The sequence below is a fragment of the Danio aesculapii genome, chromosome 10, assembly GCF_903798145.1.
Source record: "Danio aesculapii chromosome 10, fDanAes4.1, whole genome shotgun sequence".
Lineage (NCBI taxonomy): Eukaryota > Metazoa > Chordata > Actinopteri > Cypriniformes > Danionidae > Danio > Danio aesculapii.
The window spans coordinates 19008940-19081028 of NC_079444.1; positions in this window are offsets into that span (position 1 = coordinate 19008940).

Consider the following 72089-nt stretch of genomic DNA (forward strand, 5'->3'; position numbering starts at 1 on the left):
CTTTTATTCTAGCCGAAATAAAACAAATAAGACTTTTTTCATAAGAAAAAATATTATCAGACATACTGTGAAAATGTCCTTGCTCTGTTAACCATAATTTGGGAAATATTTAAAAAAGAAAAAAAAATCAAAGGGGGGCTAATAATTCTGACTTTAACTGTATGTGTTAAATTTAACAGGAAACAGAAGGTACAATCCTCTTTTTTTGAGTATAGCTAAGAAAAAAAATCTAAAAGTAGGTGTTGCATGCTTTTATCATTTGAAAACCGATTGGATTGATGGAAGATGTGCATTGCTATCATGCTGGAGGACTGACAAATGGATGACAAATGCATGTTAAATAGCATGGAGATGTGAAACAACTCAATACAGTACATGCATAAGCAAGTGTATTAAATTTTGGGTAAGTTGCTTTAATCACTAATTATTTATTTTCTCCCAGAGCCGTATATATCAAAGTTGACACCATGTTGGTGTTTCGTAACATCTAATTTTTATCAGCTCAATGCTCAACCCCCAACCTGGAAGACCAGGACATACACAAATACACTACGGACAGCTTGGCTTATCCAATTTACCTATAGCGCATGTCTTTGGACTTGTGGGGGAAACCAGAGCACCCGGAGGAAACCTACGCAAATCTGGGGAGAACATGTTAATCACTAATTACATAACTAAAATTGTATTTAAATGACTTTTCTAATAAGTAATAAACTACTTGATGGGGAATTCCTTTCAGTCACGACCATCAGTGATCTAGCCTTTGCAAATCGCTGGAGAACTACACATCTTCCACTATATGAATTACAACTCCAAGCAGTCATTGCACTCACACACCAGTTCCTGATCCCCCTGATCACACACACACAACTGAAAGCTCATGATGGACTTTGTAAGGGAACCATAGGTGAAGACATTGAGGCGGAATGAATCCAAATGCTGGAGGTTTATTAAACAAACCGCGTACATCAAACCTCCTCGATTGTGCATAATCGTAATCCTAAATCAGGCAAAGTCAAGCAAACAAAGAGGCAGTCCAGTAAAGCAAACAAGGCAGTCCAAAATCCAAAAAGCAGTAGTCAAAAAGGCAGGCAAAAAGGTCATAACACAATGGAAAACACAACAGTAACAGGAAAACACTTGGTAAGGCAGTGAAACTGGCAATACTTCATAAAGAACAGACATAAACAGTGTGCTTATATATGGTGGCTACCAGGAAGTACCACCAAGGAAGTACCCAGTCAATATTCAGGAGAGAGCTCCCTCTGGTTGGGGGATGAATGGTCATCCGCCACATTTGTTACAGACTGATTACTAGGACTATAAGACACCTAATTCACACACACTCTTTGCTGAGACTTGTTATACTGTACGCCAGCAGTATGAAGTGTTTCCTTGTCTTGCTTTTCTATGTTTTTTTACCTTTGCTTTGTTTATGTTGTTTTGCTGCCTGTCCCATCTATTCACCTGTGACTTTGATTATGATTTGGATTACCTGCATGCTCCTGTCTATCCCTGTTTTAACCTTTGCTTTTCTGACGAACCTCTTAATAAACTGCATTTGGATCAACAACTCTGTTGTATCCCGACTCATTAAAACTTCTTGACTCAATGCTAATTGTAAATCTCAAAGTATTGACAAAAGTGTTGGTAAAAAATATTAGTACTTAACCACTCTAATAACAAATAAGCTTTAGTCAACAAAATTACTCTGTAAAAATGTATTTGATTTTTTTTTTTTAGGACAGCATGAAAAATACCTTACATTAAACAATTGGTCGAACATTTTATTTTAGTTTCAGTTTAGTACAAAAATACATTTTAAAACGATAGGTTTTATTTTATAGTTTTATTTTATTATTACATTTTTTTCAGACACATACAAAACATTTTTTGGTTTCATTTATTTGTTTGTTCTTTCAATCGTTTGTTCTTTTTTTATCAGGACAGTACAAAACGTCCTTACATTTAAAAGAATCGGTTTAATATTTAATTAGAATTTTATCTAATTGTATTTTTTAAATTATATTATTATTATTATTTTGGTAAATAGTGCTAAGGAATTGCTAAATTCCTTAGCACTGAGCCTTGTATAACATAAAGACTTCCATGTTTTCCAGACATGCAGCCCTCCATGCATGACTGAGTTATGTCGCATTTGGCAAGACATGATAGATTTATGGCATTCTATGATCTCATGTCTTCAGAAATGAAGCTGTCCCATGAGTTTCCTCCATTTTTGGCCCAAGTGAATGGAATAGGCAAGCGCAGACAGTGGCTGTTGTTGTGAACTCCCAGTGGCTTCACGCATGAGCAGAACTTGTAGGTCAGCGTGTCTTACCAACACCATCGCTGATACAAGCTTCTGTCTGCGTTATCTCGAAAAGAGCAAGACCAGATACCAATAACTCTCAAGCGTCCCATAAATCATGCACAGATAGGTCATCTTTCCTCAAGCACGTGTTCAGTTTTAGCGTGGGATAAATGGGTCTGCGCGGAATATGAAGCACGGCGCATTTCCATATTTCACAAAGTTCCCTTGTGTGTTCATCTATTAAATGCTTTGGCTAATTTTATTGTACTTTCAGCTACCACGTTTTGTCCTTTTAAAATTCTGTCCACATATTTCCCCCCTCAAATCAGCAGAAAAGGAGCATATTGCATTATTGATTGCTTTTGAGGCAATGTTTCTTATTGAATGATGTTGAATTTGATTTGTTGTTAAAGAAATCAATTCTTGAGCTAAATCCTGAAGGTCTGTGAAAATATTACACTATAGTTATACTATTACTACAACTATTACTATTATAAATAAATGAGTGAATGAATGTATGAGTGAATGAATGAAGTAGAAGTATACTGCCAAATAATAATGATGTTGTGAGTGTATATTCTTTTTTAAAAATTATAAATAAATTGATGACATTTTAGTTTATTTCATTTTATTTTATTCTAATTGTATAGGATAAAGATTGAGCAAGAAACCAAACATGGGAAAGTAACTTTCTCTTCAAAAATTGTTTGTGAAAAAAAAATGCTGGCACTAAATTTAAATTTAACATTTTAATTTACTTTTCATGTGCGATATGTAAATACTGTACAATGTGCCAACAGTTATTGTTGCAATATAAACTTATGATTTAAATTAATTTAACCCTCATGTCATGTTCACATCCAGCCCCTTACTTTAGGTCAAATCTCAATTCTACCCCTTAGCACTTCCCCTTACCCCCTATCCCTTGTTTAGCACATTCCCGTGAAGGGGTTGGGGTTTCCTAATTCTCTTTATCTTGAAGGCGTAGGGCTAAGGGGTAGGGGTAGGTACCCCTTCGAATGGAGATTTTTCAGGACCACACTCGAAACCAAGGGGTAAGAAAATTTCCCACAATACACCAGCCACAACGGCAGCATAGCTGCACCCGGAAGTAAGGAGATCCAGAAATTTGTATCTTTTGTCATTATTATGAATTTTTACAACAAACAAGCATATGTTTTAATACATTCATAACAGCGTTTGTATTTTACTGTCATGCTTTAAAAAAAATCTATAATCCATAATAATGACTCCTGTATAGCAGTCCCACAACATTATGACAATCAAATACCCTGTCAGAAAAATCTAGTGGCTGGGAATGAGCTTTTTACAGTGTCTGCTATAATGTTAATGTTGTTTTTGCTGTGTTTAATGAATAGAGCAACTGTGTAAATGCACAGTATCACGATCTTATTGCCACATTAGATCGTTATGATAACATAATATATGCCTTATTTCTTGAAGATAAGATTCAAGTTATTTCTTGAAGATAAATACCAAAAAATAAAGCAATTGGAATAACTACAGCAGTCACCATCGTCTGATCTCATATGAAGCATGAGATCGCGATGACGTGTGCAGGTGCTGTAGTGGTGTCCCATTTATTAGGGGTAAATTTTTAAAGCCCTTCTCTTTCACACTTGGTTTTAAGGGCCAAGGGAAAGCAGTAGGGGTACAAAAATAGAATTGGGATTGGGCCTTAGTGTTCCTGGTCAAAAATGGACCAGTCTATTTTAACTGTTCTTATATTAGCACAAAAACATTTTTCACCACCAAATGTTTATTCAACATTCTTTAGCTGTGAACAATGTCTCAAAGTAGTGTTAACATAGAATTACACATAAAATAACTGCAGTGAAAATAAACATAGGCACTGAAAATGTATTACAAAATGAACAATAGATGACAGAAATCAAAATACTTTGTTTCATTACTAATAGACAGCTCACTAAAATAACTATCACATGGTCTGACCAAAGAAATTTACATTTGAATCCAATGAATTTGAATCCAAATTTGAATGATTTATCAACCAGCAAAGCACAAACAAAACAATATACTTTCATGTGTATTGAGTGCTCGAATTTTAATTCAGTCCTTCAATTGGACTATATTAGTGTTCTAATATGAAGAAAGAAAGAAAGAAAGAAAGAAAGAAAGAAAGAAAGAAAAAGAAAAACACACACAGATGGGTTCAGATACAATAATAGACACCTGTCTAGTCTGTGTGAAAATATGATACATTATTTTATCAGAAAGTTGATTTAGGTTAGAGGATCCAACGCTGTCTCATAGCAATTCATAGCTTATTGATTTAGTGGTTAATCCATATGAATCTGTTGTATCTCATTCATACAATTTAGTACGATTTGCTTATCCCCAATGACGTTTGGGTTTAGTGGTGGGGTTAGGTGCCACACCTCCTTTTAAAAATCGAAATTTTCACACGACTGAACTTTATGAATTAGCCACTAAACGGACAAAATGTAAAATAGTTATGTTTCCTTGTGAGATCAGGCTGGAGGATTGGCACATAAGCATGGAAAAGAGATGTGTACCTGCAAAAGACATTGTTTAGTCTGAAGTGAGTGAGAGAGTGAGTGAGTGAGTGAGTGAGTGAGTGAGTGAGTGAGTGAGTTGGAGTGGTGTGAGTGAGTGAGTTTGGGTGGTGTGCATGGGGATGTTTTCTGTCTGATGGGTGAATATAATCTGGATACCCATTTATTTCCAATGGCGGTCACTTTTGACCAGAAACACCACAGGTGTAACAAGGTTGATTAAAACACTCAAAATTCAATGAAAGACGTTATCATAACTTTTATATGTTCAAGTGCACAGTGTAGAGAATATCACAAGGCCTTGAGGCAATCAGATGTAAAACACAATATTTATGTGTTTTAAGTTGTAAATCAGTCAGATTTGACCTAAACATGACAGGAAGGTTTATTTAATGTGGCAATATTGTAGACAAGCACACTGCTAATGAATTCTTCTGATGCATATGGCTTGTTTTGCACAGTTCCAGCAAATTCTCAAGATTTTATTTCCTTTTTTTCATTGCTGAACAAGATCTTACAGTATATAGAGAACATTTGCAATGACAAAAGTTCACCTACACAATCAAAAGCCTTGGCCTTTTGCATCAATCCTGCGATGCTCTTCTACAGAGGCAAGTCACCCAATCTTCCTTTCACCTTCACAAACCAGCAAATATGAAGCAGAAAACCAAAGCGAAACAAAGAAACATCCTTCCACGAACCACAGAGGTCGATTCCGACTTGAGAAATCATCTTAAGAGGATGAAAAACAGCGCTGACGTTCACCTTACGCGGCCATGAGGACAAATGATAATTTCAGGGAGTAAAACAGCTCGATTTTCTAAATGAGAGTGTAAACAAATGATGGATGGCGATAATCTGAGCAGTCGGTGGAGCGGAGCGAATGGCTGAACGCCCACAATGCCATGTCTGAACACACCAACAACTGGAGCAGCTCACAAATAACCACTGCATTCAAGACAAGTCAAGCTGGAGAAGTGTCTTCACTTTTAAATATGTAGATGAGTAGGAGGAGGAGGAGGATACATTTTTAGAATTTTTAGAAATGTTGCGTTGTGTTATACATATTGAAATGTGTGGAGCTCATGCACACACTGCTCAAACCTTCACTGCAACTACTACTTCTACTACTAATGATAAAAATAACATTTTAATTTCATATATTTAATATATAATATATATTAATATTAATAATTAATCTTAGAGTGATTTCTGAAGGATCGTGTAACTCTGAAGACTGGAGTTATGAAACTGAAAATTCATTATTAAAATAACTGGAACAAATATTAAACTAAATTATAAACATTTGAACAGTTGTTTTGTCGTGCAATAAGCACTATGAAACTGCCCTATTGCCAATCCGCCCCTGATTTGTACTGTATTTTTGATCAAACAAATACAGCCTTGGTGAGCAGGATAAGCTTGTTTTAAAACATTTAAAAATCGTACTGACCCCAAACTTTTGACCGGTAGTATATATAGGTATATACTAACACATACTTACACATACATAACCTGCTAATTACCTTTATATTTTTTAAATAATTTTCTGATTTTATCTGACTGAACTCTTTTTTTGTTTGCCCTGTCCCAGTGGCAATGAAGATTTCTGAGCTATGCCAGAATAAAGCCTCACCTCTACGAGCAGATCCAGACTGGGCCACCAGGATTACCTCAGATCTGCCCTGCTTATAATCACAGAACAATCCAAATGGATATTGCACTGACAGAAAAAAGGGCCATTTGCCTATTTTGTCAATGGTGGTATTAATCACATAAAATGCCATTATGTGAATAGGGCTTTTTACATGCTTAAAATAATTCTGTTCCTCCCTCATTCATTTGCGCTCTCGCTCTCACACACTCTCTCTAATGCTCATACAGTCTATTCACAGAAAACAAGCAAGTAAGGCAAGAATCACTTCATGAACAACAATAAAAATATTCTTATCCACATGCAGCCTTACAAAGATTTTCCCCCTATAAAACTAACAAATGATGTAAAAATGGGAATGAACAGACATTTTGCTACTAGTGGTAAAAGAAAAAGCACAAGAGACACCAATAATGGCAAAATAGAAAGAGGAAAGAAAACTATTTGAAGATTAAATTATTAAAAATGCTAGAAACAAAATATAGGTGAAGCTATTTACATTTTAACAAAAATATATTTTTTTAGATACTAGAAATAAACAAATTCATAAACCACTAACGTAATGTTACAACATGCGAGTAACATACAGTATTAGCATGTTAATTAATGCTAGCAAGTGTGCTAATCATATTGAAACCATGCTAGCAATGTGTAAAAACTCACAAAAAACATCATAGTAACATACAAATTTATTCAACATTAAACCTTTTTTTTTTTTAAACACGCTGACGTGCTCATTCGTCCTAAAAGGTAACATATTTTTAAAGGCTAGCAACATGTTATTTAATCATAAATTTTCTTTTCGGCTTAGTCCCTTTATTAATCTGGGGTTGCCACAGCAGAATGAACCGCCAACTTTACACAGCGGATACCCTACCACCTGCAACCTATCACTAGGAACATCCATATCCATTCACATGCTATGGACAATTTAGCCTACCCAATTCACCTTTACCACATATCTCGTCAGGGAGACCGGAGTGAACACACGGAGAACATGCAAACTCCACGCAGAACCGCCAACTGACCCAGCCAAGGCTTGAACCAGCAACCTTCTTGCTGTGACGTGATTGTGCTACCCACTGCGCCACCATGCAGCCCAGCAACATGTTAGCCATGTGCTAAAAGATTTTAGAGACATGCTAAACACAGGCTAATTCACGTCGAATGGCAAATACATGCAAGTCATACTATATTCAAGATAGCAACATGCTATTTCATATTAACATGCTAAAACATGTTAGCAACATGCTAATTTATGCTAGAATATGGCTGAAACATTAACAAAGTGCTAGAACTAGCATATGTGTTAAAACGTGTTAGTAATATATATTTGAAAAGGTGTCCTAATTTTTTTTTCGGTGCACCGCAGTGCAGACAGACAATTCGGTATCGGTTCAGTAATGGATCATAACCGGTTATTACGCACTGACGTCATTTATCTCTATGTTGCGGTAGAATACTATGGCAACCGTGAGTAATTAAACCGTGAGTGTGTGTTTGCTGGACAGTCTTTCACAGACACTAAAGTTACAGCAGAAGCCCCTATTTCACTGCGATTAGGAAATTAAAAGTTTCTCTCTCTTTCTATGTAGCCCTTTGACCTGCTGACATGACTTTTCCTCTCCTCTCGGCTGTTAAGCCCCATTCACACAGGGCTTCAGCATCAGCACTTGACACAGGGTGTGTCTGATGCGATCATCATAGCAGCGTCAGCCAATGAACTTAGCAATCGGCTACTGTCTGAGCTGGTGCATTTGCATACAGCAATCTGATTGGCTGACGCTTCCATCGGCGCTTAAAGTTGAGAAAGTCCCAACTTCTGCAGTGAGCAACGCCACTGAAGTGGCGCCAACTGATTCACAATGCAGTTCAACAAAGCTTGACGTCACCCCTTCAAAGTCAATGGGAAGCGTTGAAGCTGAATGGGGCGTTACAGCGTTATTTCTCGATCGAGACCAAAGCGTGTTTGCAGAGCGAGTTTTCTCCTCTGTGTCTATCATGGATCAGAGGCTGCCGTTTATCAGTGTCACTCTTTGATGAACAGCGCCAGAGCATTAGAGCCAATCGCAGCCCTTTCTGTTGAGCGTGTGACCAATTCGCTCGACAGGGCTCATAAAGCGAGCGGGATATTTTGTTTATTAATTATAAATGCTTATGTTGTTCTGTGCATGTACTTGAGTTTTTAAAGGTACAGTGTTGACTGTTTGTATTAAAGGACATAATTTTATTACAAATAATATTTAAAAAATTTATATAAGAATTCTTGTGCTGTGAAGTAAAATATAAAATTGTGCATGGAAAGCATCGTCAATGCACCGAGATATCGAACTGAACCAAATCGACGACATGATAATCGTAACCGAACCAAACCGTGAGACCAGTGTAGGTTCACACCTCTAATATTTTTACTTAATATGGAATTCTCTTAGTTAAATCTTTAAACATTCAAAGTAATGTCTGGGTAGTATAAACTGCAGTGAGCTTATTTCTAGCTTTGTGACATCTCCTTCAGTGAACTTATCGGGCCAGCTGATCAATCAGAATCCATTGTGTACTTCTGAGGGAGAAGACCAGAAAGTCTGCTGAAATACTGGTGTAGAATAAAGGTAAAAACTATGTGCATAATCATATGACTTTTTAAAAAACAAAGCATCAACACATTATAGTGTACCCAATTAACACAATCCAGCCTTCAAAATAGCCAATTGACCAAGCACTTAATTAAAAAGTTTTATAGACATCGTACATAACATTCACTTCATTTAGAAGAAGCATATAAAGTTTCAGCATTCCTCATAAGCATGTGGGCAGGGTCAGCAGCGTGTTATTCAAATAACATGCAGATCCTCCTTTGCCTGCCGCAGTCAGATGGTGACCAGACGAAGGAGGCCGCTATCGCTGAGGTTTGTCAGCAGATGGTGGGAAGTCAGACGGATCTGTGTGGGAGACGAGATGGAGAGAGACAGACAGAGAGAAATGCATAATGCTTGTTTTATTTGTGCAGTCTCTGCTGCCTCTGCCTTTGGGGCATCTGAAGGAACTGCAAATCAATACAGACCTCTCATTCACACACTAGAAAGCAGCGCTGTTAAACGCAAACAAGAGGTGTTGTAGACGTTTTCTGTCCTTTCCAAACTCCAGTTCACTTTCCATGAAGAAAGTGTCTTTAAATGATCTGCAACATTTAGTAAAGTCCATCTTAATTGTTGATTGCTACCTATTTTACAATTGGAGTTTGATGTTTTTTTTGTTTTTTTTTGATGTCGTTGAGTTTTTTTCCAAGTGAAATATTATATATTTGTTAATGTGGGATGTGACATCATTTTAGTCCTTCTGTAAGGTGGGTCATAAAATAGTAGTAATGAGGTACGTCTGCCTGAACTGGTAGTTGCTGAGACATTTATTTCAGCATGTTGATGTACTTTCAACTGAAATAAAATATTGAGTAGTGGGCAAGGATTTCTTATATTGTGCAACCTTCCCTTATAGCAAATTAGCAGTTAGAGGAGAGTGGTTAAGAATATTGTGGCTGAAGCTGTCAAACTGATGTCTACAGAAAAGGACCGCCACTCGCTTTAGCTCACAAACGCTATAGCAAATGGTCAGACTTTGATTGAAGATTACCAAAGCAAACATTTTATTTCAGTGGGTTAACTTGCATGGATTCATTGTTAACAAAGAATAACATGGTGCGCTATCAAAATAAACATTGTAAATTGATTTCACAAGTATTTTAAATAATGCCAAAATCAACATATGCTCATTCTGAAAACGTAGCCCTATATACATTTCTGGAGATCAGGAATTATGTAGCCGGATGTATGTATGGCTGCATTTAGTTTTTAAAACAAACGTTACGGGGGGGTATGGTGCCGTTCCATTACGCGCTTACCAGCTGACTGCTTACCTCCGTATGAACGACTTTCCTGACTTTACCAATTTGTCCAGTTAGCTTGCGATATATGTCGGCGGACTTGAGATGCAGAGAGGAGTTGACCACGAAGACGGGGTTCGAGTCTGACAAAGAACGCTTCAAGAAAGCAGGTAAGACAAAAACAGAAGCCAACATTTTTATGAATAGATAAATATCAGGTTAAGAATGTTGTAATATCTGAAAATGTGGAAAAATCAGGCAAAGGCTTTTCTTTTTCTGGATTGCTTTTGAAAACTGTTGGTTGGGTTTAGGGGAGGAGGAGGGTGGGTCAGTCGATTGGTCAGTCATTCAGCCAGTCGACAGTGGCCTTCACGTGAGAACAGCAGGTGTGAATGGCAATCACGAGAGAAATTTGAGATTTGAAAAAGCGTACACACAGTGGCCTCTGGTGGATTCGAGAAAACAAAAACTGAAAAAAAAAGTACCTCCTGGGATGTATTTGGTGCTCTTTAGAAATGTGTATAGCGGTATGTTTTCAAAATGAGCCTGGGTTGGCCAAAACAGCTAAAATGACTACGTTTTGTATTGTTTATTTGTTTGTTTGTTTGTTTTTTTGCTTTTTTTTATAAGAGCGAATGTCTAAATAAATAAATAAATATTTAGCTTTGCTGCCTACTGTAAAAAATAAATAAAAATTGATGATATGAGATTTACCATTTTCCAATGTCAAAAAGCGTACCGAACCGAACCGTACCGTACCACTTTTTCGGCACCCTTTCGAAAGGGTACCAAACACGAGAAATGGTACCAAAAGGCGGAGCTAGATGCGCAGCTGAACGCTATTGGTTTACAGAGATACGTCATTCGCTTACGCAACAAGCCAGAATGAAAACAAAAAAAACGCCATGTTTGAAATACACAGCCGAGAGATTACAGCGGATTTATAAATACATATAATAACGAGCCATGGTCGACCCGGGCTCAAACAAACCTTGTCGTCGTCTTGATAAACAGCCACAAACCCTGTGCCCCGTAGTTTTTTACGAGGCAGTCTGAGGCGCGAGTGGTTTCGCTTTCATCCTTGCGCTCGCCGCGCGTCTATATCTGAAATAACAAACTTCTTGAGCTGATGATAATAACGTGCACTTAATTATTGATGAGCTTTTGAAACCCGATCCTGTCAGACACTGACAAACGCGAGAGTGAAGCGCGGAAAAAACAAAGGAGAAGCCGAAAAAAAAGGAGCACATTATTTTTTCAGCAAACGTGAACAAACTGCCTTGTTTAACTATTATTGTTATTATCACCTTTTGGACTAATATGAACTCAGAATTATGGAATTGTTCTCTAACAGAGGCTACATGTGCTGCTGAAGATTATAGACACAGATGAGAGGTTTACACTGACTGTAGGCTATATATTGTGTTGTTTTGAACCTAAAAACAGACGAAATGTCTGCTGTGTGTTCTTCTGTAGTTGATAACATATCGGAGACTGTAAGGGGCTGTACAGTATGTGTTTATATATGTTCATTTATTTAGTTTTTTTAATATAATTACAGACGTTACAGTAGGCTGTTTCGCACTGTCATTGATCTGCAGTTATAATCAACTCATGTTCATTGAAAAGTTAGTAATAAACATTTCTACACAAGTATTTATGTGTATGAAGCATCTGTTTTGTGAGAAGTGCTTCTCATATGATGTGAGCGACCCGTACAGATTTATTGTAGACATTTCCTCCAGCGAGAATGACGTCGACTGAAACTTTGTCATACACCACGGCCACCAAAAGGGTACCCTTGTTAGTGGAAACGCAAGCTTGATAAAGGTGACCCGTACCAAACTGAACCGTACCGTACCGTACCAGTCAGTGGAAACGAGCCATTAGTGGTTCAAGCATAAAACGAGAAAAACTATGTACCGTCAGGATCCGCAGGCGAGTGCAGAAACTCCATTGATAATACTGGGGTCATATTTTAAAGGAGGAAAATGGAATTTAAGGCAGTGCTTCTTGTCCGGTCTGAGACCCACTTTATATCGTATATCTACATGTTAGTAATATATATTTCATATATATATATATATATATATTTCATATATATATATATATATATATATATATATATATATATATATATATATATATATATATATATATATATATATATGTGTGTGTGTGTGTGTGTGTGTGTGTGTGTGTGTGTGTGTATATCTATAAGGCAGTGAAGATCATTGATTTTATTTTAAAGTATCAGACATACACGTTGTAATTTTATAATGGAAAGACAGCTCACCGGAATCGCTGAGGCTGCCTGGCTGAAATAAAAGTGCATATATCCCATTAAAAGGTTAACACAGCTTGTAATAGTTTGCAATTTGCATGCTTAAAAACATATTCTTAATAATATTCTTAGCCAAATGTTGGGGCTGATGCCACATTGTTTACCCAATCCCTGAAGTGATCCTAAGAACAGCTTACTTATAGTTGTCTCTGCTCATTACACCAAGATAGAAGAAAGTATTTTACCATCAAAAAAATTACACACTTCACCTTTAACACAGGAAATCGAAGCCCCATGTGTCTAAAGGCTGCCGTAAAGAGTTAGATGTCTCTTTCTGTCTCCGAGATGCCTGTGGGACACAGTGGAGGACGTGTCGCATTGTCAGACCACACACATACATATATACAGTATAAATATACACCCTCGTGCACCACTGGTCATGTGCCTGGCAGGGAAGACAAGGAGAAAGCAAGGTATAAGCCATTCCCCTGCTACGATGCAGCACACACACACATATCCAGATGCGACTCTCAGCGTATATCATATATTCCCTCTACTGTCATCTTCATGGGCTTATGGATTTATTGAGGCTTTAGTTGGAGAGTTCCAATAAACCGTATGTGATAAGAAGGAATGTTCGACCTCGAGAGGGACGAGGATGAGGAAAGTGTTGCGAATGATAAAGGGGATTACATGCTAAAGGTGATAGCCGTAAAGGAAAGGTGAATAGGTTTCATGTTGAGGACGCTCTTGATGCCTATTTTTATTACGTATAGTCATGTAAATTGGGCTGCTTCATATATCATTTCCATTGGAAATGGGAGACGGTGCTCCCTGTGGAATCAGACCTGGAAGAGTGTGCAGTTCCTTCCTGATCTAATTCCTCTCACTGGAATTTAAGCCCTTCCGTAATCCTAACCTCAGCCCCAACTTGTTTTGTTTTTTTTCAAGCAAAGTTGGCTAGAAAACTGACAAGAAAAAGACAGAACAAAGATGTGGAATAGCTGGGTAAAATGGGGGGGGGGGGGGGGTTGTATGCAAATCAATGTGAATGAAGTAAATAGCATGAAACGTCTTCAGATGCACACAGTAGCAGGTGTCAGTCTCATCCCGGCAGAAGTGTGTGGTGCATTATCATGGTGTTCCACCCCCTCATTGAAGTGTAAATCCTGAGGTAAATATGGATGGGGAAGGGACATACAGGGATTAGGGAGAAAAATCCATTACAATCCTGGGCCTGAAACATAGTTACACTGACTGCTAAAATGTGTGTGTGTGTGTGTGTGTGTGTGTGTGAGTGAGTGTGAGCACGTGAGTGTTCTGTGTTTGACCTCCTGGCTATGCACCTTGATTTGATTTGATTGTTGTAGATTGAAAGAATTATATCAGTCTTAACCCAAACGTGTTGTGAAAATCACATGCAGAAGGATACAAACTATGAGTGTTTCATCTTGTGAAACTCAGACACAGCTTTAATGCTGGAGCATTTTTTTAATATTCATAGAACAGAAGCATTTGTGTTATGAGCTGTTGCTATCTTTAAAAAAAATCACCTACACTGTATATGGACTGCGTCTAATAGCTTTTAACAGAATTTCAACATAGGTTCATTATGAAAACGTAGCCCTATATACATTTCTGGAGATCGCGAATTATGTAGCCAGAAGTACGTTTGGCTGCATTTTGTTTTTAAAATGAACTCTACGGGGCGGTATGATGCTGTTCATTTTCGTGCTTTCCAGCTGACCGTTTACCTCTGTATGGACTGCATTCCCGCTGTTAACAGTTTGTCCGGTTAGCTCACCATGTTAGTCGGTGAACTTGAGACATAGAGAGGAGTTGACCACAATGACAGGGTTTGAGTCTGGTGAAGAACAGTTCCAGAAATCAGATAAGACAAAATCAGAAGTCAAAACATTTAATAAACAAGTAAATAAAAGGTTGAGGATGTGGTAAAATCTGAAGACAAGGTAAAAATCAGATGAGGGCTTTTTTATATCAGGATTGCTTTTGAAAACTGTCGGCTGGGTTTATCTATTGGTTGGGTTTAAGGAAGGAGGAGGGCGGGTCAGTTGATCAGTCAGTCAGTCAGTCAGTCAGTCAGTCAGTCGACAGCGGCCTCTGGTGGATTTATGTGAGAACAGCAAATGGCACTCACAAGAGAAATTTGAGATCTGAAAAAAAATACACAGTGGCCTCTGGTAGATTTGAAAAAAAAAACAAAAAAACATTTAGCTTCTGGGACGCAATTGACGCTTTCTAGAAATGTATATAGTGGTAGATTTTCAGAATGAGCCTCTGATGCAGAATTCCATGGCGGAATCTCAACATGTTCTGTAGTTTTTATGTTTTTTTGTTTTTTTTTATTATTGATTTTGTAACATGCTTCAAAATATACATAACTCATTAACTATGCCTCCAAAACTGCTCTTTTACTCCAGTATTGAAAACTTCAAAGAGAACTAAACAACGATCCCGAAATGTAAGGACATTTAAATTTTGGTTTGTGCTCTATTTTAGCATTGTCATGAAGGGACAGTTCACCCAAAAATGACATTTTATTCACAATATACTCGCCTTCAAGTGGTTCCAAACCATTATGAGTTGCTTTTGTTGAACACAAACTAAATTATTTTGAAGAAAGCTGACAATCTGTGACCATTGACTTCTATAATAAGAATATCAAATACTATGGAAATCAATGATTTTCAGCATTTTACTAAATATCAGAGAAAAGAAACCCATGCAGGTTTGAAATAAGTAAAGTCTGAGTAAATTATGACTGGATTTTAATTTTTGGGTGAACTCTACATGGTAAACATGATCAGGTATGAAACATATGCTAAATCTTGCCGTTAACATCACTGCTATACTCAAAAATAAAGGTACAAAAGCTGACACTGTGATGGTAACTTAAAAAAAAGTCAAAATCAAATAAAAGCAAGTCTACACTAATAAACGTAAGTAAACAGTTTACAACTGCAGCTACAAGTGCTTTATTCTCGACTTAGAACCACATTTATAATGTACTTAATAATTGCACTTTCATACTTTGTTAATGAGTTATTTTTCATTACTAAATTCAGTATTGCATTATTTACAAACGAGTTATTCAAGAGGAGTTGGTGGTTTTTAAAGATCATTCAGAATGAGTTAGTAAATGATTAATAAATTATTCAAATTAACATTTATAATTCTTATTATTCAGGCATATACTAATAGTTAATTTGTATGTTAATAAATGCTTTAACTCAACTTTATCCAGTTTTGTGACCTAATCTAAAGTAATGACTATTAATGCTTTATGAATCCCTTATGAATGACAATTAAAGGCTCAGTTTATTCTAGATAAAAAAAACAATTCTATAACATTTCTATTCATTTGAAGATACACAAATGAAACGGTACCAAATGAAAAAATAAATCTTTGCAACCTTATCTAAAATGAAATTACTGTGCAGTTTAAACATTGCATCCTATTATATTGTTAAATTTGTATATTGTTGCTGTTTTATCCAATTGTAAGTTATATTTTGACACTCCTGTTATTCAGCAATGTTTAAACTTTACAGTAATTTTAGTTTTTAGATAAGATTGCAAAGATTATTGTTGTTCATTTAATACCAAGCCTTTAATTGTTATTTATAAGGGATTTATAAAGCATAAATAGTCCCCACTTTAGATTAGGTCACAAAACTGCATGAAGTTGAGTTAATAAAGCATGTATTACATTTACATTTAGACATTTAGCAGACGCTTTTATCCAAAGCGACTTACAAATGAGGACAAGGAAGCAATTTACACAACTATAAGACAGCAGTGAATAAGTGCTATAGGCAAGTTTCAGGTGTGTAAAGTCTAAGACGCAAAGCATTAGTAATGGTTTTTTTTTTGTTTGTTTTTTGTTGAGAGAGTACAGTTAGTGGTATAACCAGAGAGGCAGTTACAGATTAGGAAGGAAAGTGGAGACTAAATAGTTGAGGTTTTAGTCGTTTCTTGAAGACAGCAAGTGACTCTGCCGTTCTGATGTAGTTAGGGAGTTCATTCCACCAACTGAATTGAATTGAGGAGTGATCTTAGGGATGGAACCACAAGGCGACGTTCATTCATAGAACTCAAGTTTCTGGAGGGCGCATAAATCTGCAGAAGTGAGAGCAGATAAGAAGGAGCAAAGCCAGAGGTTGCTTTGTAAGCAAACATCAGAGCTTTGAATTTGATGCGAGCAGCAACTGGCAGCCAGTGCAAACAGGTGAGTAGCGGAGTGACATGTGCTCTTTTGGGTTCATCAAAGACCACTCGTGCTGCTGCATTCTGAAGCAGCTGAAGAGGTAATGTATTAACATACATAGTAACCATTTCTATACACCTGAATAATAAGACATATAAATGTTAATTTCAATCAATTATTAATCATTTACTAACTCATTCTGAATGATCTTAAAAACCTCCAACTACTCTTAAATACAAACAGTTTGTAAATAATGCAATACTTCATTAAGAAATGAAAATTATTAAGCACATAATGAATGTGGTTATAAATCAAGAATCCAGCATTTGTAGCTGCAGCTATAAACTGCTTGCTAATGTTTAATAAGGTAGAGTTAATGCTTAACAAATAATGAACTCACTAGATGCTAAAGCTTAATAAACGATTCATTGTGTGTAGTTTTTATAAAGTGTTACCGACTTCTTTCTTTGCTTGTGCAGGGCTCTACAGCTTTGTACCATTTTTTCTAAGAGTGTACTAGTGCACAAATGAATGGCCCTTCAGGTGGTGTCACAAAAATGATAATTGCCATTTTGATTAACAAAGTGGATTTGTTGATTGGCGGTTTGCATAGCTTTATCTTGTTTAAGATGTAGGCCACTTTCATACATAACAAGCACAGAATCACTGCTGCTCTTCTGAAAGATAATCCCAGTCCTACCACAGAGGATTTGTATACTGCTGTTCTTGTGCTATATTCATCTTAATCTTCTGTGCTTGTAGTAAATTCCTCATAAGCGTGTATTCCTCACGTTCATAGACTTATCCCACAATTGGGTGTACCAGAACAATGAGATGTAATGTGTAATCTCTAAGCACAAGGTACCATAAAAGAGTTTTGTGCAGATGAAAAGATGCTTTCACTCTTTGAGATGCACAAAAGAATTCGGAGAAGGGACAATACCTCCATTTCATCATGTTGGCATTAAAAGATGTCTGTTGTAACCCTTTGGGAGGCCGCGAAGAACAAACGTCTCTCTCTTTCGCTCTTCTGTTGTCTAGCATCTTTGGGTCTTGTCAAGTACAGTAAGACTCAAAGAACTACAATGAGTGTGATATTATGTGCTAAAACATTTCTGCTGCCAAACTTCTCAGAACATTCGGTTATTCATTATTTACAAGTACACAAGTTTATGTCTAAAGTGGAAGGCAAAGTTTCATAACTTGCTTAACTATTCAAGAAGAAAATGCAATGGCTGAAGCTTAATATTTTTATTGTCATATTCATTTTTTTTCCAGACTCCGGATTATTTTCTGCATTTACTGTCTTTGATTGATCTGTACCATTCATTAAAGTACATCTGAAATGTTGATTGCTACCTATTTTACACCACTAATTTAATGGAGGTTTTTAAATTGTGATATACACAAATTACAAATGAGAAACTATGATTATAACTAATATAATAAAATGTATTGCAATTACTCAACGAGTAAATAAATAAATACAACTAAAAGCAATTCATAATGTAAATAAATAAATACTTGTTGTTGTTTTTTTTTTCAAGTAACATTTTTTCCACAAATCAAATTAATAATTCTCTATAAAATAACCCTGGTATATTTAATAATCAACACAACTATTTCTAGAGTACTTTCAACCAACCACAATGGGTACCAAAGTGCTGTACATAAAAACACATACTGTAATACAGTGCATCCGGAAAGTATTCATAGCGCTTCATTTTTTCCACATTTTGTTATGTTACAGCCTTATTCCGAAATGGATTAAATTAATTTATTTCCTCAAAATTCTACACACAATACCCCATAATAACAATATGAAAATAGAGTTTTTGAAATTGTTGCAAATTTATTAAAAATAAAAAACATGAAATATCACATGCAAATAAGTATTCACAGCCTTTGCCGTGAAGCTCCAAATTGAGCTCAGGTACGTTCTCTTTCCACTGATCAGTCTTGAGATATTTTAGCAGCTTAATTGGAGTTCACCTGTGGTAAATTCAGTTGATTGGACATGATTTGAAAAGGCATACGCCTGTCTATATAACGTCCTAGGGTTGACAGTCCATGTCAAAGCACAAAACAAGCATGAAGACAAAGGAATTGTCTGTAGACCTCCGAGACAGGATTGTCTCGAGGCATAAGGCTGGGGAAGGTTACAGAAAAAATTTTGCTGCTTTAAAAGGTTCCATTGAGCACAGTGGTCTCCATCATCCGTGAGTAGAAGATGTTTGGAACCACCAGGACTCTTCCTAGAGCTGGCCAGCCGTCAAAGCTGAGTGATCAGGAGAGAAGGGCCTTAGTCAGGGAGGTAATCAATAACCCGATGGTCACTCTGTCTGAGCTCCAGCATTCTTCTGTGGAGAGAGGAGAACCTTACAGAAGGACAACCATCTGTGCAGCAATCCACCAATCAGGCCTGTATGATAGAGTGGCCAGACGGAAGCCACTCCCTGCCTGGAGTTTGCCAAAAGGCATTTGAAGGACTCTCAGACCATAAGAAACAAAATTCTCTGGTCTGATGAGACTAAAATTTAACTCTTTGGAGTGAATGCCAGGCCTTACGTTTGGAGAAAACAAGGCACCGCTTATCACCAGGCTAATACCATCCCAACAGTGAAGCATGGGGGTGGCGGCATCATGCTGTGGGGATGTTTTTCAGCACCAGGAACTAGAAGACTAGTCAGGACAGAGGGAAAGATGAATACAGCAATGTCCTGAATGAAAACCTGTTTCAGAGTGCTCTTACCTCAGACTGGGGCGACGGTCCATCTTCTAGCAGGACAATGACCCAAAGCACACCACCAAAATATCAATGGAGTGGCTTCCCAATAACTCGGTGAATGGCCCAGCCAGAGCCCAGACTAAATCCTATTGAACATCTCTGGAGAGATCTGAAAGTTGATGTATACAGTCGCCTCCCATCCAACCTAATAGACCTTGAGAGGTACTGCAAAGAGGAATGGGCAAAAATTCCCAAAGACAGGTGTGTCAAGCTTGTGGCATCATATTCAAAAAGACTTGAAGTTGTAATTACTGCCAAAGGTGCATCAACAAAGTATTGAGCAAGTAAGTCACATGTAATTTCAAAAAATCTTTTTTCACATTGTCATTATGGAGTATTGTGTGTAGACTTTTCAGGAAATACATGAGTTTAATCCATTTTGGAATAAGGCTGTAACAAAACAATGTGGAAAAAGTGAAGCGCTATGAATACTTTCTGGATGCCCTGTATGTTCACATAATTCTGACAGTTAGTAGTGTATTAAAAAGAAACAAATGTCCTTTATAAAGGTTTTTAAAATGCACTCAGTCTAGAATCAATGCATGTATAAAACATGCTGATAAAATGCTTTCTTGTGACCTAAGAATGAACCCATAAAACATTTGTCTGCGTAGGTATTCTAATGTGTTTTTTACAGCATTGCATAACAAGCTCACTCTTCATTTGGGCATGAGGTGAAATATCTTGACCGTTTCACTGTGCAAGCACTATATGCATAAACATTAGAAGCACGGGCATACAAATGGGCATTAAGCCTTTACATTGCGATGAAATACAGTTTGGGTCAATCGCATTTTGTCACCAAATAGATTCCGACATATTCCCACGGCATTGTGCCTGCGAACTACATTGTAAAAATAACCTCTTAAAATATGGCACAGGAATAGATATTCCCACCCTGTGGAGATGCCATAACTCGATGGCAGACCAGTTAGCGTGTACACTTCTTGTATTATTATTGATTTAATATTAGACCTCACAACCCAGACCCCATTTATTTAATTAGAGTGCCCTTACATTCCTCTTTGGACGCGTGATTAATTGAATGTATAGTATGTGAACTCGTACTATGATTAATGAAGGCCACACAAGACCAACATTTTCCACTGTTGCCAAGCAGCCTTGCACTCAAGGTAATCTGGGTTTTGCATGTGAAGCAGCTTTGTTGCTTTTTTGCAGGGTTATTTTGTATTTTTGAACACTTTTTATGTCCTTTTGGTTTTTGTGTTTAGTTCCTGTCTCCTTAGCTGTAGTAAAGAACGTCTGAAATATGGGCTATTTTAACCTGATTTAGCATTTTCAGTTTTTCCTTTCTTTTTTTTTTTTACTTTTGTTTTGGTTTCTGTTATGATTGTTTGTTCTCTATATCAGAGCTTTGACTGCTAGAATTAGAAGCTCTTTTTCACCTTCTTGGACCATGTGCAACAATGAAAAAAAAACTATGCCTATTTGTCATTTTCTGTCACATGAAGCAGCCATGAAAACAAACCTAAAGCTTTAAAACTGAACACGCAACTGACTAGTGGTAGAGCTACACAGTTAATCATTAAAAGACTGCATTCTTGATTCAAACAATTCATGATTTGGCTATGCCCATTTAATCTTCGACAATGATCACATGAAACAATCATGCATTATTGTTATTTTGGGATAACAATTCTAATTATCAAAAAAAAAAAAATATATATATATATATATATGATTTGTTTAGGAATATCTGCATGCCAGGCCAGTGGTTGGTGCTGTTACCTTCTGAATAAAAACTATGCATATTTCTACTAAAATAAACAAACAAACAAATTATAACCAAATTATATTGCAGTTTTATTAAATGTTCTTTTTTTCCCTTTCAAATGACCCGAAAGACTACCTAACGTGGATTTTTTTTATTTGTGATACAGAGGAATTTTTGCAAAATTGTTTCCATTTCCGATTGTACAAATTGAAACATGTACACAGCAAGTATAATGTTTAATCACATTTATTTAGCTAAAAAAATAACACAATAATATAAATAAAACATAAAACTAATAACTTCTTTACACCAGTAGGTGGTAACATGTGACTGTTAAAAGTGAATTATTCATTATTCATATAATTATTCAATTATTCATATTCAATGTGGTTAAAAAAGAAAAACAAAAAGAGAGAGGTGTCTGGATGCAGACTTGTGTCCATCTCAATTCTATTTTTTTCTTTTTTACCCCCCTACTCCTTACTGTACCCCTTCCCTTTGGCCCTTGAAACAGAGTGTAAAGGGGAATGGCTTCAAATTTTACCCTTAAGAAATGGCATCGCAATATGAGATTGATAATGGTGACTGCTGCAGTTATTCCAGTTGCGTTTTTTTTACCGAAAGTAATGATATCATGTTATCATAACGCTATAACATGGCATTAAGCTCACAATAGACAACTGTATTGTGTATTTACACTGTGGCCATATTCATCTAAACACATGAAAACAACATTAACATTATACCAGACACTGTAAAAGCTCATTCCCTGCCACTAGACTTTTTTGACAGGGTATTCAAGGATCATCGAGTGACAGTTGTGAAAGTATGTTGTGGGACTGCAATACAAGAGTTATTATTTTGGATCATAGATAGCGAAATTTAGTGTTTTTTTTTTCTTTTTTTATATGAACGCTATTATGAATGTATTAAAACATGCTTGTTTGTTGCAAAAAATTTTAACAATGACAATTTGTGCATCTCCTTACTAATGTGCAGCCATGCTGCTGTTGTGGCTGGTGTATTCTGGGAAAATTTAGTACCCCTTTGATTTGAGTATGGTCATGAAAATCTCAGTTTCAAGGGCTATTTACCCCTTAGCCCTACACCTTCAAGCTAATGCGAGATGGGACACCCCTACCTCTTCTTGTGAATGCGCAAAACGGGGGTTAAAAGGAAGGGGGAGGGCTAATTGGGATTGGGCCTTAGTGCAGTTGCAAGGTGAGTTGCATGCGCTGGAAAAACAGCTTTCATTCATCCAATTTAAATAAATTAGGGTAATGGTTTACATCTACATTTTATCACTTGACCCAATGAAAAATAAATAATTTGCCTTAAACAATATTTTATATCTCCATGAGAACAATTTTATATAACATACAAAGCATATTTGTCTTGTTGAAGAAAGCCAATTAATTTAAATTCTTTTTTGTTCTAAACAAGATATAACTTTAATAAAAACAAAAATTCCCATAAAATGTAATTCATCTAATTAAAAAAAATAAGGTAATGGTTTCATATCTAAATTTGATCACTTGCGTCAATGAAAAATAAATTATTTGACTTAATATTTTTTAAGTCCATGAAAGTACAAAGTATATTGAGCTTCTGTTTAGTATGCATGCACTGGCCTGTGTGAGTAACCTTTCAATTTTACATTGGTCAAAACAACTTAAAATATATTACTTAAAAACAAAACAAATAATATTAAACTGAAATATTTATTATTATTATTATTATTATTATTATTATTATTATTATTATTATTATTATTATTATTATTATTATTATTGGATGAAGTCCTGCTTTTTTCAGTGTGCAATGCTTTTTAATGCACACACCTAACCCCACCCCTAACTCTATGTCTCACAGTGATGTCACTAACTTCACTAAGTGCATTGTGTCTGGCATTGCACCTCCGAGATATGCAGTCTGAGCTTGCAAATCCAAGTCTCTATCCAGATACTATTGGAGAAAATTTATTTGGTAAAATATGGACAAAACCAAACTTAGGGTTAGTTGGGTTGGTTTACTGTTTGTGTAATGTGGCCTGAAATAGCCCAGCATTTGTACAGTGTGTACAAACTAACATTTAGAAAACAAGAGCACTTTCATTAATCAGTATTTCAGATGTCAGAACAGCTTTACAAATGATTTGCACAAAGGTTTGAATTGCTCATGTCCTGAATGAGCACCAACAACTTTGAATATTGTGTTTTACTGTGCAAAATGAACATTAGACACCATTAAAGTATTAAACAATCTTTATGTCATTCTTGTTGTTAGTATAAGTAACCTTAAATTTATTTTATATGAGCAGCATTTACCTTCTTTGAAATATCTCCTTTTGTATTGTATCAAATCAGTATCGAAGCTCTTCTAAACTTCAGAAAGACCTGGGTAGCATTTCAAGGATCAGTGAAACAGCTGAGCTGACACTGGAGTCGAGAAGCTTTCTGAGGGAAAAATCTAGCAGGACTCCGGAACAGCATGGTCATATCTGACTGTCCTATCAGCTTTCTTGTGCCAACAAGATCACTATCTCTAATGCAAATCCCAGTTCTGTTCTACTGCATAGGTCTTGGGGGCTCAGTAATATTAAGAATGAATTCAAATGAAACTGGTAATGATGACCTTGCTATATTGTAAGGTAAGAGGCTGTAAATATTACTTGACTAGCCTGACAGTAAATTACTTTGAGAGAACAATTTACAAGGCTCACCCTCCAAAAAAGTCTAGGGCTGTTAAAAATTGAAAGCTGAATTTAAAATGTGCTGCAAGGTGAGATTTCTTGCCAAAAAGTCTAGACAAGGCAAAAGCTCTAGGCTTAAAAAAATAAAGCCAACAGTTTGTTCTGACTACCAAGAACTAAACTAGTCAGATTTATGTCATTAAATGTAACCATAAAGCTGAAATAACATTAACAGCAAAGGGCTCATGAGGTGAAATTGGAAAGTGCCTGTGAGTGATAATCTTTAGTTTAAAACTGAGCAATATTCTGTTGATCCTCATGAAAAACATGTGTTTATTTATGCCAGTCAATAGCGTGCAATAAACTGCCATAATAATTTGAGAAATAGAGACTAATTATAAAGTAATCATCAGTCATACGCAATAAGTAGGCCCACACGGAATCTGCGCGCACAGAAATCCGCACATTTCTGCAGATTTTTAGCCAATCATTGAGTCTAATTATTTAATTGTGTAAATTATATTAATCCGTTTTTTTAATTAATTTCAGTAATATTATTGACTGATATAAAAATGTTGATATGACTTATTTAGAATACAGTTTATAAAGTAATATTTTCTGTCTTGTAGTAGATATTTTATATGAGAGACTTGCTTTGTATACCAAATAAGTGGATCTAATTGGATTTGCATTGTAAACATTAAATGAAAGTTAAAAACATGTTATTTCTTATTTCATAAGTTTTCAGTTATGATACTACCAAAATCAATCTTCATTAATCTGCAGATTTTTTACAAAATTCTTTGCAGAAATAGCAAAAAATGTCCGCAGATTCAGTCTGGCCCTAGCAATAACTAACTGTGATGTAATATTTAGCCGAGTTTACTTCTAAAAACACGCAAACCAACTGCCTTAAAATGTTCAAATTCATTATTTAATTCTTTATTTTTAAGTTGATAAAGGTTAATAACACTTTACATGAACAACTATTTAGTAATTGTTATTGTTAATCAGAAAATGTGGTGTCCCTAACTCAGTTTGACACATTTTAATTAGTTCAGCCATCTTACTAAATATGTACTACTAAACATACCAAGTAAAACTGAGATCTCAGGTTTTAAAATCTGTATTCTGTACTTATTTTTAGGCACAATGCTATGAGGACTAACAGAGTAAATAGTGGAATGAAGAAAATGCACACTAAACATTATAATTATAGTTGTTATGATTGATAATTGTCTTTTTTTCTGTTCTGTTTTGAGACAGCACAGATAATATGCTTATAAAGATAATTTCTGATTTGAATATTTAAACAGTATACTGTAGTACAGAATATTTTACAGTGTCAAAGCCGTTTTATTTATTTATGTTACGTTATCTAACTTTGCATGACTCCACAAAGCAAGCCAGACCTGTAACAATAATTACCTCTAAATAACCTCTAAATTAACGAGGAGCCTGCAGTCTCAGCTCCAGTTCAAAAGGAAACATGACAACAAAGATGACTGATCAAAGAAAAACCGTGAAGTCAAATTTATTTGACATTTAACTTTAAAGGAAACAATCTCGTGGAGGTAAAGCCACAATAACAAACAAAACAAAAAACTTAACAATTAACTAAGTTTTAAACCTTATCTACACATGAAATAAACAACACAATCTCATGGCAATTCATAACTTTTTGATTTAGTGACTAATTCGTATGAATTCATATGATCCAATTCGTACAATTAGTACCATTTGCTCATCCCCCAATGACGGTTGGGTTTGGGGGGGGGGGGGGTGTTAGGTGCCACGCCTCCTTTTTAAAATCGTACAATTTCATATGGCTGAACTCGTATGAATTCGTATGAATTAGCTACTAAATTGACAAAACAAAAAATAATTAAGTTTTCTCGTGAGATCAGGCTGGAAATAAAACAAATTAAACAACATTCACTTACCTCCCTACTACACACAAAACATGAGAAAACTTAATAAATCAAAAAGGCACCCTCCTCATCACCTGTGTCTTAGTATAGAGCTCAATAATTCAACACTCAGAGTTAAATTTCAACAATACATTTTTTCACAAATAAACAAAACAAGCTGGGAGAGAGGAGACTCTCCGAACGATGTTCCAGTCCGGTTTAAATGGGTTGTTGCTAGATCAGATATGGTTGCGCCCGGAAGTTAACGAGAATTATTTATATTATTTATTAAATTTCCCATTTATTGTATTTTATTAACGTCTACCCCCACCCCAACCCTAAACCCAACCGTCACCAGTAATGTAAAAACAGTAGTTCTACCGAGTAATATTTATGCTATCTATTAAATTACCTAATAAATTTTTGTTTTTAACGCCTACCCCAACCCAAACCCTAAACCTAACCATCACAGTACTGTAAAAATATTAGTTTTTGTTATACAGTGTCATAAAATAATGCTGCTATATTGATGTGAATATCGCATTTCCAGCCAACCGCGTATCCGATCTAATCAGTATAAATGGACTTCACCAACATGGCGGCAAGCTTCCACGTGTCGACACCTGATTCACCTCACCTGTGCGCTCTTAATGAAACCTGTCGGAAAGACAGCGGATAGAGGCGGAGAGAAGAGAAACACAACATAAAGAGTCATATACAACAACACAAAGAAAAACTGACTACTTCAAATAATTTTTTTATAAATAAAAGAAATACATAATTTATTTATTTTTTACAAACTAACAATCTACTTTTTCCAATGACTTTTAAGCAAACAGTTAATATAATATTAAATATTTCATCATGTCTTTGTCACTAAAAAAATCATAACATCTTCTACTTATACATCTGATTTGCTGATTTTTTACAAATCTGTACCATCTCATGTGAGCAATTTGGTTCAATCTGCTCACTCCCAAGTGATGGTTATCTGATGTTCTTTTTGCATATACCCTCATGATATGAGTCTGGTTCATTTTAATCAATAATTAATGTATATATCTTCTCAAAAATAAATAAAAACCACTTCACTGATTCATTTAGCAACATATTTACTATGATTCTGGTCTGTTTACGAATTCATTATGGATTGATTCTATAATTTTATAATGAATGCATCCATTTAAAGAAGCATGAACTTCAAGTTTCAGATTATTTTCATCTTTTCAAGATGGTGAAAAAAGCCAAATGAGTGCACTCAAATTTGAATACTTTGTGCTGTCTGTAAAATGATGTAAGATTTTCTGTCAAACTGCTACCTGGCATAACCCGAGCCGCCTTCTTACTTGAAAAGACAAGTGTTCTCAGTGAAGCCTGTTGTGCTGGCAAATCTTTTATCAAAAAAACTTCAAAAATCCTCCAAGTTTCAAAAAGGAACAGACATCCACGAAGCCCCCCGCTCACGATTGAACCACCTCGTGTTCAGAAAAAATCTTAAGCGTCTTTACCATGCCCACTGGGAAATTTGCAAAAATCATCCTGACAAAAAGAGAAAAAGGATGAGCGCTAGAGTAAAAGCACAACAAAGTAGAGGGGGTTATACAATCAATAAATAAATGCTTCAAAGGAGATACCTGGGAGAGCTGTGAAGATCGCTACAAACAAGGAAAAAAAGGATAGAGAGAAAGCGAGAGAGAAAAAGAGAAAGAGAGAGAGAAATCGATTTTCTGTAATGGTTTCTGTGCCACACTCTGACACGATTATGATTTAGCTTCTCTTATTGGCACGGATTCAGGCCATGGTCAAAGCTCATCACTCATATTAATTAAACTACACAATCAATTGCTTGTTTAAGAAAACCACTGTTATTCCGCATTCATTTTCCTGACAGAAGCCTCATGAAGGGGGTTTATTATCTTTTAGCATATGCTTCAGATGGGATTTTATCTCACGAGTCTTGAGTCTCGACTCAAAGTCATCCGTCTTATGCGCTAAAGGATTTGGTTTGACAAATATATCAATTCCAGAGTCAGATTACGTTGTTTGCCGGGTAGAAGGGCGAGATAAACCCAAAACGAATAACATCTGCTTACGGTGCAGTCTGCCTCCTCCGTTGTTTACTTCTTTCACATTCTTCTCATGGGTAACAATTCAATCTGAAAGCCCCTGTAACCCCTCACCTTGCCTAAGGACACCCACCGCACCTTCGCCCAGGAAGCCGCTTCGCCCCTCAGGCTGCTGCTGAGATTTTTTTATTTTTTTTTCAATCAGGTTAGTCCTTTCCCTCAGACATGCCAACATGACAGCTGACCTTCACAAAAGTATAGCCTTGGCCTTTTTCTCCCCAGAAAGTGGTTTTACTGTTATCCAGTGATGGAACGTTTTAGCTTCCGAAAAAGGAAAGGCGGAATGGACTAAGATGAGGGGTGAAAGAGTGACAGAAAAAGAGAGACCGACCGATGGAGGAAAAGAGAGCGGTCACCAGAATGATTAGCCTAAAACCGGCTTCCTTTTCGGTCAAAATTGGCCACTTGAAATTGCACTTTTCTCAAATTGCTTGACAGCCACTTCTTCTCCAGGGGACGTTGTTTTGAGAGGAAAAATGCACCATACAGTTTTGGGCAAACTGCTGTAATTCCACACCAAGCGGCGTTCAGTTATATCACAATAGGTTAAACACTTGTACTTGAGGACTAGAATGGTGGATTGACTGAATAGCTAATGCATCTTATTCAGTATAAGCAGTAGCCGTTTATGGCTAAATTTAATCACAATTGCTATTTGAAACGTTGTGATAAGCTAATCGCAAAAGCTGGGATAAACATATTTATGCTCTGCCTGAGAGCTAATACACAATCTTTGTGTGCCTTACTTTTTGTAGTAAAAAGCAACATAGGCTCATTCTGAAAACCGCAACGACGGGGTTTGAGTCCGGTGATGATTAGTTCCAGAAAGCGAGTGAGACAAAAACAGAAGCCAAAAAATGAACTGTAACTAACAGGGTGAGAATGTGGTAAAATCTGAAAACGTGGTAAAAATGTCGAGGGTGGGAGGATCGGTCGGCTGGTCGGTTAGTGAGTTAGTCAACAGTGGCCTCTGGTGGATTTATGTGAAAAGAGCAGGCGCGAATGGCACTCGCGAGAAATATTTGAGATTAAAAAAGCATACACAGCGGCCTCTGGTGGATTTATGTGAGAAGAGCAGGCGCGAATGGCACTCTCGAAAAATATTTGAGATCTCAAATTCATGAAAACAAATACTGAAAAAAAAAAAAAAAAAAGCTCCTGGGACGTATTTTGCTCTCTCCAGAAATGTATAAAGGGATATGTAATCAGAATAAGCCTGGGTTGGTAAAAAATTTGCACACCTTCATTCTCCCCAATTGTGCAAAACCACTGTGGGTAACACACACCGTAAACAAAAAGGAAAGCTTGGGGGGAGATGATGGGGGGGAGATTTTATTTGTTAATGACTGAGTTAAGACAAAAACTATAGGGACTTTGGTTTAGAATAAGCTGGCACAGATACATTAAAACCCATCTGCTCTTGAACAGACTGACTGAGTACAAGTCAAGTAATTTCTTGTCATTCACATATGCGAATACACAGAACATTGGCTCCACAGTTCCAATAGAAATAACCCTAAACAATGAATTGTATAAAATACCAAAATAAATTTTAAAAAATCGTATCATATACATAGCAGCTGACCCTGGTCCTCATCGTCAGGCAGATCTACAATGCAAACCACAGCAGTGCATAGTGCAAAAAACAAACCTTTACATTGTGACCCTTTAAAAGTTTCACTTTCCATGTCTTGACAGTGCAGTTCTTATCAATGGATTCACAACAGACATGATGGTCCTTCATGAGCAGGTCAAGAACAAGCAGATCAATTTAACCAGCTACTATTAGCAGAAAAATATCGTTGCACAGTAAGTATTTAAGGGTGCACTCACACTATGCTATCCAAACCGTGCCCAGGCCCATTTCTCGGATCGTTTGAAAAGTGTAAGTGCTCTGAATCGGGCTCAGGTGAGGTTCAGTTGGCCGGCCCTGGCCCAGTTGCAAGAGGTGTGCCAGAGTGCGGTTCACATGGGCTTTGGCACGGTACACTTGCAGTGTGAGTGCAAAGCATGCCTGAGCCCGAAACTGAAGAAGAGAAGTGACTCTTAAGGGACTGTTTCATATGGATCATTCTTACTGTTCAACGAACGCAAACTGTCATATGTTTTTAAAGATGCAAACCCTTCACTGCACATCAGCTGCCACCTTCAGCAAACCTCCTAATACCTGCAGCAAAGGACTTTATGATTGTTTATGAGCATCAAAGGTGGCTGATCTGTTCGGCAAAATATTTGACTGTGTGTCACTGCATCCCAAACGACTAAAACGATATAACTAATGAAATCTTCACTGTGCTGAGCGAGAGCGCTTCTTAAGCTGAACAGTACATCATCGATGACGTACAGTAAGTGCGCAGGATCGAATGCAATGTGAGTGTGGGCAGACGGGAGAGATGGGAGCGTGCTTCGGCCTGGTTCAGGGCAACTGCACATAGTGTGAATACGCCCTCACATAGGACATGTTAGATATTTCTGGTATAAACACTCCTTGCTATGCAAATTAGACTCATTATGGATTGTTCATCATTCACAAACTCAGCTGGATTACCTGGAAGCATTAATGTTGTGCTGTTCAAGCAGGTGGAACAGTAGGCAGAATTTCTTCTAAACAAATTACACTTAAAGTGTGAAGATATTGTTTAATTGTGTCTATTTAGAATATGCGTAATGCCAGCTGTGAAATTAGCCTGAGTATTACAAATAAGTTGGTCATTTTATTTAAAAATTACTGCTATGTACTTACATCAAAAAATAAGAGCAATGTACTTAGTGTTCATATTTACTGCAGAAGACTATTGGGGCTATTAAGTTGGGATAGGGTTAGGATTAGGGATAGGTTGAGGGGCAGTTGTGGACTAATGGTTAGTGAGTTGGACTTGTAACCCAAAGGTTGCAAGTTCAATTACCAGTCCCGGAAGGAGAAGACGGGGGAGTGGATGAATCACACTATCTCCACTTTCGATACCCAGTGGAGCTGCTCTTGAGCAAGGCACCTAACCCGGGTGTTGAAAGCAATAGCTGCCTACAGTGTGTGCATGTGCTCACATCTCACTCAAAAAAAAATGTGTGTGCAATTGGATGGGTTAAAAACAGAGCACCATTTTCGAGTATGGATAAAACTACTTGAAAAGGCTCACTTCACTTCATGGGTATGGGTAGTTTTAATCACATTTAATTTAATTACAGAACTTAATTAATTTATTAATTAATAACAGATGTAACTACATGCAAATAAGTAGTAAGTGCATTGTACCAAATGATTAATTTACAGTACATAGCACTTAATGTTACTTAAAATAAAGTGTAACCAAAATACAGTTTTATTTAACATATACACAATTAAACAATACCTTCACATTTTAAGCACACTTTGAAATTAAACATAATTTAAACATTGTGGCTTCTCTCCCTTATTGTTTAATAATAGGTAATTTTACCCTAAAAACGAAAAGTTTTCATCTTTTATCATTGTCAAGTTCTAGCAAGCATTTTTTGTTTTTAAGATGTCTAATAGATGTCTAAACATAGACAGCTTGGCTAAAACAAGGCTAAATTTGGGATGTCAGTGAAAATCTAACAGACGTCTAAGAATAGGCCAAAACTAGACTAGTCATCAAATAAACAGAAATGAATGACTACACATATAAAGTCTGTCTAATCTGTCTATTTGATGTCTAATTTTGGGCTATTCTTAGATGTCTGTTAGATTTTCATTGACAGCCCAAGTTTAGCTTTGTTTTAGCCAAGCTGTCTACGTTTAGATGTCTATTATACGTCTATTACATACAAAATTGTTTGCTGGGGTCCATTTAAATCTGAATTGTTTTCTTTATTTCGTTAGATGCTTTCTTTAGATTGCCAGTAGCCAAACGCTACTGGCTGTCATTAGCTATGTCTACATGCACCCAAATAATCTGTTCGTAATCAGATTGATTGCTTGATCATATTGAAAAACCGACATGCAAACCTCACAATCGATCCGACTGAGCTCAATCCAAATTAAATTCCGATTGGATTTAAAGTGGGCGGTTTATGCCTAAAATAATCCAATCAATAGGATAAAATGAATAATGTAAACACTTGAATCTCCTCAGAGAAAATGCACACATACATTGTAAACACATGCAGTGCATACACGTTTAACAGATCCTTTTGTGATAAGATTTGTTTGCTTATCTCTTATGAACCACTCAGTGGAGGAGACTGAATATTTAAAGAAGCTCTATTGACCTTTATTAGCTTTCCTGTCAATTATGCCAGTTAATAAAGATGAAGAGACTTTATTATCATTGTAGGCATATAACGAAATTTGCTTGGTAGCTCTCATAGACCAGCAGCAATAAGAAATATAAGAATAAACTAAATGATAGACAAAAAGAATAAACACAAGTTCTGTATTAGCCAGTTAATATAAAAAAATGTAATTATACTCATGGGGTAATAAAGAACAGAGATTTTGAGCACGGATGACAGTAGCTATGTTTCCATCCAAAGATGCGAATGAAATTTATGGGCAAAACAAGAATATCGCATAAAAGACATGCTGATAAAGCAGCGTTTCCATCCAAGTAGTCAAAGAGAACAAAATCATCACATCCTGATTAACTGGTGGCAAATATTGAAAGTAAAAATGGAATTTGACATGGTAGGAAAAGCTGCATCAATCATTTCTTTATTTAATAAATGACTTGCAACTCAGAAGACAAATGCCGACATGCAATGAAGATGCTCTTGGTGGTTTTGATGCTAATTAATAATACAATAACACTAATACTGAAATGGTTAAGGCATTTCAAATGGTTTACAATGTGCTCAGCCTACTGGTTTGTCCATTCCCACACATTTTTATCATCACATGATCTCTTAAAACAAAATCACATGACTTTTTTAAAGCGCAAACTGGAACTTGTTCGGTAAAAGTGTTTCCATCATAGTTATGAGCATCTTTTCTTATCGAATAAAAAGTTCATCCTAAAGTTTATATAAAAGTTTGTTTTTTATGCTCATTTTCAAAATGTATGCGCATCATGATGTTTCCATCAACCATTTTTTTTATGCACATATGCAAAATGCACATAAAAATAGGTGGATGGAGGCATAGCTAGTGGCACTGTTGTCCAATCAGGAAAAAATAAATAAATACAACGTTGTATTATGTATACTAGGCCAGTAGGTGGCAACATCACTGTAAAGAAACACAACACGTCTGTGTGCATACATCCTGTAGTCCACCATTGCAGTTATGTTGCACTTAAAAGTACACTAAGTAATCTTTATATGTGTGGCGTCACTTTTGTTGTCACAAAATTTCACAAAGGCATGTACTTTATTAAAACACATTTTAAGCATTTGTATTTTCAGACCACAAAAAAAAATGGCATTGCTGTGTAAGTGAATGGTCAAAATGCATACATGGTTATACATTTTGTTGTTGAATTTTTGTTACATCATTGTTGGCTGTTCAAAATTTAGTTCAGAATAAATAAATGTTTACATAAACACACATTTGAATTGAATAATAAAATAAAGGGTTCACGTGTGCTTTACATGTTTGTTTCTGTTTTTGGGTATATAACTGCATTTATAATGCATTTATGCATATATAATTGGATATTATATATTCATTTTTGCATCTCCTTTAATATACTATGAACAGCAGCTACGCTAATTATTTTCTTTATTCTTTATTTCCACCTGAGGATACTCATCCCGAGGCCCCTAGAGTCTATGCAGCATGGTTGATCTGATCCAAAACCTGTGAAGAGATGACCCCAAGGCATCCATAATCCTGGACTAGTCTGTATGCCAAGCTTTTGCTGTGCTGGTCATGGAGGAGTGGAGAGCATGAGACTGAAAGACCAAACGGAGTCCCCGCATTAATCCTGTGGGCCAGTCTGACCTCCCGCCGCTGCCCTACTCACACCTGCAGCTTCTTTACGATGGACATCCAGCTTCTCCAGCCTCCGGCGCCTAGACTGCAGCTCCACACAAGAATTTTGGCCAGAAGAATAAAAGTTGTGCCCAACAGAGCCTAGTTTCTCTCAAGGTTTTTTTTTTTTCCCTTCACTTCGTCAGTTGGTAAAGTTTTTTTTCCTCAGCACTGTTGCCACTGGCTTGCTCAGATCGGGACTTGTGGAGCTGCGCATCGGTGGAGTTGCTCTTAAGTGTTTGAACTTTCAGCAGTGAAATTTAAACTACGCTGAACTGAACTAAACTGAACTTTAACTCTGAAATCTGGACTTTCCTAGAACTATGTTAAGCTGCTTTGACACAATCTACATTGTGAAAAGCTCTATACTGTATAAATAAACATAAATTGAATTGAATATAAACATTTTAGAATGTGACATCCCATTAAATTCTTTCGCATTGTTAAACATTACAGCATGTAAACATACCTCCTAAAAAAATAGACTCTTTTTCAGAATCTATCATATAGTATTTCTTCCATTGTTAGGTGAATCGTCTGTAAGTATTTTAATGACAATTTTGTCTCATTAGAAACCAAGTACAGTAACATTTATATAACTTTGCTAGGACAAAACTGGCGTCACAGTGGGGCAGTGGGTAGCACAATTGCATCACCGCAAGAAAGTTGCTGGTTCAAGCCTCGGCTGGGTCAGTTGGCGTTTCAGTGTGGAGTTTGCATGTTCTCCCTGTGTTTGCGTGGGTTTCCTCCGAGTGCTCCAGTTTACACCATAAGTACAAAGACATGTGGTATAGGTGAATTGGATAATCTAAATTGTCTGTAGTGTATGTATGTGAATGAGTGTGTATGAATGTTTCCTAGTGATGGGTTACAGCTGGAAGGGCAACTGCTGTGTAATACATATGCTGGATAAGTTGGCAGTTCATTCCGCTGTGGCGACCCCAGAGTAATAAAGCAACTAAGCCGAAAAGAAAATGAATGAATGACTGAATGTTAAGCAAAACTGTTGGCTATGGCAAAACTTGCACAACAATATGTCGCATTGGTGTAAACTCCTCAATCTAGAACTAATAAACATATTTAATTACATTCATCATATATTATCTAGCTAAAAGACCAAAGACAGAATAGCAAATTGCTGCTGTTTGTCAGCAGTAACAATTCATTTAAATTCAATCTCTGAGAGTCTTTTTATAGCTATTATAGTGCGCACGCCACATTAATGAGCTCACACCACAGGGGTCTTTTATTTCCATCAAATGCCAATGCTACAAAAGAGGAGTGTATAGATCTCTCTCACAGTGGACACTTGTTAGGGATTAAACAATCTATAGCACTCCAGATGTGACCCTAGTCGTTTCTGTCAGGCAGCAATTCCTGTGCAGAAGATTAAGGCTCTCGGAAAAAAAGCATGCCAGTGTAAGGTCAATCGAATCCATCTCCAAAACACACTTACTGTCGCTAAATATCATGCTGAAGATATCAAAACATTGCCCGCAATCTAGCTCGGCAGATGTCTGCTTGTGTTTTGCTTCAGTACGGGGTAGTGGAAGAACTCAGATAATAAGCTTAACTGAAATGACAACACACATTAGGTTCAGCGACTGCACACTTTGGAAAGTTTTCCATATGTCTCAGCTAAATGTGCATTCAGTCCTGAATTAAGGCAAAAGCCGATGCAGGCTGTCGCTTTAGTACAAATATGGGCTGTTACTCATGAAGCTCCCCTTCGGCTATACTTCATTACTGACCTAATGAGCCCAAACAAATGAGTAGAGCTCCAGCCCCGCTACAACATGGAGCATACTTTAACCCTGCGCTGCATGGGTGTAGTTTGTGCTGAGTGAGCTGACTCAGCTTTCTGCAGAATTTGGTTGGCCTTATTGACCTGTTTTGGACTTGTTGCCATCCTTTGATCCAGGCACATCTCCAATTGTGTTCCCCAGTGCTCAAATGACCTTTGAAATATGGTTAAAATTCTCATAGAAGGCAGTTTTCTGCAAACTAAGAAAGCTTGCAGTACATTCCTTGAGAATTCTGTGCACATGCTGTTTAATTGAACAGTGTTGTGAAGTTTTTCTTTGTAAGATATAATATCTATATTAAAATAATAATTGTAAAATAAAATAAATAATTCCTGTTATTCAAATCTGAATTATTACTAGGGATGTCCCGATCAGGTTTTTTTCCCCTCTAGTCTGAGTCCAAGTCATTTGATTTTGAGTATCTGCCGATACCAAATTTACCAAAACCCAATCCGATACTTCTATAATACATAAAAAAAGAAGAAGAGTGAAGAAATAGATCCAGCATGTTCCTTATTTTTTTACATTTAATTCACCTTATTTTAACATACAACAACTCTGTTAACAAACAGAGCACTTCTGCCTGGTAACTTGAACAATGAAGTAATAAATAACTTTTCACTTTTTGACACTTTTGGTGCAACAGTAAATATAAAAAATAAATCTAATATAAAAACAAATAGCATCTCAACTTAAAATACCTGGCAGGCAATCCTAAGTTTACATATCTCACAGTTTGCTAAGGCAATGCTGTCATCATCAACTTTATAATACCTCCAGATCGAAGACATACTCGAGCTTTCCGCTTCAAGCTGCTTCCATGTTCTACTTTGCCTGCATTTAACCAATAGTGTCTCTGCAAAAAAGTGATGTCATGCCACACGTGTTGCTGTTTGATCGATGTTCATGTTTGATGTTGCTGTTTGTCTCTGATTGGGAGGTAACGTCTGATTCCGATCGAGTCTGAAACAGCGTGATCAGGCCCGATTTCCGATCATGTGATTGGATCTGGACATCCCTAATTATTACAGCCTTATTACTTCAGTCTTTGATGTGATGTGAGCTTTCTGCTTCAAGCTGCTTTTGTGTTCTACTTTGCCTGCATTTAACCAATTGTGTCTCTGCAAAAAAGTGATGTCATGCCACACGTGTTGCTGTTTCTGCGTGAAGTCAAGAAAGAGGTCTAACTCTGTGCCACTGCATAACTATAGATGTGTTAAAAAATTTTGAGAATATATATATATATATTCGAGTTCTGATCGGGAGGTAACGTCCGATTCCGATCGAGTCTTTCACGTGATGTGAGCTTTCCGCTTTAAGCTGCTTCCATGTTCTACTTTGCTGGCATTTAACCAATAGTGTCACTGCAAAAAAGTGATGTCATTGCTGTGAGTCAAGAAAGAGGTCTAACTCTGTGCCAGAATAAATGAATAAATAAATAAATAAATATATATTCATTCAAGTTCTGATCGAGAGATTGTGATCGGGAAAATTATTAGAATATATTATATATATATATATATATATATATATATATATATATATATATATATATATATATATATATATATATATATATATATATATCCGAGTTCTGATCAGGAGGTAACGTCTGATTCCAATCGAATCTGAAACCATGTGATCGGATCTAGACATCCCTAATTATTACAGCATTAGTACTACAGTCTTTGATGTGATGTGATCCCTCCAGAAATCAGTGTGATCAGTTATTATTGGTGCTTAATTATTAAATTAAAAAATTCTAATCATCAATCAAGTTTAAAATATGTTTTGTCATATTTTTAGAATGCATTTTACTTCTGTAATATTACAAGTGACAGCACTGTAGGAGATAAAAAACTAATGTTTACAAATCAGCTTTTAAGCATATGTGTGTGTATATATATATATATATATATATATATATATATATATATATATATATATATATATATATATATATTTTAAAGCTGTAACAGAAATTATGCAACAGTATTTTTTTTTATTGTTTAATACAGTCCACCTCTGCTATCACAAAAACACATTTACTGATAACACAAGACACAATACATTTCTTTTTGACAAGAAACTGTCTTCAAAATACATATCAATCCACCTCCACTTTGGCATAGTACGTAGGTACATTTTCCAAGCAAATATTTTCAGACACCCAAAATTCTCAGCCCTGCTCGCCTCCAACCCACGTCTCATCCCAGAAGGCAACATTCTTCAGCCTAAACTCCCAGAAATCCCTTGAAAAAGGCTTTGGTCTCTGTAGTGCTGCTGCGGTAATGCTTGCCCTCTGCTCAAACACCGTATTAGCCCAATTGGCATTACCCTCAACAACACAAAGTACAGGGATTCATGTAAAGGGAGTTTTTTCTTTTTTTTTTTTTTCTTTAGACTTGCGAGGGCCAACACTTGTTAAAGTGCAAAGCCTTTTAGTGGCTCTTTTTTCATCTTGACTTGACAAGTCAGTAGAGGCAAAGACTCTAGTGGAAGATGTTGGCTACATCAGAAAACAAACTGGTGTTGGCTGGAACGTAATGACAAAAGTTCGCTGACATGCATAATTTAGGCTCGCTCATGAAACACGCACAGTAATGCTAATTAGCTTGTAACAGATTTCTGCGCACTTACTGCTAGCTTTTCGAAATATGATGTTTCCTCTAGTGATTGAGCGTCATCTGAATGTTTTCAGCTTAATGTCTTCATAAACTCAGTACTGCTCTGTTTCCCTCAAGAATAGAGGTTTTAAAATGAAACAATCAAGAAGGTATTTAAAGTGCATATTTTCAGCTTTAATGAGAATTATGCTCAGAGACTGTTTTGCATAAGTTTCTGCATTTCGTTGCATCTAGATACACAGTGTATCCCTATACACTTCAGAATTGATATTAAACAGCTGTACTTTTTTTTAAATACCTCCAATTTGGATGTTAACACTCAAAACGCCACTGGCTTGCTTGGATTGGGACTTGTGGAGCTGCGCATCAATGTATTTGCTCTTCAGTGTTTGGACTTTCAGCAGTGAAATTTAAACCACACTGAACTGAACTAAACTGAACTACAACTCTGAAATCTTGACTTTCCTAGAACTTCTATGTTGCTGTATAAACAAACATGAATTTAATTAAATTAAATATCTGGGTGTGCACTGAAAGTCCATATTCGTTACATACAGTATCTGTACCTTGAAGGCTTTTGTAAATATCTAAAATGACAGTTTGGTTCCACTGTATTTTAAAGTGTTTATTCAAGTGTAACTCTTCATTTAACTACTGAGTAATGTTAATTAATTACATGTACTTACAGTATTTGTTAGGATTGGAATGCTGGTTAGGTTTTGGGTTAGTTGTATGTAATCATACATAATTCATGTTAATTACTAAGTGTGTGGAAAATGTTTAACAAGGGCACCTTCAAATAAAGTATTACCCAGACTTTATGTCCCAATATATACAGACCTAACTGTATATTTTAATACAGTGGTTTATATCACTACTGTAAATGACACTATAAAGATTTGTTTCAATGTTTATTTTTATGTATAGTATATCATATCATTCATCTTTTTCATATATGTATATTCATTCCCCGGAGAACAAGATAACGAGACGCTCTGAATTCCTGCACTCTGTTCTAAGGACACCGGTTGAGACTCTACAGGCTTACACACACACATGTGCGCAGCTACAGACAGACAATCACTACCTAACCCATCCCATGCCTTTGTGTGCTTTCACCCACAGGTGTGAATAGGCGGGTCTAGGGCTGTGCGATTAATCGAAATCGCAATCGTAAAACGTTTCAATTAGCCAATCGCAAGAGGCTGCGATATGAAATATGTATATGCATTATATAATTTCTCCCACCCAGAGCAAATACGTGACTGTCTTCTAGCCAATTGAGTGAGCACACTTTCGTTCTGCCCAATCAGAATTGCGCAGCCGAGCTATGCGGAACGCCCACAACAAACAAACAAACAAACAGGAAAGCGTGGACAATTGGAATGATAGCATCTGCCACTTCAGAATCAATAATATATCTATTCATATCAAAGAAAAACAGCATGTCGGTAACTAATATTTTAGTCACAGACTGGTAATTAGTAAGAGCTGTCGCGGAATTGTTGCAATAACATGAGGAAATACAACAACCAGCACCTAAAATAGCACCACGGACAGCTATATGAGGAGTATCTTGCTAAAAAAAAAACTAAAAGTGTTTCCAGTGACACTCAATCTAGTAGCAAGCAACCCAAGTACAATTTCAGAGTTGTATGATAAAACATCACGAAGGCACCAGGAGATAACTAACGCCATCACTCACTACTGTGTGCTCTAGAGAAAAATTTGTGTTTATTTCGCAATATTTATAAACAAATTTGAATAAAAGTTGGAGTTAGTTAATATCTTTTAAGTTCCATTTTTTTAACTAACACTCACTGCATTTTAGCAGTAAGAAGCTATGATATAGAATATTGAGCTGAAGCTTGACTACAGAATTAAATCACAAATCGAAATTGCAATAAAAAAATTATGTCCACATCCTTTATTCCCATCCCCTGTTGCGATGTTATGTCTATGTGTTTATGTGCTGGTTGCTAAGGCTTTTGGTTCTCCTGATCTCACACTGCTCTATTTCAAGAGCAGTCTGAGAGGGGCCTTTTTCCCCTCCTTCTTCCCTAATGTATCTTATTCCCTATTTCAAAAAGCTACCTCTCCTCTGACCGGTCTTCTCCTGAAATGTGTGAGGTTTGTGTATGGTTGGGGAGGTCTAATTTCACTACATGTAAAAGTGTACGTGACAAATTAAGGCTTTTCATCATCATCACATTTCATATATGTACAATTTAATTTATATTAAATCATTTTTTTTAAAGAATCAAGCTAAATGTGGTTAATGCAGCTTAAATATCCGTTTATGCAGCACTCATTATTAAATTCTCAAAATTGACAAAACTTATAGTATACTATAACATACAGTATACAGTTGAAGTCAGAATTATTAGCCTCTCTGAATTTTAGCCTACCTGTTTATTTTTTCCTCAATTTCTGTTTAATGGAGAGAAGATTTGTTCAACACATTTCTAAACATAATAGTTTTATTAGCTCATTTCTAATAACGGATTTATTTTATCATTGCCATGATGACAGTAAATAATATTTGACTAGATATTTTTCAAGACACGTCTATACAACTTAAAGTGGCATTTAAAGGCTTAACTGGGTTAATTAGGTTAACTAGGCAGGTTAGGGTTATTAGGTAAGTTATTGTATAACGATGGTTTGTTCTGTAGACTATCAAAAATACATAGCTTAGAGGGGCAAATAATGTTTACCTTAAAATGTTTTTTAAAGAATTAAAAACAGTTTTTAATCTAGCTGAAATAAAAAAAAAGACTTTCTTCAGAAGAAAAAATATTATCAGACATACTGTAAAAATGTCCTTGCTCTGTACATAATTTGGGAAATATTTAAACAAGTTTTGCAAAACAAGTATTTCAACTAATATCAGAAACCTTCTAATGCATTTTGACAATTTATTTATATAACAATAGCCTTTTAGACCTCCAATGCAAGTACAAATTGTGAAAAAAAAATCAAGTTTTTGTTTTTGAAAACGAAACTCTTAATCTATGACAAAATGAAGACATCTGAAGGCAAAATTATAAGGCCTTCTGTGAAATGTTACCTATTTTAAAAATATTTCCCAAGTGCAGTTTAATGCAGAGACATTTTAAACAATAATGTTATCAATTTCAGCTTCTAATTACTTTTTTGCCATGATGACAAGATATTTTACAAGATGGTATTGTCACTTTTGATTCTTGGCATGGTGAAGACAAGAAAGGTACGATCCAAGAGCAGCCTAATAATAATTTATTAAAGAAGAAGTATTTGTGCAGGTAATCATGGACAAAAATAGAAAAAATCAAGAATCAAACAGGATAAATCAAAATCATAGTCAAAACAGTGATAAGGTCATAAACAAGGCATCGATCCAAAAGTACAGACAAAACAAGCAACAAACTTAGACTAAGGCAAAAAACACAGAGACAAGATATATACGTGACAGGAAACCACAAAGACTCACTGCAGACTGATGTGTGTAGGGTGTATATATAGTCCGGATAATCAATAATAATGAGAGTCAGCTGTACATGTGTGATCAGTGGAGAATGGTCACCGGTGTGTGTAACAACATGCAGGGAGTTGTGGTTCATGAATGAGTTGAGCAATCTTCCAAGAAGTGATCGCTGGGGATCACTGGTACATCGCAGCGTAAAGTGCAATATAAAGGTGTAACTAAGTTAATTAGATTAACCAGGCAAGTTTGGTGAATTGGGCATCTAATTTGACAACAGTTTGATCTGTAGCCAATCAAATAAAAAATAAAAATGATTATATAATTAAAATAAACTGCTGTAATTTAAGCAATACTAACATAAAAAAAGATTCTCCAAAAGATCACATATTATAGGAAATGCTTTGGAAATGTCCTTGGACTCTTAAACATTACTTGTGAAATATTTAAAAAAAGAATAATTTCACAGGAGAGCTAATTATTTTGCCTTGTGCCTTTATCATCAGTTCATTGTTTAGAGCCCATTTTGGTGATATGCTAATCTCTGAAGCTCAACTCCTGTGCTTAGACTTTCATCTCGTCTTGAAGTCTTCCCTTGCTGAGCAGATATAAAGAAAGAGTTGGCCGAAAGACTCGGGCCCAGAGGAGGCCACTGTCAGGATGCGTTAACCTCATCGAGACTGTTGGCTTTTCTTTGCTCTCAGAGGTGAAGGGCTTTATGCCGCAGATATAGTTCTGTTCCTCTGTACATTTAATGAAAAATCCTACTCGGACAGAAAGCACAAGTATTGCATTTCAGTCCACCCTGGAATCATGAAACCGGGAAATAAAATCATTGAAGTGTACTGTGTGTCACATGCATTCAGATGGGAATTCACTGGGAATGAATTGCAGTCAGTCATTTTAGAAGCTGGTTTAAAAAGAACAAATACATTTTAAATAAAAAAAATACAAATCCAAATGAGTTAGCAGCCTAAAAAGCTTGGAAAAACATAGATATTTGTGTAAAATGTGTGCAGCAAAAAGAAACCTTAAACGTTTTTTGGTTGTTCTGTTGTAAATCATATCCAAGTGAAGTTAATTTTTAAACAAGAAAAATGCATGATCTTTACTTTATATTCTAATGCTTTTTGGCATAAAAGAAAAATCTGTAATTTTGACCCTTACAATGTATTGTTGGCAAATGGTAACACTTTAAAATAAGGTTCTATTAGTGTAACAATGAACTAAATATTTATTACAGTATTTGTTCATGTTGGTTAACAAGCATGAATTTGGATGTAAAAACACATTAGTAAATGTTGAACTTTGATTAATAAATGTTTTACAATAATTGTTAATAATTATTTCAAGTTAGTAATTGTAAAGTGTAACGCGAATCATGTAGCCAGAGCTTACTTTTCCTTTTCTTACTTACCAGCTGACCACTTACCTCCGTATGGACGACTTTTCCGTTGTTACTGGTAGCTCGTCATGTACATCGGCGGCCTTGAGATGCAGAGTGGAGTTGACCGTGACAACGGGGTTTCAGTTCAGTAAAGAATGGTTCCAGAAAGCTGGTAAGACAAAATCAAAAGCCAAAAAATTAAATAAACAAGTAAATAACAGGGTAAGAATGTGGTAAAATCTGAAAATTTGGAAAAAATCAGGGGGCTGTAAACACTGCGGTTGGGTTTAGGGAAGCGGGTAGACTGGTCAATCAGTGTTTTTTAAAACACTATTGGTTGGGTTTAGGGAAAGGGAGGGTGGGTGATTGGTCAGTTGGTCAGTCAGTTAGTCAACAGCGGCCTCTGGTGGATTTACGTGAAAACAGCAGGTGGGAATGGCACTCGCGAGAGAAATTTGCGATTTGAAAAAGCGTACACAGCAGCTTCTGGTGGATTCATGAAAACAAACACTGCAAAAAAACACGTAGCTCCTGGGATGTATTTTGCTCTCTCCAGAAATGTATATAGGGGTACGTTTTCAGAATGAGCCTGAGTATAGGACATACTGTTTTGTGGTACAGGGTCACAATTTAAGTGTATCTCAATTTAAATCAATTTTAATGTTTCGAGAACTCAATTTTATTCATACATATATAATATATTATGTATGTGTGTGTGTTTTTGATGTATAAACAAAACCAAAAAGTACACAGTGCATGAAAAGAATCATTTTTATGTGTTAGGAACACTTTGAAGAAAGGTTAAACAAACGGTTAGCCTTCAGCCCGAGCATGACTCGACATGAGCAGGAACTCTAGTGTGGAATAAAAGATTTACTGTGTTTATTTGTTTGCTTATATATTTATTTTATAAAAGGTAAAATGATTTCAGTGCCCCCGCCACCTCCGCCTGTCACCTCATAATTAAAAAAGGTGAAAAGGAAAGCAAAAGAGAAAGAAGGTGTATGTAAAACAAACACATGCACACACAGATACACACATCTCAATCCCAGCAAGCGGTGCATGAAATATAGAGCCGTCCTACTTTCTAAAGGTTGTAATTAATGTAATGCCCCATCCCCGATCCTCCCCGCGCCATTTCCACCCGACAAACGGGAGGATCCTGTTAGCTCTCCGCTAATCCAGCTCAGGGTGGCACAGTTCCCAGATCATCGAGTGGTTGGACACAGAGAGATTACCGCTAACTGAGGAAATGCGGGCCAGGCCTGTGACACGGCTGCTTTTCACACACCTCCTCCTCGCCACCTTTACACTGTGTCCCAACCTGAACTCCTGCATCAGTCACTCAGTCATCATTAAATGCTGCCATCTCCAAACCTACTCAGGTTTATTTAAAGAACTCCAAAAGATTACCCATGTTATGATTCCCGTCCCCTGTCTTGTGTTATTGTACTTTAACTTTGTTTGCCTTTGTTTTATGTGCTGAGCCCTGTCGTTTGTTTCCTTGGTTTTTAATTGTCTGCTCCCCTTATTACCTGTTCCCTCCTATCACTCTTTTGAGTGTTTAAGCCCCTTTGTTTCTGTTCCTGATGGTTTTTTGTTAAATGCGGTCATTGTTTCTTGAGTTTGTCTGATTTCGCTTATGCTGCTTGTATAATAATGATTGTACTGCACGTGGAGCAGTGTCTTGATACAACCTATGCCTACAATTCATCAGTCTTTACAGTATATATATATATATATATATATATATATATATATATATATATATATATATATATATATATATATATATATATATATATATATATATGTGTATATATATATATATATATATATATATATATATATATATATATATATATATATATATATATATATATATATATATATGCATATACACACTCCTATACAACTTGCTTAAGACATTCATTCATTTCTTTTCGACTTAGTCCCTTTATTAATCTGGGGATTAATCACAGAGGATTGAACCGCTAATTTATCCAGCACATGTTTTACGCAGCGGATGCCCTTCCAGCTGCAACCCGTTTCTGGGAAACATCCATCCACACTTATTCAAACTCATACACTACGGACAATTTAGCCTACCCAATTCAACTATACCACGTCTTTGGAGTGTGGGGGAAACCGGAGGAAACCCACATGAATGCGGGGAGAACATGCAAACTCCACACAGAAACGCCAACTGACCCAGCCGAGGCTTGAACCACCGACCTTCTTGCTGTGACATGACAGCACTACCTACTGCACCATCACGTCGCCTGCTTAAGACATATGTTTGTTTGTTTTTATGTAGAATACATATGCACAAAATAACAACAAGCACAGAGGAAAAGGGGTGACCCCAAGAGAGAGTTGTTCCATTCCAGCTCGGGACAGCTCAGCTTCAGGTCCAGGCAGCAGATGTGGACCCTGGCAAAATGGAATTACACCACAAACGTTCCTATCTATGCATTACTTTTCTTTCTTTTCCGTTGAGAGTCTAGTTAAGTTTAGTCCGCCGTGAAAGCAGAAGTCAACACGACTAGTCCTTTGCCGCCTCAAACTTGAAATGACAGACTCCACCCCACTCCAAGCTTCACAAGCTGACCACCAGCTAACCACTTGGGAACTCAGCTCAACAGAGGGAGTTCTTCACATCACACAAGAAATGCAAGTGACGTCTCCAGATTACCACTGAACTGGTGTAAATTAAATGTAACTCTAAAAAAACCATAGAAGATTTAAATTTATTTATTTTTGGTTCGCTTGGTTTGGTCTTACAAAACCTGAAGTTTTTACATCATTACACTCTCTCAAACAAATCTATCTTCCTTTACTCTTCAGAATCAGAATCAGAAAGAGTTTTATTGCCAGATATGTTCACACATACGAGAAATTTGTTTGTCTACAACCTGTATGAATGTGTGTTTGTGTTAGGTGTTTACCTTATGCCAAAAATCAGAGTATTAAAAAGACAATCTTCTATGATGAAAATTTGTAAATTATCTTCCATATGTCAAAACCTAATATTTGATTAGTAAAATGCATTGTATTTTTAATGCATAATTTTAAAGAAAAAAATTTAAAAACTCAATATTTGGATTTTTTTTAACCCTCAGATTCCAGATTTTTAAATTGATCTCTCCCAAACATTGGCCTACAACGACAAATGGAAATCTTACTTACTCAGCTTTTGTGGTTCAGTGTCACAAATGTATAATAGATGAGTCCCTTACAATTTTGTTACAATTTTTTTTTTATTGTCTAGTTAATCAAAATAAACATACATTTATGTAACAGCTTGAGTTGCTTTCAGTTTAAGTTACCATCAGATGTGCATTTCTCAGAATCAAGACATGTAATATTATTATTTCATGTGCAGTTCCTCCAAATCAGGTGCCGCTACTCAGTGGCAGTGTTCGGAAAATGTTATCCCAGTGATATAAAGCAAAATGACAGACTGTAGTTTACAGTATGTTAATTAGCAAATGTTTTGTCAGAATTATAAAGTAGCATCGAGTCCCAGCTGTGCCAAATAGCTGCTCACTGCTTCAGGTGTATATTCATGGTGTGTTCCCTTCTCTGCATTAAAGGCAGAGCACAAATTTCAGGTCACCATACTTGGACAAAATGTCATGACTTTTTTTTCCCAAATGGTAAATAAAAAATTAATTACTCTGTTGCAAACAGTGTGCTCCTAAATTGTCTGTTAGCACTTAAAGTCGACAGTGCTCCTACTGTAAACATTGCATAATCTGCCTCTAAGAAAATTAAACTCACTTTTTTTTGTAAAAATATCTTCACCAGAACGTGTTTCGAGTCTGAGTTGCTTTATATACAGCAGATGCATTCTTTTACAGCTGAGTGCCAAACATCGTAACACTCTTATGTATACAAGAACCCCTTCATTGATTATTTATTTCACAAATCTTTCTTTACGCTTCATGTTAAGTCTTCATACAAGTTTAACTCAGACGAAGCAATTTATGTGACATCTAAGGCTGATGCTCACTGTACGGCTCTCAAAACAACCAGAGATTTTTTTTGTACATATTTCTTTCACTCCCCTGCATGTTATGAAGACTTCAAATGTAATACAGCGATAAATAATTCTGCACAACCAGAGATAATTCTGCAGCCCTGCCAGTGTTTTCCACAGCCATAAATTCACTGTAAAACATTTCCAGGGTTTGAATAAACAGTAATTAGTAACACTAAAATGTAGTATTTGGAATACAATATGAATGCAGAATCAGCTCAGGCTTGAATATTTTCTGTCACAAGACAGGAAATTACTATAAAAATGACCGTATTTCATTACTGTGCTTCATTTGATGTCACCATTATGATGATGAGCATTCCCTTCGGCTGGCAAGTTGGACTTGATTCATTTTTAATTTTCAATTTCTTACAGTCGATTTAAGGTGCCTTTTACACAGAATGATTTTTTACCCTTAAAAATAATGTGATATGCAGGTTAGTGGGCTGAAAATAAAATAAAAAAAATAATAAAATAAAATTAAATAAAATAAAATAAAGTTGCATCAAATAAAATAAAGCAAAACTAAATAAAATAAAATAAAAATAAATAAAAAAAATTTAAACTAAAGCACAACTAAATCAAACTAAAATAAAATAAAATAAAATAAAATAAAATAAAATAAAATAAAATAAAATAAAATAAAATAAAATAAAATAAAATAAAATATAAAATAAAATAAAATAAAATAAGATAAAGTTGCATCAAATAAAATTAAGCAAAACTAAATAAAATAAAATAAAATAAAAATAAATGTAAAAAAATAAAAACTAAAGCTAAACTAAATCAAACTAAATCAAACTAAATAAAATAAAATAAAATAAAATAAAATAAAATAAAATAAAATAAAATAAATAAAATAAAATAAAATAAAATAAATTAAAACTAAAGCAAAACTAAATAAAACAAAACTAAATAAAATAAAATAAAATAAAAATAAATGTAAAAAAATAAAAACTAAAGCTAAACTAAATCAAACTAAATCAAACTAAATAAAATAAAATAAAATAAAATAAAATAAAGTTGCATCAAATAAAATAAAGCAAAACTAAATAAAATAAAATTAAATTAAATTAAAATAAATTTAAAAAATTTAAAACTAAAGCAAAACTAAATCAAACTAAATAAAATAAAATAAAATAAAATAAAATAAAATAAAATAAAATAAAATAAAATAAAATAAAATAAAATAAAATTAAATTAAATTAAATTAAATTAAATTAAATTAAATTAAATTATCAAATAAAATAAAATAAAATAAAATAAAATAAAATAAAATAAAATAAAATAAAGTTGCATCAAATAAAATAAAGCAAAACTAAATAAAATAAAATAAAATAAAAATAAATAAAAAAAATTAAAACTAAAGCAAACTAAATAAAATAAAATAAAATTAAATTAAATTAAATTAAATTAAATTAAATTAAATTAAATTAAATTAAATTAAATTAAATTAAATTAAATTAAATTAAATTAAATTAAATTTCAAATGCCTTTAACTTAATGTCATGCTGTAGATCCTGAAAAAGATGCAAGCAGGTGGTCAGAGCAAATTTGCATAAAATATGAAAAATGACGGAAAAGCGGAATAATATGCACAATTATGATTGCAGTACTTCTCTTCTCTGTACTTATACCTGTCAACAAGGCATGCAGATATATTAATGGTATAATTTATTCATGTCGCAGTGCATGCTGGGAACTCAAGCTCCAGCACTTTAGTGTGAACGTCGCACCCATGATTCATGTGAGGCTTGAGTTTATGCAGACACAGCTAATCGTTGTGATTCTGAAGTAAAACACTACTGTACATTACAGTCCTTTCCAGCACAGGACTGCATTACACACTGCATATGATTGAATAAGGTCACTGTACAGACATAATTTAATTGTAGAAAACCTACCACAAACTTGCAGTACAAGTACGGCAACTAGTAGCTTAATGTACTGTAAATTCGCACTGAAACTTTGGTGACATGAAAACTTCTCTACAGTATGCCTCTCTACAGTATGTTTTGACTTATATTTTCAGCCTTTGTTTTTCATTTTTTCATATTCCTTCTAGGCTATTTTATACAGCTACTTCAAGGTATAACAGGAACTTTTTCCAGCTTTATCTTTTTGGTATTTATCTTTTTGTCTTTTTTCCTGACAGTGTCTCTGACTTGTGACATTTAAAGGAGGCAGTTTTTCAGAGTTTGTTCTTTGTGCTTTTTTACCATAGGTTTGCTGTGGAATTACTGGCTGAAGGTAAGTTTTTTCTAGTGTTTTCTGGTGAGAGGGTGTTTTTACTGAAAGATTGTCTCGAGCCAAAAATAATAATGCATGCGAAAACATCATCCACATATTACTTGCTGCGTTTAAAGTGTGTAGAATTAATTACATTGAAACATAAATATACAACTTACCTGATTCAGTGTGATGGCTGAGCCTTTTGCTATCAGGACAACATGCTAATCTGTGGTCGGATTCCTGACATGACTAACCGTAAATCATCTTCCACTGTCAATAAGCATGAGCCATAGCCTACTTGCTTTTGATCTACGTACATACAGAAAATGCTGCTTCGCAAAGCTAAGATCGCAGAGCCCTGACGTTGTGGTCGAACATTGAGTATGTTTACATGGGCAACAATACTTTAATACGATTTTAATATGATTAAGACAATACTCTGATTAAGAGTCTACCATGTAAACAGCGATTTTTGATTACCTTAATCTGACTAAAGTCATAATTGAACTAAACAGAAATGGAATTACGACATGTGGAGTATGCATATATTAGTGGCATTATTAAAGTAAACACCGTAATCAAACTATTACCGTCATGTAGGACTTTTCGCCGCATTTTGTGACAAGATCCACAAACGCGGCTCTTAGTAAAGGACCGCACACGCGCACACACACATCATGAAATGCGAAAGTTTTTTTCTTTCCATTCGACGTGCGGTAGCAATAAAATAACACTCTTCCATCAGTCCTTCATATTCGCATTCAATACCCCAATTTGTCACAGGGGCATGAATGAAATGTTCATGAGTGAAAATTAAACTGCTGAACTGCAGTTAAAGTCGAGAAATTGTAGATGAAACACCCAAAATTATCCGAGACCCTGCAGGAAAAGTGAATAGCCTGGTAAAGCAACATTCAAAAAGCACTTCACGTAGTTCTGACTATTACTGATGTCCACGTAAACGTAGTCAGTAGTCTTCAAAGTAAGTGAAAGATCCAGATGGGCATCCTGCTGATTTGATTAAGAAGGGCACTTTTTTGTCAAGACGGCTCACCGGTTTGACTTTCCCTCCTTCACCGTCATTAGTATCAATCCTTTTTAATTGTATATATTTTTCTAAAACGCATTGACTCTACAGGTGCCCGATAGTTAGCTGTAACCTAACGTTAACTATATTATTCCCTCCAGTGAACGCATAATAAACATCATCATAATTTACTCGAGTGCATGCCTTAATGTCTCGCGCCCCCCTTAATAAGTGCTGGCGCCCCACAGTTTGAAAACCCAGTCCTAGGGTGTGTTTCCCAAACAACGACATAACTTGTGGCTGATCTGTCATAGTACATTGCATCGCTTGGGAAAAGAACAATGTAGCAACAAGTGTTTCTCAAAATCGTAGTTGCTTTGTATCTCTAAATGGGATAGAGTAAATTTTTCTTTAAAGAAATTTTTTATGCAAATTATATTGTTTTAGACAGACACACATTTAAAAAAAAATCCAATATTAGTTTAGGTTAAAACATGCACTCATTTTCCATATAAATTGAAATATATGTAAACGGCATATATAAGGCCCATGTTTTCTTTACAAATATTATTGAGAATATTCCATATTCTATTCTGAAACATAAAATCACTTACATAAAGCTAACACCTATTCTAATGTCATATATAAACCATATAAATCGTTAATGGTTGTAATTTACAGTAGGCTATTTATTAAGAAAAGACAATCTACTCAATGATAAATATTGTAATAATTATTATTATAAGAAGGATATTGTTTATTTATTTATTTTTTTAAGTCTACTTTGACAATTTGACACATTTAAACCACTGCAGAAAAGTTCTAACTAACAGGCTCATGTCATATAGGCCTACAGTACAGACACATTTCTTAATAAATAACCTACTATAAATTAAAACCATTAAAGTATGCTATATATTTTTGTTTTCACAAGCTTTGAAGAAGTAACGTAAAATCTGCTTTTAAATTGCAGGTCACCTGTAGCTTTCGGAGGGATAACTGGGAATAGAACACAACCAGGAACTATATGCTTTCTCACTACAGCTCTAAAGGTGTAGTTGGAAACGCCAAATCAACGAACTATGTTTGTAAAGACGCAACTTACGACCTTAGTTGGTTAACGGAGGTTTTCAGAAATGCACCCCTGATTGGTAGTCAACGTTTGATACAATGTCACTATTTCCTAAAATTTCCTTTTTTTAAATACATGAAAGATCAAATAAAATTCTAAATATGTCTCTATACTGTAGCAAGACTTCTGTGCAAAGATTTTTAACACATACACACCCAGAGACATAAAGTGCTTGTCTTTGTAAGAATGTCTTGATTTAACCCAAAAATGAAAACTACTTCATCAATTATTCTCCCTCAAGTGGTTTTAAACCTTTATGAGTTTCTTTGTTCTCTAGAGAACAAAAGAAGATAAAATGACATCCATAGTTATTTTCTTTTAGCAACTATGGGAGTCGATGGTTACAGAAACCAGCATTTTTCAAAATATCTTCTTTTGCGTTTGACAAAAGAAAGAAATTAAAATTTATTTTGAATTTCTCTAGGTTTTGAACAAGAGAAGGGTAAGTAAATGATGGGAGGTTTTTTATTAAACGCTTTTTTTCATTCAATTCAATTCAATTCACCATTATTTATATAGCGCTTTTACAATGTAGATTGTGTCGAAGAAGATTCACATAAAAGATCATAGTAAATTGAAATTGTGTAAATTCAACATATTTTTAACTATTAAAACAGTCCAGATATCAAATGTATTGTTACATTCATTTGATTGTGCTAGTTTGCCCATTGAGATATACAGTTGAAGTTAGAATTATTAGCCCACCTTTGATTTTTTTTTTCTTTGTTTATATATTTCCCAAATGATGTTAAACAGAGCAAGGAAATTTTTACTGATAATATTTTCTCTTCTGGAGAAAGTCTTAGTTGTTTTTTTTTTTTTTTTTTTGGCTAGAATAAAAGCAGTTTTTATTTTTTTAATAAACATTTTAAGGTCATTATTATTAGCCTTTTTTTTTGGTAGTCTACAGAACAAATCATTGTTATATAATAACTTGCCTATTTACCCTAACTTGCCTGGTTAATGTAATTAACCTAGTTACACCTTTAAATGTCACTTTAAGCTGTATAGAAGTGTCTTGATAAATATCTAGTCAAATAATATTTACTGTCATCATGGCAAAGATAAAATAAATCAGTTATTAGAAAATGAGTTATTAAAGCTATTATGTTTAGAAATATGTTTAAAAAATCTTCTCTCCATTGAACAGAAATTGGGGGGGGGGGGAATAAACAGGAGGGCTAATATTCTGACTTCAACTGTATATAAATTTGTCCATTGAGCTAGTTTACTATATAGAGCACCAGAAGAGCTGTTTATATTTATATATTTGTGCTCAAAAATAAGCAACGCTTTTATTATATTTGGTCAGTAAGATCTGTTTTTAAAAATGATTTTGTATCCCAAAACTGGAGCATCCCTATACTCCCAAGCGTGAGTCAAAAGATGAGTTTCCTTGGCACAATTTTTTTGTTAATCTGGCCTTACATGTTAGCCATCACGGACAGGAGAACTTTATTATTTAAAGCCAGCAAAAGACCTTTAAACGAATCAGTAAAGTCAGCTGAAGCTAAGCGGTGAACATCACACGTCTGCACAGCGTGAAAGCAGTGTGTTGAAGGAGGTCTGCTCTGCCAGGCCGGCTGTGAGGTGTCGTAATCAATTGAACGTTCCACTGAGGAGAAACCCCTGAAGGCCCTCATACCCAGCCAGAAGTAGGCCGCTGTGAACTTTTTGCAACGCTGCCCTCAAAGACATGTGTCTTAATTAAAACCTGTGAGTTGTTAGGTCCTCCAACTTTCTCCTTCCCCTCTAGTGCGGCATAGACTCTCCAAGGGCCTAGGAAAAAAAAGAGGCACCTCTGGAGGGAACAATACGGTCTCAGTTTGCCAGTGACAGTACAATGCTGTTTTCCCAGTCTCAGTAATCATCTGATTTGGTTTGCAAAAGAGTTCACCACTGAGAATGTGTTGATATCTAGAGGTTATGGGTGAACAATATGGAGGAAAATGTGTATTTTCAGGAAAATGTATATTTTTATCTTGATCCATTTACAATAAGGCTGTCCAATAAATCGAAATAAAATCTAAATTGTGAGATGTGTCATGCACATCTTGTCAGGGAAGCAATATTCTGTAATCAGTAGTAAATCTACACTCTAAGGCCAGAGGGTGGTTCGCACCAAAACATTCACTTCTGAATGGCTGAAGAAAAACAAAATGAAGACTTTGGAGTAACCTAGTCAAAGTCCTGACCTGAACCCAATTGAGATGCTGTGGGATGACCTAAAAATGCATTTCATGCTAGAAAACCTTCCAATGTAGCTGAATGACAACAATTCTTCAAAGATGAGAGGGCCATTTTTCTTCCACAGCACTGTGACAGACTCTACAAGTTCTCAAAACTGCTTGATTGCAGTAGTTCTGCTAAGGGTGGCCCAACCAGATTGTTAAAGGGCAAAAAACTTTTTCACACAAGGCTATTTAGTTTTGCATTTTGTGTTCCTTTAAAAAAAAGTAATAATAAAAAACAGGTGTTCCTCAAGGTTTAATTTTGGGGCCGATTTTATTCTCTATTTATACAAATGAACTTAACTGCTGTTAAGTCGGCATATGTACATTTTTATGCAGACAACACAATTATTTACGCTATGGCTTCATCTTTAAAAGTGGCAATAGATGCTTTACAAATGCTTTTAATTCATTCCAAATATCTCTTGCTTGCTTAAAAGTAATATTGAATGCAAAAAAAGGTAAATACGTGATCTTTACATGATCTAGATTATCAATACAAGATTTTAAAAATCAAAACTTTAAATGGCACACAGATTGAACAAGTTGTAAATATTTGGGTGAGTGGCTTGATAATAATTTGACTAATAGTTTTCATAATTTGATGACTCATTACCAACATTAGGTTTTTATTTTCGTTTAATTTTTTTTTTCCTTTGCAGCTCGACAACGTTTACTTGAGAGTACACTTCTTCTATCAGTATTGGATTACAGAGAAACACTTTATATGCATGCACCTCTGATAGTTTTTAAATAATTGGATATTGTTTATCATGGTGCGTTAAGATTTGTCACTGATTCAAGTGCACGCACACATCACTGTAATTTATATAAAATGACAGAATGGACTTCATTACAGCTGAGGGGAAAACAACATGTCTTAGTTTTATTTTTAAAGCTTTAGCTGATAAATTATCACAGTATATATCTAATTTACTGGAGTACTGTTCAAACACTTACAATACCAGATCAGCAGATATACTCTTAGTTGAGATTACATTTTTTTTCCACACAGAGTTAGGTCAATCTGCATTCTCTAAGTATGCTCCATATGTATGGAATGACCTTCAAGATACACTACATGTACATGTGAAATCTGTACCATCTATTGCTATATTTAAAAATATTTTGAAGACTGTTAATTTAGAACAGTGCACATGTTTTAACAATTGATTATGGTTTATACAATTATATATACATGTATGTCCTATGCTGCCTGTCTTGACCAGGACTCCCTGGTAGAAATGATATTGTATCTTAATGGTACATTCCTGGTTAAATAAATAAATAAAGAAAAACCTTTATTTCAGACTGTGTGATGTGTTTACTTGTGTTATTTTTGAGTACAAAATAATATATTTGAATTTATTTAAATTTAACTGATGATCTGAAACATTAAAGTTTGACAAAAAGGCATAAATCAGTGAAACTTCTTCACACCACTATATATCCAGATTTTCATTGTATGGCACCTTTAATTAAGCATAGATTTAACGCAAGTGTAGTTCTACAAAACACATTTCAAAATATACGTAAGTACATAAGAAAATTTGTCTATTCAAATACAAAAAAAAAACGTATGATTAGAGATGCACTGGATTTTTGGGTGCTGAAAATTATTGGCCACAAATGTAATTTTCAATTTTCAGCTGAAAGAGAAACATGGACAAAAACTGTAGTCACTGCATGGTATGAAACTCCTTTCACACCAAAAATATCTATGAAGCCCATTATTTTAATGGCTTGTGCTGGTAGCTTGTTGCAGCACCAAGTGCACCATCAACTAGCTCGCACACATGCTGTGGCCAAAATTTAAAATAGCTCAATATTCTATTCTGTGGATATTCTGCTCATGTACCTGTACACTTATCTATGCATGAACTGCACATGCTCACAGGAAATGCAAAGTTCGCTCAAATAACACACCAACAGGACATGTATATGCAGTATACTCAAGCCTGTGGACAGCCTATTAAAAGGGATGGTTCTTTATTTCTCAAAAAGTGGACCTTCTTGCAGTTATTCTCCTCATTTTCTATTAAATTATGAGGTTCAAATAATGCATTTCAGTGACATTTTAAGCACTACTTTTTTTCTACATTTGCTTGTCGGATGGTTATCATTGCTACACTTTTCAATGTAATTTGTGCTTAGCATAGTATTGAATGTTTACAAAAAATTATGTTTATTTACAAATGTGCATTTAAACTATAAGTTATTACAGTTTTAGAAATAATGTAATTAGATTAGAATTTTAGAAATAAGAAAAAATACTTGCTACTTTATTATCATCTATCATAAAAAACAAACAAACAAACAAAAACAATTAGGAATCTGGTAACATTTATTTTAATTTTAATTAACTGATTCTGTTTTAAATTAAAAATTGTAGCCTATAGGCTAATAACAAACTGGCCTGCTCATTTCATCAGTCAGAATATGTCCATTTAAATAATAATAATTAAATTTGTCTTAAAGCCTTTTTCTATTGGTTATTTTCACAATATATGATGGCACAATATACAATGTCAGAAATGAGATAAATGAGCTCATATAGGGGCCAAATTCTGGACTATATATATTTCAGCAGGGGTCTTTTGAACCACCCGAACCCCCCTGGCTACGGGCCTGATACTTATTCCTGCAGCTTGCAATAGCACTACTGGGCTGTCATGACAACACTGGCAAAATGACGCTTCTTAACACACTGTCAATAAAAATTCAATTCCATAAAATGTGGTTAATTTATTGGCTCATGTCTTCTAAAAGGGTAGCATCTCCCATTAAACCTGAATAGAATAGAATAGAATAAACATAGAGAATAGAATAGGATAAACATAAAGCTGCAGGTTAATGTAAATGCAAAAATCATTCAGGTCAGCAGTACAAAACCCATTAAGCTATTCGCCAAACATGTAAAATTCACTTCTAGAATGAATAATAGAAAAAATGTAATCTATATTGGTGTGACAAAACACACAGACTTCATTCAATTCACATTAACTGAAAGATGCACAGTACAAAACTGTTCAGCCTCGATGAAGTACTCACAGTGATTTAAGACAAATAGAAAGTAGCTTAATGGAAGAGGCACGACAACGTGGTCCGACATGGCTTTAAACACTGTAAAGCCATACATCTCAACTGAAAGAACATCCACTTTGATTCCCCTGGATACAACGATATTTCATAAAAAGTGGATCATGGAGACATTTGAATCTTTTACGATCAAATATCACCATATCGCACACCCTTACTAGAGGTCATTCGGTCTCACGTCTCGTAGCTCTTTACACAAGAGTAGCCTTTGAAGACAAAGCAGAGGTCGAGCTCAGCGAAAAGGCTGAGGTTAAACATATATACTCTCTTTTGCTTTGCTTTATGAACTCGAAAGCAATAAGCTCCTCCGTGATGACCGCAGCTCTACATGCTGCTGGAATAAAAGAACACATAAATGGAGGCAGTGATGTTAAATCAAGTTGTCAGCAGACATAAAGTTGCCTCTGGTGCTTGAATAAGCCCCGGGCGTTTCTGTTGTGGGTTTGAAGAGCTCGCTAGCTCATTTGCTAGCTTGTTAAGTTGTACTCTACAATACACCAATCAGTAAAAAACTTCATTGGCGTTGAAAGATCATTAAGTCCTGTTAGTCGACGTAGGTGTTCGGTTTCGTTACAAAGACTAAAAGGCTTTAAAGCTTTGGCTTCTGAAGTTCAGCGATCAGATTATCCAATCCAATAGGTCAATGCACCATGCTAGGCTCTTTTTTTTTTTTTGCCTTTGTAAAGCAGTGTGCCTGTCAGGAACTCATAATGCTCTTTTATCCCTGTAGATTTTCATACAAAAGGCTTTCAATAGCAATTAGCCTTTGATTAACAGTATAAGCACTTGATGAGACAAGCTTTGAGTGTAGCTCTTTTGAAAGATTTTATTTTATTTTATTATTAATTTTTTACTGTTATTACAGCTGTTTCATGTACAGTAGATTCAATATGAGATCTGTTTTTGTTTAAGGAGTTTAGCTTTAGTTTGTTGTCATGTATACAGTTGAAGTCAGAATTATTAGCCCCCCTGAATTATTCGCCATTTTATTTTCCTCAATTTCTGTTGAACGGAGAGATTTTTTTCAACCCATTTCTAAACATAATAGTTTTAATAACTCATTTGTAATAACTGATTTATTTTATCTTTAAAATTAAAGTGACATTTAAAGGCTTAAATAGATTAATTAGGTTAACTAGGCAGGTTAAGGTAATAAGGCAAGTTGTTATATAATGATGCTTTGTTCTATAGACTATAGAAATAAAAATAGCTTAAAGGGACTAATAATTTTGACCTTAAATTGTTTATTAAAAAATTCAAAACAGCTTTTATTCTAGTTGGAATAAAACAAATAAGACTTTCTCCAGAATAAAAAATATTATCAGACATACTGTGAAAATTTCCTTGCTCTATTAAACATCATTTGGGAAATATTTTAAAAAGAAAAAAAATTCAAAGGGGGGCTAATATTTCTGACTTCAACTGTATATACAGTATATATATTTTTATCTGCGCTAATTTGTTACAAATAATAATTTAACAATAACAAATAATATGTTCATTTAAAATCATATTGATAATTTAAAAATGCTATTAGTCATCAATATTTATTTTCTTAATCACACTAATGAAATATTTGAAACAGAATTAAAATTTCACAGGAAGGCTAATAATTGTGGCTTATACTGTTCATCATGATACCCTTAATCATATGTATTATTATTTTTTATTTCATACTTAACATCAATCCTCTCATATTGCACTCTTAGGGCCCTAGCAATACACCCAGCACGATAAGGCACAAGACATGTATGGTACGATTTGTTGCTATTTTCAGACCAGCGCAACAGTAATTTTCATGTATCAAGTAGTGGTCTTTTTTCAGTTTATTCATGACAATTTGCATTAATATAATATGATTAGTAGTAGTAGTAGTAGTAGTATTTAGTATATGCATATTTATATTTGTTTTAATACAAACAAGTTTAGATTTGTCCACCTGTCGGGTTTGGGAGACGGGTATGCATCACCATATAGGAAGTGTGTTTGGATATAACCACACTTTGTTATTATTGTTCATTTATTCATTTGCTGGAAATTAGAACTGAGTTTAAAAATAGTTTTGCGCTTAACAAACTAAATTAAATATGTAGGCTAATGGATGTCTTCAGTGGAGTGCGTACAACACAATTTCCTTATCCATGAAAGTAAAGAAGTAAAATTAAAAAAAAAAAAGAGAAAGTAAAGAGGCTGAATGGACGAGGCTCGTTTATCGCTAGTGAAGCATTCAGTTTTTCCACATACAAAATCTGTCATGTAAATAGCAAATTTGCCATGGCGCAACACAACTGGGGAATGGGAGATAAACTGATTGGTTTAATGCTTAATGCTTTTGTACCAAGTGCTTTAGACTTTGCGCTTCGATCATTAAAATAGAGCCCTTATTCTGCATTCACATCAGACGTGGATGAAACGTCAAGTGCGAGTGATTTACATGTTCAATAACTGCAAAGATGCAAATAGACATACTGCGGCACACGAATAAGACGGTGCGAATGACTAAACGCTTAAGTTGAAAAATCTGAACTTCAGCAGACATTCCCGCCGCATTAACCAATCATGAGCTAGCTTTTGTAGGGGCGTGATTATGACGTAGCACCTGTTGTTGGTGTCCAGAGGAGAAATCCTCTTGCTGACAGTTCATCAAACTGGGCTCGGCACAGTCAAAAGCACCGCTGAAAGCCTCCATCTTCCAGGTATAGTTTCTGAAGATGTTGATGAGCTGGGTGCACCTCTGAAAGACTCAGACACTGTGCCAAACAAATATATACGCTGTTTTTAGCCTTCCTAAAGTACATGAACACAGCTATTCTGTCAATAAAATCCATGTTAGCTATTTAGCAACAAAGCTAGAGTCACCAGGCAGAGCCCTGCCCATGACGTGAATCCACATCTATTGGGAGGTGAATTTGACGCACAAATTCAATTTAATTAAATTCAGCTCATGTTTATTTATATATGTATTTATTTTTTTACAATGTAGATTGTCAAAGCAGCTTAGCATAGTTATAGAAGTTCAGTTTAGTTCAGTTCAGTGTGGTTTAAATTTCACTGCTGAAAGTTAAAACACTGAAGAGCAAATCCATCGATGCGCAGCTCCACAAGTCCTGATCCGAGCAAGCCAGTGGCAACAGTGGCAAGAAAAAAAAAAACTTCACCAATTGAAGCGAGTAAACTCAAAATGTTCACACATCTATTTACACACGAATAGCATGATTTATTCACGCAATCTGCATCTGGTGTGAACAAAGAATTAGAGATTACCAACTGAATCTTGTTTAATTGTTACACTATTTCAATTTTATAATGAATATTTTACGAATTAGAATGCAATACAATTTATTAATTTCCCCTGTTTTGCTCGACACTTCAATTAAATACATATACCTGAGTTCACAAATATAAATCACACTCATTGTTACAACATAATTAACATAAAATCGACATAATTACTGTGACAAAACTCTCTTTTCCGTTTTTGTATTATATACACAAAGATGAGTGGAGTGCAAATAAAAAGAAAATAAAACAATTACAGAGCCCAATGACCTATTGTGTATAATTTCTACATGAAAATAATTAATCATCAGAGCAAATTACGGTTAACAAAGACTTCCAGTGATGCAAGTCTTTTAATTACAGGGTTGTGAAAACGTGCTTTCCACATTAGTGCAGCAATATGGAAATAATTCAAGCATATTTATCAAAGTGATAAGCCATGATTGGTTTAAATTGGTTTCGCAGCCTTTCTTATCTCTTTCCCGACATCCCAAAACTGTGTTCTAAGAATAACTCAAGTAGTTAGGACAGACAACTGCATCTTACGTTTGATAGAATGATTATATGTTTGATTACAGTACCACAGTGATGATTTGACAGAAACAAGAGAAAAATTCTGTGCCTGCTTTGCTGCTTGTTGCTGGATCTATTATATGGTACCCTGATGTGAGAAAAACAAAGTGAGGGCTGAGTCACAAGCTGCACCGATTGAAAGTCAACAAGATTCCTCTATTCTGATTGGACAGTTTGCAGGTGATTAGCAAAACATTAGAAACGCTCATGTTTGTCGGCTGCAGCACACGGCCATGAAATTCATCTGTTTCCTTGTCCACATAAAGGAAAGGACTGAGAGTGACATTGCCAAAAAATATCATTAATAATAACAATGACTTGGTGAAGGAGATCAGCTTACGGCCATTTATCTAGAGATGACAGCCGAGGAAACGCTGAGGAACATAAGTTTTATGAGCCTGGATGGTATTTTACACAGATGCTACTTGGCATGCAGTTCATGGTGAGGGTTCGCCCCGGACCATCAAATTACGTGGCTATTCTTGTAATCTTCAATGTCTTCATGCTGCCATCTCTGCAGACATGTCATATGCTTTGAGTTGCGAGCATGAAGACAAACCTGCATGCCGTTGCAGATGAATTATGAGTCATTTCGGTAGAATAATAAGAAATTAGACATTGGCATTATCAATGTAGCTCATACTGCATGTGATGTAGCATTTGACGTAGGTCACCATTTACTATTATGCACATTTTTGAATATCACATACAAACAGTAAATGGAAACAATAAGAGAGAAACAACTGCGACTGTATTGCTGCATGTCTCCAGTGGCCTACAATTTGGTCACTAGTGGGTGTTCCCACTACTGATTATCTAGTTACAATTGTGAATTACATCTTTCTCGGTTCACAAAAATAATTTAGGCTCGAGTAAGCACAGCGAGTTCAACGATTGGTGCAGGAGACGTGGCTGAATGAAGTATCTGTTACCCCAATACAACACATGAATTGCATGATCTCCACTGACTCACTCGCATTGGTAATTCCTTGTGAAAATCTCATTTGCTCATTTCTGAACTTTCGAGCACCTCCTGTCACTTGACATGCCTACATCATCCTCAGCTCTCCATGGAAATGAAAGGGATTGCACTGATTTGTCGCTGCATGTTGCAATGCACAGTCTAATACATTGCACATGGGATCAATAATTTGCTTGCCCTAGGCTGCATTCAATTGGCCATGATTCTAAGTGAAATTACAAGAATTCTCATTCATCCCTATTATTTTTAAGTTTTGCTAAGCTTATTTTTAGACCTAATATGTATGTTGGACTCTTATTTTGAAAACAGCAGAGGCAAGGAGAGTACAAAGTCTACCATGCCACATATTTATATCGTTATCTAAATGTTTGCTAAGCATTGCGGATGTCGAATGGTGGCACACGCACTGTAAAAAATTATTCAAAGATGATTCCTTGGAGTTACTAAAGTTAAGTAATTGTAAACTAGTTTTGGGCTGAATTTAAATGAACAAATTAGGTTGAACATACTACTACTAAATTAAATTTGTTTGTTTAAATTCAACCCATATAAATTGTTTACAACAATTTAGCAGAAATATTTTCTATGCTAATAGAAAATAATGGCCAGAATTTAAAAACATGGCACGTCTAGACATGCAATGGGCTCTAAGGAGCATTTCTCAGACAGCAATCTCTTCACAGCATGCAAATGTTGGTATATATGTTTTTTGAAAGAATTCAGTATCACCCCAAATAGGCCTATGGTCTGTTTAACAGTATCTTCTGTTAATGTAACATGTATTGTAAAAGTGGCAGAATATGTATGTAATAAGGCAACAAGCACATGTAGACTGCTGTTAGACTGCTGAGTATTTAATACAAATTTATGCATTGTGTCATATCACTCTGCTCTAACTATGATTTCTCTGGAGTGAAAGAACACCAATACACTGAATTACCTATAGCACAAACCTACTATGTAGACATCAGTGAATGTTTTAACTCATCAAAACAGCAAACTCTATGAGATACCTAATATTCTGTATACAGCTGAATGAAAGTCGATCCTTGCCTCTATCCTGGGATTTTGGGCTCTATTTTAACGGTCTAGGCACGAAATCTAAAGCCTTAAGGGTGTGTCCAAATCCGTTATTCAAAGGACAGAAAGATATGCTTCGCGCCCTGGCACATGATCTAACAGGGTTGAGCTTATTATCTTAATGAGTTATGGGTGTGTTTTGAGTATAACATGCATTAAACCAGTCAGAGTCTCATTTCCCATTAGCTTTAAGAGTCAGTTGCGTCGCGCCAAGGCGCATTTGCTATTTGCATGGTGGACTTTGTAAAAGGAAAAACTGAATGCTTCATAGCCAGAAAACAGTTTGAACAGACCATCTGCATCGCGAGAATAAATCTCGTGAGAATAAAGTCCATTCAGCCTCTTTACCTTCTCTTTATTTTACTTTTACTCTATTTTACTCCTTTATTTTCGTGGCTAAGGAAACAGTGTTGTACGCACTCTGCACTCTGTTTGTTAAGAGCAAAGATTTGTTTCAAAACTGATTCTAAATTCAGTTCTAAATTCCAGCAAATTAATAAATGAACAATAATAACATAAATCTGGTCAAAAAACTTATAAGTTATATCCAAACACATGTCCTATTCTTATGCCCCATATAGTGATGCATACGACTCTAAAACCTGACAGGCGGACAAATCTAAACTTGTTTTTATTAAAAAATATATAAATATGCATATAATAAGTCATGAATAAACTGGGGAAAAAAGCCCCCAAAGAGAAGACATTAAGGTAGTGGTTTTTATATTTATGGAGAAAATAATAAGGTCCCACTTTATATTAAGTGTCCTTAACTACTATGTACTTGCATCAAAAAATAAACACAATGTACTTACTGTGTTCATAATGTAATTGAGAACACTTGTGGTGCTCTTGAGTTGGGATAGGGGTTGGGTTGTGGACAGGTTTGGTGGTATGGGTAGGTTTAATGGTAGGTTAAGGTGTAAGGGATGGTCAACAGTGTTTTTACAAATGTAGTTACAGAAGTTAATTACAGATGTAATTACATACAGGTATTTAATCAAGCATAAGTACACAATAAATACATGTATTTACACAATAAGTACATTGTAACAAATTATTAATTTCTGTGTAGGTACATAGTAATTAAGGACACTTAATATAAAGTGGGACCAATAATTATTTTTGTAACATTTAATCCATAATTTTTTTCTTATATGTAAAAATATTTATGTATTCCTGTACATCCTGTGTGTATTAAGCAACGTGTACACATTTTGGACCTGCATAGGTGCATAACTAATACTAGTGTACATACTAGTGTACGCTGTGAAGGACTTTAGACCAGCTTTTAGTTGGTCAATGCTGCAGTCTATTTCAGCTCCAACAAAGCGCCTTAACATACCTCTATATTAGACCGGCACACTCATGTACACAAAGTGGCGCAAATGGATTTGCTATTAAACAACATGGCACAAAACATGAAAATTACTGTTGCACTGGTCTGAAAATAGCAACAACTCAGGCCAAACACCTCTTGCGCCTTATTGCGCGGGTGTATGATAGTGCCTTTTGTATAGTAACCCCCAAGATCTTACACAACCACTTACCCAAACATTAAGCACCTGCCTAAAAACACAAGATTGCATGACAGAGTTGTCATCTGCAACTCTGAGGTGCAACTTATTTACTTTAAAGAAAGAGATAATAATGATAATTTTCCAGGAAGTGACTAAATTAATTCTCTTGAAGACATGGGGTGGAGACTGTGCTTTATTTATTTATTTATTTTTTTCACAAATGTTTTATGCAAGATGCACATTTTTTTTTATGAGAACATACCAATGGGCCTTTTCTTATGTCAACAAATCCTGATTGGTCATCAGTGATTCTTAGTTTAATCCTGTGATCCATGGTGTGTTGATAATAAGGTACTCTCATTCAGATGCATAAAAAAGATGGAGATGTGGGATTTTCCAGATATCGAATTGAAAAGAAAGAGAGAGTTCATGGTTCAAGCATTAATTTCACATTGATGATGGTGATATGCCACCCTTCCCATTTGTGGTCTTACTCCAACAAGTCATTCTGGAAGTTGCGGTGATAAGTCTTCCCTCCAGACACTGGGGAACAGATATGGATCTCTCCTCCTGGTATTTAGCTTTTAGCGGAAAAAAGGGATTACCTGCAGTGGCCCAAAAGCTCTCTGGCTCTTCAGAGTGATTCCCCTTCTAATCGTCCAAATTGAAAAAGTATTTATAGTCAATCTGGCGGCCTGTCTGGGACCAGATAATCAGATCTGGGACGTGCTTTTGTTGCAATTTGTTTTAGGTTGGAGTCCCTTGTGCACATGCACCTGCTAGTTTGGATTAAGTTTGAAATTTTTACTCTGATGTACTGTAGAGTGTGAAAGCGTAGTGGGAAAGCTGGAGAAATGGACTGATTAATAAGATCCCTGAGCCCCTGAAACGCTGAAACACCAACTGTCATTTCAAGTAGGAGCGATTTTAGATGAAGAAGATGTGAGTAGTGCAAAAGCCAATCTGTTTGCTAACACACAGGTTGGTGTTTACTTGTGTTACAGCTTTGATCATACCGATGCCTTTACTCTGTTAGGCTATAGATTTAATAGATTTCAGATTTATACTGTAGATTTTTCTGCCTGGTGAAAATTTTAAGTTCAATAGCTCAGAAAATTAAAAGCATACTTAACCTGTTGGATAAATGCCCACAGGATAAATGTGAGCTATTGGTGAAAACATAATAGATGGCTAACACTATTGAAAACCACTGATAATCAAATAGACCGATTAGATAGATGTCACATGGGTCATTGATTAGTGACTAGGTTTGTACTATTGTTAGTCTTTATTACAGCCCAAAATTTAGCTTTGTTTTAGCCAAGACATCTATGTTTGAACATTTATTGGATATCTTTAAAATATAAAAATGCTTTCTGGGAAGGCACTAAAACAGATTAAAAGGCACTTAGTTCTTACACATGCATAGTTCAAACAAAAAATAAGTAAAAAGTTGAATTTCTCTGACCACATTTCTAGAACTGCTCGATCTTGCAGATTCGCATTCTATAACATCAAAAAGGTCTGACCCTTCCTATCTAAACATGCAGCGTAACTCATTGTTCAAGCTCTTGTTCTCTCCAAACTGGACTATTGCAACTCTCTAATAGCCGGGCATCCAGCTAACTCTATCAAACCTCTTCAGCTGCTTCAGAACGCAGCAGCACGAGTGGTCTTTGATAAACCGAAAAGAGCACATGTCACTCCGCTACTCACCCGTTTGCACTGGCTGCCAGTTGCTGCTCGCATCAAATTCAAAGCTCTGATGTTTGCTTACAAAGCGACCTCTGGCTTTGCTCCTTCTTATCTGTTCTCACTTCTGCAGATTTATGTGCCCTCCAGAAACTTGCGTTCTGTGAATGAACGTCGCCTCGTTGTTCCATCCCTAAGAGGGAAGAAATCACTTTCCCAAACTCTCGCATTCAATCTGCCCAGTTGGTGGAATGAACTCCCTAACTACATCAGAACAGCAGAGTCACTTGCTGTCTTCAAGAAACGACTAAAAACTCAACTGTTTAGTCTCCACTTTCCTTCCTAATCTTAACTGCCTCTCTGGTTATACCACTAACTGTACTTTCTCTCTCAAAAAAAAAAATAAATAAATAAAAAATTACATTACTAATGCTTGCTTCTTAGAATTTACACATCTAAAACTTGCCTATAGCACTTATTCACTGTTGCTCTTATAGTTGTGTAAATTGCTTCCTTGTCCTCATTTGTAAGTAGCTAAATGACTAAATGTAAATGTAAATGAATAGATGACAACTTTGTCTAAAGTGATCCACAATAAAATACTGTATTATGCATGTCAGGCCAGTGGTTGTTGATGACACTTTTATAAAAAGACAGGTAACACTTTACAATAACAGTACATGATTAATGATGTATTGAAATGTAAACTAAACATTACTTTTATTAAGTTTAAGCTAAATGTAACCAACATGAACTAATGTGCTGTTAATGTAGAATTATGTCATGACTTTACTTGGAGGGGCACATCACCATTAACTCATCCTTAACTATTCACAAACTCATGTGTTTAAACTGTTCATTTTGATGTTGACAGAACACTTTTATATTGTTATTCAATGTAATTCAGAGTATTCACTAGACGGATGTGCTAAAGGTTCATGAGTACTTAACCCTCTACTACGTGTATTATGATAGATCTATAAAAAATATATATTTGACTGTTTTTCTTTTTTTTTTTTAGAATGGCTTAACTTGAAGTGCTGTAAAAAAAAAAATTGGAAAAAAAATTTTTTTTAAGGTTAATGTCATTAACATATAACTAATCAACATTATATTACTAGCATTCATGTTGTTATTGTTAAACCTTAAAAGTTCACAGCTGACCATGCTAGCTATCTAATCCTTTGCAATATTGCATGTTCCACTATTGTGCAGTGTTGCCATTTGGCAACACATTCATTGGATGGATTTACAAAAAAACTATTTTGATAAAAACATTTTTTGAGTTGTGAATACATCATCATAATTTACTGGAGGTGATGTTTCAGATTTGTTTGTGGATGTGACATAATTTGATCCTTTGTTTTTATTGACGTTTACATTTGCATTCAGCAACTACTCACAATAAACGCCAATCTGTCAGAAATCACGCTACAGAAAAACACTCCAAGTCATGCGACTTAATTAAAGTACATCATTGGCTACATTAAGGTCTTCTCTTTCCAATAAAAAAAATTCAATGTTGGTTTTAAAGAAACAGTGGCAGGGAAATTAACATAAATATCATGTTGCCATATGGTAACACCATGCGGTAGAGGGTTAAGAATGGGTTAACGGTGATGTACCCCTCCAAGTAAGGTCTTGATATAATTATACATTAAAGAGCCGCTATTTTTCATTATAAAATGTCATATTTTGGTTTTGGGGGTCTCCAAAAACAGGCTAATATGCATGCAAGGAAAAAAAATGCATTAATATAATATGCATTTATTTTTATCAAATTATCGCAACAACTCCCATATGATTTGTACAGCGATTTATTTATTCCCAAACCCCTCCTTAGCAAGATGCTAATCTGCTGTGATTGGTCCGACAGCCCAGTCTGTTGTTATTGGTCGACTGGCTTCAGCGCGAGACAGAAAGAAACGCCAAACATGGCTATGAAGTAGCAGAGTATGTGAGAGCCCAATGCAGGAATGCAATAAAGCAATGCAGTTAAACGCCAGCATATTACTCTACTCTTAACCCTAACCCCAAGTAATCACAGCACACATTCAGTATAATCCACACAGTGGCAAAAGTTGAACTATTTTGAAAAATGACCGCGCCACGCGTGTCAGGAACAGCTGATGGTGTCCATAGCAAAGACAAATGGCAGAGGATCGCGAGTTCAAAAACGCATTTAAATCAGTAAAGGAAGAAGCACGCGTGGCATTTTCAACATGGTTTTGGATGTAATATGTGAATAGCTCATAAAGATTTAACCTGAGAGATATAGTACAATCTATAATAGGTCCTGTGATCCCTGCACTCTGCTAGTGTCTGAAGGGAAAGACGCGTTCACGTTTTACCAGATCCGGTACTAAATATTTGGTGATGTATGGCAGGGGTTTTTAAACTGGGGTCTGCGCACCCAAAGTGGGCCGCAAGAGAGCGCTAGGGGGTCCATGAAAAAAACTTGGCAGAAACAAAAATGATTTATGAGATATTTTTTTCCAATCCTAAAATTACTTATGACCATAAATGATTAATCTATATATAGTTTTATGATTTATATAAGTGGATACTTAATTGTAATGTGTTTATCCCAAAATCCTTTGCGCTCTTTAAGGTTTTGCATACAGTTAAATGGAGCTATTAGCTGCTGTAAGTGCAGTACAGATGACGGAAAGATTTTTTAAGAATCCCGCTCCTGCAAGCAGTTCATGCAAATCTGACTTGGTGAGCGTTAAGGCAAAAACCAGAAAATATGACAAATCTTACATTGCGTTTGGTTTTACCTGCATGGTAAAGCAGGGAGTTGTTAGACTCCAGTGTGTTCTTTAACAAGAGATTCTCTCCAACAAATGCATGAAACCATCAAAGCTCAAGCGCCATCTACAGTAGAAACATCCCAATGAGGCAGAAAAATCGACTGACTATTTCAAACATCAGGAGTTTTATTTATTAGTATTTTTCGGCAGCAAGCATTAGTCCCCAAGAGATGTTTAAAAGCATCATATTTGGCATCACTCCACATCGCGCGTGCTAAAAAGCTGCACACAGTTGCCGAAGCATTGTTATTACCAGCTACCAAAGACATCGTCAAAGAGTTATTTGGAGAGGAAGCTGCATGAAAGGTAGATAGATAGGTAGAAAGGTAAATAGGCACACAGCCTTTGTCAGACAACACAGTAAGCAGACGCATAAGTTCAATGTAAATATTTTGCAGTTTCCCATAAATACAAGACAGGGGAAAACAAACTACAGACTACTAGAAATGTTACAAATGTTACAAATGTCCAGGTTTAACTTTTCATCTACCAGTGCCTTATTTAGAAAAGCTATATTGTTCAGTTAATGTAAATTTTCGTTGTCGTTGATGTTTTTTATGAAATATAATAATTTATATAATTTTGAGAATCATTATATTTTATATTCAGCTATAGTGAGTTGCCAACTAATAAAATAAATAGTTTTAAAAACAATACCATTTTTCATGCCCGTGAAATATAAACTATAATGTCTTTACGTTATACAGAATTTTAGTTTACATATTTATACTTGAAATACATAAGTACCTTTAAATTTTAGGCAAAGGGATCCCCTGCAAGGAATCATTATATTGGGGGGTCCCTGAGATTAAAAAGTTTGAAAACCCCTGATGTATGGTATCAACATCGATGCATTCCAGGCAAAAGATCCGAACCCGATTCATTTATTCGACTCTGAGTCGACTCAATAGTTTTAAATATAAATCAATAGTTTTAAACACGGTGCACTTTCAGATTTAAACCTCAGCTGGATGTTTTCCATCACTTAGTGCTGTGTTACAAACTGCATGGAAGGTCATTTTCAAAAACCCATAATAGGGGCTCTTTAACATATCATGAGTTGATGATGGTTAAATTAAGCATAAACGAATGTGTTAATTATTATCACATTATAAAATAATAGTACCAATGCCAATAATTAACAAACAATCATGCACTAACAATTAATTAAGGTGGCTATTCACACATGAACTCATGTGACTCATGTTAAAGTTAGTTCACAATTAGCACATGCATTACTTTATCATAAGTTCATATTAAAGTAATGTTTAGTTTACATATTAACACATCAGTATTCATGTGCTGTTATTGTAAAGTGTTACCAAAAGACACTATGCACCTGCACACATAAGATCCTATAGTCTTCTAGAGTTTGATTACAAATTACTAGAGCAAGAAATACGAATAGGCATGACATTACAGTTTTTACGAAAACATTATAACAGCACAGCTTTCAAGAACTTGTCCCATTTGCAACCCATTTTCAAAACTCAGGACTTCACTGTCACTCACTCTCTCCAGGACATTGTATATAATTTATGTGCATCAAAGAGATTCTATTAGTATGCGGGAGACATTGAGACCTTCTGGGAGAGGTGTTATGTCTGTCACTATTACATTTCAAATTTCCACAATGAAAAATACTTGAACATATTTTTAGAATGCACATTAGTGCTGCTTGTTAACTCACAGACAGGGATGCAAAACTTTGTAGCTGAGTGCCACAGGAGTGATGCTACTGCCTACTGGTGTGTACTGGTTCAATTTGAGCACTGAACCATCCCTAATATCAAATTTAGTTTCTCGATTTTGATGTCACAACTGCAACAGTGTAAATGTAGGATTTTATATATAAAGGTGAGTTTATATGAAACAACAACAAAAAAAGAAGAGAATTTACTGTACACATTCTCTCCTAAAGCCCCTAAAAGTTTATTTCAGCTGTCTGTGATACACAAATGCACTCTCCCTCTGACATAATCTGCACCAACTGGAATTTACGTAAAGTCAAGTCAAGTCAAATTTTATTTATAGAGCACTTTAAAAACACAAAAGTGAGCCAAAGTGCTGTACAGAAAATATACAACAAAATTAGCCTAATTGTATATAAAATACAAGATAAAATATAGCTAAACTACCTTAAAAGGCATAAAGAGTTATTAAGATCAGGTGTCAAATGCCAACGAAAAAAAAGATATTTAGGAGCTGATTTAAATGGCTGTCTAAAAGGCAGCGGCAAATCATTCCAAAGTCTAAAACCTACCACAGTGAAAGCACAATCCCCTCTAAGCTTACGCTTTGTTTTTGGCACAATCAGGAGAAGCTGATCAGCTGACCTGAAAGAACAAGTGGCCTTATAGGGGTGTATCAGCTCAGAGGTATAAGGTGGGGCAAGACCATTCAGAGCAGAGATGCCCAAACTAGGCCCCGCGGGCCAAAGTTGGTCCATTCCAACCTTTGATTTGGCCTACCATCCCATTTACGAAGAGAGGGAGAATGTTGGGTAGGTGGTTGGGGCAAATATCTTTGACAGAGAATGTCATTTTAAATTTAATGTAACGTTTTGATTGTTTGTTGAGTAGTTTCTTTTGTTTTGTAAATTACTCAGATTTTTAAAAATAAAATACTGTCAGAGGGCAATGCAGACATCGGTGAGCAGATCAAGGCAAAGGCAGACGCAGCTTAGTGTATTCCGCAATGACCTCCATTATATTAATGGTATTGTTTATGTTTTTACTTTAATAAATTCATTATTCATTTTTTTAAAATATACTCAGTTAGTTAATATAATTTAAAGCATTGTTTTCTAGTAATTTTGAAATATTAAGAAAAAAATTAGCAAATTACTCATGAAAACTTTCATGCAATACAGTTTGATATATTCAACTTTGGTCCACAGCTGTATTCTAAAATTCACAGGCAACCAATGAAGCGAAGTAAACACGGGGGAAATGTGGTCATATTTGCGTGTACCAGTTAACGCATGCTGCAGCATTTTGCACCATTTGCA